Genomic DNA, 65623 nt, shown 5'->3' with positions numbered 1-65623 from the left:
AACACAGGAAACAAAGGAAAATATGGGTTCTGACATTTTAAACATCCAGTTTATGTATGCACTTCCTATTTAGTAATATAATAATAAAAAAGAAAAATCATAGGTTTTCAACTACATTTGAGGTCATGCAAAATCAGAAGGAAAACAAAAAAGCAAAGTACTTTTCTATCCTTTGTTCTCTCCCTGTTTCTAAGGTTCATTGTGCCTTTCCAGCATCCTGTAAGCACAGGCAGCCTGGCTGCTGATGCTACTGGCTAGTAAGCCAAATTCCAAATATTTGGTTAGTGATTGCAGTGTCACAATTTAAACTATGTGGCACTAAGTAAATAGTACTATCATTTTCCCTCAAATATAATATATCTCATCCTGAAATGATTGATGAGTTCAGCTTGACACTGTTCGGGTAGCAGATAGATTTGAATTTGGGTCCAGTTCAGAAAGGATTAGCCAAATGAGAAGTTCATCTCCTCTTAAGAGAGACCATTCACATTGTATAAGATGCTTCCTTCACAGAGGAGGATGCTGATGCTGTTTGCATTGATGGATATCATTGACATTACCTTGAAGGGAAAAACTTTAATCTTCCACCAACTGTTTTGTGCTTTATATGAAGTGGAAGATGTTAAAATAAGACCTTTCACAAGCCCTTTTGCAGCCTTCCCATGTCTTGACTTGCATGGTAGCTGGGATACAGAAAAGTGAACTGTTTGTTTTCATCCCCACAAGCAGGCAATGTGACAGAATCTGGAGCTGCCATGTCTTGGTGGATTTTCTGATAATTGAGCTACATGAAAAAAAGGACACTGTCAGACAGCCCAGCCTATCATATCTTTTCCTGTTTAACTATTTTTCAAAAGTCTTCCAAAATGGAAATTCATTGGTTTTGACAAGTGTGGGGTTTTATTTGGTTTGGTTTTGTTGGGGTTTTTTTGTTTGTTCGTTTGGGTTTTTTTAACCACAAAACACACCATGAAATATTAAAACACTGAGTATGAAGGTTTTTTTTTTTTCCAAGAAAACCCAAAATATATTTGCCTCTTTTTTGTTCATCTATTTTAGGTCCATTCAAACTACAACGATATCAAGTCTTGACTATCATTATGACCTACTAGAGGCTGGTCATAAGCTGCAGCAACTTTAGAGCTATTCTGCATCAATACTTCAACACAAAAGAGCTGCAGGACAAGTTTTACTGTCTTGTCCTACTATCTTTTACAGTAAGTCTGATTCTGTTCACACGAAGTGCCATTGGCACTCAAGGACAAGACACTAGCTGGAGTAAAGGTAACTGCATATGTCTTGTATCTTAAATGCAGGTCATGGAAACAATATAAATTCTCATCCAGCAATCTTGGAAATGGTTTCAAAATGCAGGGAATGAAATAAAAAATAAAGCAATTTCTTGTTGTGGATTATTTTCCATATAATTATTACAGAATTTTTCTAAATGCAGGTATTAGTCACAGTTACAAAGCTTTTTATTCATATATATAAATGGAGTGTTTCAAATATGACAGACTAATGTAGATGCACAGTACTGCATATAGAGAAAAAGGATGCTATGACTTCTGCTGTGCTAACATTTGCTTGTGGGCCGCTGCCTGAACATAGACAGAGTGCTGCAGAACTGAGGTCTTAGCGGGCATAAATCCAAATCAGAAGAAAGGAACATGTATTCAGCATGACTGAATAGTGAAATCAGGTACTTTCCACAGAATGTTTATATTTTTATGTTTGTTGATGTTCCTTCCTTGAAAAATGATGCTGTTTGATTTGCCCACTTCACTGAAGGAACGACCAAGTGCCATTATCTTTTGGAAACAAGTATGCTTTGGATAAACATTCCAAGACAGCATAAACACTGTATAAGTACAAAAGGAAAACAAAATTTTTTCTTTTCCAAGCCTTTAATGAATACAATTCCTATACGCCCTGACAAATTAGGAGTATAAAAAAGCGTAATAAAAAGTATGAAATCAGAACTGTATTTTACAGGCTGGCATGAGTCATACAGGTCACTGGTGCATTGGGAGAATGCTGAGATAATCTTTCACCACCCCTTTTCTTGTTTTGCATTTTTAAAATGTTCTTTTTGAAGCTTCTTATTGTGACATGAAACCATTTCAATACAAACCAGTATTTTACATTTATTTCACATAACAGTGACTCTTTTTTTTGTGTTTTATTACAAAGCATTTCAGGGATTATAGCTGTGCAGCATCATCAGTTGTTTTATTCCTCTGCCATGAAGGAGAGAAAACTAACACACATGAAACATGTTAGGCAATAAAGAGAAGAAAGGAAGATTGATCAAAGGTACTGAAAAATCTCTTGCATAAAATGCCAGAGAATAATTAATATAACTCATCATCTTCTAACAAAGAAAAGGACATGAAATTCTGATTTTGTTTGGAAAGAAGAGGTGAATTGATACTGCTAGGATTTGAGTTTGTGGCTTAAATGGACAAAATATTCACTTAGGCAAAAAAATTTACATCAAGCCATCCATCAAGCTAAATAAATCATCTTTTAGAAGCAAGATAATTAGAGCAATTTTTAAAAGACTGGTTGAAATGATATGGAAAGAAATCTGGACCTACAGGAAAAAGGAGAATTTGAGCCTTCAGAAATACCCAGATTATGGGCATTGTTTTGCAGATCTAAAGTGTTGCTTCACTTAGGCATTTATTGCTAACACATCATAACTTTTTTTTTGTGTAATGAGCCAAGACTGTTTTGCAACTCCATGCCACAGAAGAGAATGATGGCTACTTCCCTGCTAGAAACACAGAATATTATTTTAATGTGCACAGAATAATAAACTCAACACAGCAGTACAACTCAATTAAAGAACTATGTCAGGTAAATTCCCCAGAATCTTTTGGCTCCAACAGAAACAATAGCAAATTTTTTATTGGCTTCTAGAGTCAGAATTTTAACTTTCATGTTTGTTTGTTTGTTTGTTTGTTTTTTTTTTTTTCTGCAACAGACTTATTTACACAAAGCCACCATAGATACAAAGATAAAATTCAAGGCCCTAAAGAATGGAAAAGGTCATTCCAGTGGCACTAGAAAGTGGTTGGACTTTAGTTTGTTATGCTTCATGACTAACAACAGCAGCACTGTAAACTGAACTTCAGTCCCCTCATTAACGTACATGCCTGAGACAGTGAAATATCACTGGGAGGGCTAAGTATCAGTATCTCACTTGGGAACTGAAGTACTGCATTTCTGTAAAGTTACATGGCACACTAGTGACGGAGGTGACGGAGCTGAGATCAGACCCTCCTGGAGTGCTCCAAACAACTAAAACTCAGTCTCAGCAGACAGCCTTTTACTTGCCATGGGGCTTTGGTCCTTATTTTCAAACCACAGTATCCCTTCCCAGCAATAGCAAACAGCTCATGTTCCAACAGAGCAAAAATAAAATGGGGCTGGTGTTGTAAAAATTAATCCACTGGGGAATTACAATCTTTTGGCTACTGATACCTTGAAACTTGCCAGGTTTGCCCAGTCCTTGTTTTTGATAAAATCCGTTCTTATGTCATTTCCTGGTACTATATATCAACTTTTAAAGAATGACATATTTGTGTTGCACCCATAATTGTGAGCACATTTCATACTTTTTGAAATCAACTACACAATAAACAACCTTAGAGATGCTGAAACAAGAGCCTACTATATGTATTTCATCTCCTTAGTTAATTTCTGAAGTAATCTTTTGTTCCTCTGATTCTCTGCCTAATAGACACACCTATACAAACACACAGAAGCAAACTGCTCTTGTGGATTAGTTTGTTTACAGACATATATCTATTAAGTCTGGAAGTTGGGTGATTTTCTCTTTAGATACTAGCTTTTAGTAATAATTGATCAATAAAAACACATTTTAGGGAAAAATTTCTATGACTGTAAAGAAAACATATTTCTTAGACATGAGATAGAGAACAGAAAATAATACTTTTGCGTACTCAAAAGTATTTCACATAAAGTTTTCCATATACCCTGCAGATATTAATTACTTTATTGCTGCATAATACCTGCACTTTGTTAAATATTACTAGTCCTAGAACATCTCACAGATACAGAGATTGGAATTCAGATCTTGTGATATGGACAAAGATAAGGCAAGTGTTTGGCAAAAGTTAACTGTTAACTGAGCATTCTTAATTTCCGATTTTTCTTAATTTACTTCTTATTTTTTTCCGATTTTCTTAATTTACTTCTCAGTTGATCCTTTGCTAAATATTTAACTGGTTATCACTTGTAAAACCCTGATGTTATCCATTATATTTGTGGACATGATCTTTCTTCAGGAACTCTTATGATGGAGTTAGAAGTATTCACTTCCATGTTAGAGGATAGGTTTTGTTGTTAAATGTATTTTTTTCCTGGTTAGGTCACTTATAGTGAATATTCTTGTGGAGGAAAAAGATGTATTTTATTTTAAAATATTTATCAGTTCTTTTTTTGGAATAATTTTCAAATTTTATAGCCATTTATTTTGTCTCCAAGACAGAAACCTGACCTGAAGGCTCTGTTCCAGTGTGGGGTCATCACAAGAGCACATGGAGAGTGTCTGACGGTCGGAGAGCCTGGCTGATGTGTGTGGTGAGAAAAAAAAAATGGCTGAAACCGATATACTGGCTTTAGCATCAGGGCAAGTCTGATGCAGCAGATTGAGGTGGGTATTAGTTCTTTGGACACCTGACGAATAAGAAAAATGTCATCTCCCTAGAGGAGACTCTGGCATGGAGACAGAGGCTGGCCATTCTTCCCACTGAAAACTGGTGACAGCTCTCAGAAGTAAGTTGGTTAACACACGTTTGTCTCTAACAGCTGCAGCAGTTCTTCCTGGCATCCAGAGACACCGCAGAGGAAGGGAATGCAGGAGCACTGTTGGGAATCACCACTAATCCAAGATCTAGCCATTATTTCTTCTAGGTAGATACTAATCAAGTGTCTAGCATGTTCTTCTCCAAAACCAGGTTCAGGGGTTCTCACTGTATGTACTCAGCTCTTTTAGGAGTTTGCATCTATACTCTTGCAAGCAGAGTCTATGGGGATGTGCACTGGCCCTGCCTGTCTTCTAACACATCACAGGAACCACATCCTCCATTCTTGTCTTCAGTAATGAAATGGGGCAGAGATTGGAAAGGCTGCCTTTTAATTTTAAATGTATCTCTCACCACCCTTTACTTAACACCCTAACACCTTAGTACATAATGCTTAATACCTTGCTGCAGGTATTAAGCAGTGAATTTCATCGTCAGGATGAAAATGAACCATCTCTACGCTTCAGTACAATGCAATAATTTTCTTCTCTTTGGAATTACTGCACCAGATGTGCTGTTTTTCTAGCAGTAACTGAGAACTTGTAGAAGCAAATATCAGGTGCATATAGCAAACAGTGTAATCTAGTCATCTTTGATTCTATCCAGTTGCCAAAAAAGGATGTATTTCTTTAAATGAACCACGTGCAATTTTGTACTGGCTTACATCAAACTGCAGTATGTCACATCCGATATTTACAGTAGTTTATGTACTGAAAAAGGATGAGGTGAATTCAGGGTCAGGAGGATACTGTAAATGCTATTCCTGCTGTTCTCTGTAATCCTGCATGCATGTGTGGGAAATAGTCCAATTTCTTTTTACACTTGTGAATACTCACACTGGGCCATACCTAAATAGGTGCTGAGCACCTGCAGACATTTGCAGGTGCCAAACATCTTCCCCCAATCCATTTCTGCTCCATATAAATCACACGAGCTGAAACCTTATAACTGAACCTTTCTTCCCAGCCCCAGCTCTTACAACAGTCCAGTCTAGATTTGAACTCTGTGGCTCATCACTGATTTTGACCAGTAATATCTTTGTCACTACAGAACAGCTCATAGAGACTCAGAAGTCTGCAGATCTAAGAAGTCAGATACTTGGGGAGAGTGAACACGATATGTCATTGCACCACCTGCACAGGAAAAGCAGCCTGATGGTTATAATTGACCATTATCCTGAAGCTGACTGTGGTCTTCTGCCTTTGAGGCAATACATGCCAAAGTCTGATCTCAGTTACACAGAAAAAAAAAAATAAAAAAAAAAAATCACTGTATTCTCTCATTTAAACAAGACTAAGGTTCAGGCTTCAGTCTCTTCTTTTTCTTCTTTTTTTTTTTTTTTTTTTTTTTTTTTCCTTTCTTTTTCAAATATGATACTCCACCAAGTTTCTGATCCACAAAAATTTTGAGTCTGTGGTAGAGAGTACACAATGTAACTCTCCTCATCAAGATTTGGCAACACTTAAAGTATGTCTGCTGAAACTTAAAGCAAGCTAACATAGACATGGTCAGATAGATAGATAATAACTTAAAATAGGCGGGAGGAAAGAAGATATGAAACAGAAAGGGCTCAAAGAATGTAGTGAGAAGATAAAATCAATACATGGTAGAAGCCAAAAGGCTCACCTCCTTGTCTGCATTACTAGTATGTCTTTTTTTTCAATATACAACCAAGGTTTTTTTATAAAAAAAAAAAAGTGAGCCTTATGACACTACTCCAATGAGCCTGACTTAGATTTCCCATCTTAGGAAGAGTAACCAGTGGACTTTGTGATCCTGTGATATATTTCAAAATTTAGGAGGCTGAGAGTTGTTCATCTGACCCCTTGAGACCGCTCGCTGTGCAGTCTCCTGCGAGCGGGATCGGTGCCAGGCTGCGTCAGGATGTGGACGCCTGTAAGGGCTGTCGGGCAGACCTGCCTACAATGGGAATTGTCACTGTGCGCATCACTCGGGGCTTGGGGGAGCCGAGCGGCAGCACAGCGGCGTCAGTTCTGGGCATGGGAAGCTGCCGCTGAGCCAGCAAGCTCCTCCGTGCAGCTTGTGGGTGGTACTCAGCAGGAAGGAGTGATGTGGGAAAGCGCTGGAAGCTGCTGACAATTCCCATACTCCACCCAGCACCCCCCCCCAAATTTACTTCTTCTCCCACCCAGCTCCCACCTTCCTCTTTCCCCAGGTTGAAACACACGTTAGCCAAGCCAAGCTGCATCCTCACCCGTACAGGGCTCCTGCCTGGTAGCTGAGGGTCCACACAGCTGTGGATAGCTGGGGAAAGGGAGGTGCTCATGTCCAGCTCTTGCTGGGTGGCCTCGTCTCTGAGTTGTTTTCATCAAACCCAGATGGTGTTGGTGGGCCAGAGTCCTGGTACTTTTCTTCCACATGGGACCATGTCTGAAGGCCAAGCCCCAAGGCCAGGGAGTCACAAACCACGAGTAGCACCATGACGCAGTGCTGGCAGGAGACTTTGGCTTGTCAGGCTCTTTCCATGAGGGGCTGACAGGCAGTCTGACTTGGAAAAAAGATGGTCTTCATCTCTCTCAATGACATGGCTTCAGCTCTTGTCATAGCCAGCAGAAGCAACCTGCTTAGGCTTCTGATACTGCCTCTGGGAAGACCTCTTATCTCCAAAACTGTGAGCCCTCTCCTGACATAGCCTGGACAGAAGGTGGACAGTGATCTCCATGTGTGACTAGGACTGGGACTGGGCCTAAGACAGCATGTTTTCTCTCTCTTTTTTTTTTTTTCTCTTTTTTTTTTTCCTTTTTTGAAAAAGAAGGAGGAAAATAAGAAAGAAAGAAAACTTCCCATAATTAGATGCAAAAGAGCAAACAGTGTACTAGAAAGCTGAGTGCCAAATGTTAAGAGAATTGCTGTGCATCCTGTCACATGTAGACATTTATAGCATGCTCTGAATAGTTCTCATATAGGATACGGATAGCTCCTGGCTTCCATGGCACATGGTGGGTTGGGAAATTATTAAAGGATTCCTTCTTGAGATGTAGGGGCATCTGGGAGTCAGGGGGAATGTTTGGAGTGAACCAGTCTCTCACTCATACATGGTTTGTGGTTAAGTCATCTTTTATTCCATATGCATGACATGAGTGTAAGTAGCAGGTATTACATGAGTATAACTCATGTAATAAAGGATCTGTCATTGAGCAGGTTACTCCACACTTCTCTCAAGCAACTATACCAGTGTGAGCAGAAGCAACCTGTTCTATTCTCTAGAATTCCTAATTGGGCCCACATTTGCAAAGACCTGTTTTTATTCAACATTACAGAAAATGCTGAAGATTGGTCTATCTGCATCTGACTTATTCTAGAACCAATCTTGAAATATTAAATATGAATTTTAATTTCTAGATTGGCTCCTATAGTGCAGAAGATCAGGCTTTTGGCAAAACTCAGATTCCTAGCAAACACCTCAGTCAGGGTCCATTTCTTGGAGGTCAGGGTGAGCAGGGGAAAACAGGACTGATTTGTAACACTGCACTCTAGCAATCAGTTCCCCAACTTTAAAATGTTAATGAGCCTCACCTGGCAGAGGCTGTAAGCCTTAACTAATGGCTGGTTTTAAAGTACTTGGAGAGCTCTGAATGGAAGGTGCAATGGGAATGCAAAGTATTATGGTTATTATAGTCTGTCAGATCTCTTAGCAGTCTTTTGCAGAGTTCCCAGAGTCTCTCCAGCGCTTTTCCATTCTTAATTTCACCCTGGGGGACTCTCTAGTTACTTCAGTACCCAGAAGCCCAGAAGAAAGCTTGATGTCCACCAGCTTCAGTTTCTCGATATATTTCTCTAAGCATAGACAGATATTTAGGTCACTTTAAGAAAGTAGTTTATAACTAGAAACACCTTCTTTAAATATATCCTTTGTAACCTGCACATACCTTTTTCTATGAGCTCTTTCTTTGAGCCCGTTTAGAAGTAAAACGTTCTAATATGATCTCAAGTATTTTCACTCATCTACAAGCAGTATACGTTCATGTACAAAAGTAACTGACTGGCAAGCGGTTAGCTATCAGGAGACTTGACCTTGAAGTCATACTGAGCTTTTGAAGGAAGTTGATTAATTGTAGATAGAGCAAACCTTCTGAAACCTTAACCAGATGAGAGTATTTACTTCATGTGACTCATATGTAAAATACACTTAGAACAGCATTTCAGGAGAAATCTCTGATCAGAGCTCATTCTGTCAATTTACAGAAATAAAGAAAATATGTGAGGTGTGTTTCTAGATGTAATCTGCTCTCAGCAACTTCAGGACACTGTTCAACCTGAGATTAATGTAATAATACTTGGTAAATCCCAAAGACACAAGAAGGATCCAGAGATGGAAAGAATGCCAGACTCTCACACATGGAATTTGCATTATTTTAGTGAATAAAATCACCTTCAGTGCTGAGGCTTATTTCCCATGCAAGTTAGAGCTATAAATGACTAAATCGTAACAGTGCTATTGGACGACAAGAGTTTAATGATTTTAAATTACGAGAAGTGCTTATATTGCCACCTGCTGGGCTTTGTCGATTGACAAGAAAACAAGGCAGATCATCAAGGTCTTTCACAAATGTGTGTTGTTTTCCAGATGCCTCTTGCAGATACAGAGTGGTCAATCACTGAAAGTTGAATGAACAGAGTCACAGGAAAAGAAAACAAGCAAACAACAAAACCATCGGTGTTAATGGCTCTAACAGACTACTTCTTGCTATTTTATACTTGGGCTAATCCCCAAATATCAACTCCTCTGCACAAAACTTACTAATTTTTCAAATTGTTTCTCTGTTAAAATGTAAGTAAATCCATTTTTAAGGCGCATTTTTGGCAACTCTTACCACATGTGAAAGTATCTGTTTACAAGAAGGGACAAAATATTTGACATACTGAATGCTGAGCTGTTCTTGCTAGAGTGAAATATTTAATACAGTGAAGATAGTACTTGAATCTTTTTTCTCAACTAATTGACACCTTCTCTATGCTGAATATTTTAGTCACTTCTGTAGTTATACAGATTTTGTGGAGTGCTTGTGTGTGGTGTTGTGAGATTACATCAGTTTCAACCCGTAATCAACTCTGTCAGTGCAGTTATTGTTTAGTTTTGTTTTATGCAGTGCAGCTCATCTACAAGATGATGCAGCAAACAGTGTAGATGTAAGAGATGGCCAAAATTGGTGACAAGTTTGCAGCAAACAAAGTACTGTCCAAATACCTTTTCTCTCTTCAGACGTAAAAAAATCATGAGTGGGGACTAGTAAGGAACTACCGCATATAGGACTTTGCCATTAAAGTGCCATATGTTCTGTAACAATAATATTCCTTCTTCCACAAAAACAGCTTTTAGGAAATAAGTGAAATTAAATCTAAGGAGACAGTATATTTGGGGATTTTTTGAATCTGAAAATTCTTTGGATGAAAGAAAAAATAAGGTAGGAAAAGATATTTTTGAAACTCAAAAACAAAGCTGTAGAAATAATTTGGTCCTGTATTTCTATCCTAAACTGATTTTGCTTCCTTCACCATTATGCTATTGAACAGGGGCAAACAAATAACTTCCTAAAATTAACAAAAGATCCAACCCTAAATATATTCAGCTTTCATTTGTGTAATTGTTTTGTGTGTCCATGTGTGTCCCCTGCCCAGGTCAGAGGATTTACAAATATTTCACTGAGTTTTTCTGGGATAATATGTAATTGAAAAAAATGTTTCATATATATTCAGAATTCTTTAAAGGGTTCTAGGTTACTATTGCTCCTAGACTTAAGGTGATGCACACCGAGAAATGCAACATGAGTGGAAATACTTGAGGTATTTTTATAGGAGTTCAGGCAAACACACTTCAGAACTTGACTTAACAACAAGGACTGGCACACATGCTTCAAAATTGCCTGCAAGTGAGGTCAGATCTTGCCAAATTTAAATTATCTGGACATTTGATTGTAGTGCTGAAGACTGTAGCATAGCCATTTTGTTGGTCAGCTTTGGTTACAGCTTTTCATCTCAGAAAGTCTCAAACCTCCTCACTGGCCGAAGCAAAACTGGTCAGAAACATCTGTGGAAAAGCAGTGGGTAAGTACTGGAAACTCTGCTTTCAACAACTGTCATCCTTCTTCTGTTCCACTCTTACTCATGACAAACATCTTGCTTGCATTGGAGACTGACACTCCCAATGTCAGCTAAGCTGGGTTTTCATGATAGTTTTCACTAATGAGGGGAGAGAAGCTTTGAGATACCTTCATGCTGATTTTGTCAATAAAAAATATCTCTAAACGGTTCTTCAAGGGCTTGTTCATTTTACTGGTATAGTATTGCAGCTTTTGGATGCCAAGGAATAGCTACTTCATACCATTGCTTTAAACTAATTAGCTGTATCAGTGTGATTGTACTGTGCAGAATTTTCTATACAATTTTATTTAAATGAATGAAAACACATGATGCAAACTAAATTTGAAAAAAAAAAAACCAAAAAAAAACAAACAAAAAAAAAACCAAAACAAAACAAAAAAAAAAAAGCAACCAAACAAGAAAGTCCACCCTATAAGCACTGCCAACCAAGTCACCAGCAAAACAACCATCTGTGAAAAGAGGTGTTGCAATCAGATTTGGGGCATGAAAACAACTGCAGGACTCAAATGGTGGATGATACAGACAGATGGAGTCTATAAACTGGACTAAGGAAACTCTCAAGAAGCAGAATAAAAAGAATAAGGGCTGTGTTGTGTTAAACTTTGGCTTCAGATAACTATGAGTTGATCTTTCCCTGTACCTCAGGCTGGATTGCTGGAACTGTGTTATAAAGAAGTGCCAGCTATTAAGGATGAGAGTCCTTCTTGAGCAACCCTTAGCCTTCCCTGGAATGCACTGACAGTCAGCATGCACCCTGGACATGGAAGTTAGCACTAGTGTTCCCAGTCTGGAGTCACTGACCAGGGACCTCAGGACATATGCTACCACCTCCCCTTCTCTGAACACAGGTTTTCCTTAGAATAGCAGAGTCTACCAATATTTGAGAGGGTCACAGTCAGGAAGAAATCAAATTATAGCTCGGATAAGGCTCCAGAAACCTTAGTTCTAATAAGAAACCTCAAGACATCCATAACATACATATCCTTGCTGTGAACTCAACTGTATAGGAGATCACTTCATCCTTCACTCTTAGAAATACTCTGTTGCCTAACTCTTGCCACGTATTCATCATCAAGTCCACAGACCATCTTCAGCTCCTTCCTAACACGTGACAAATCTCTGCACAAGCTAACAGCTTGTTCCATCATTTAGACAGTTCACAGTTCCCTATTCAAACACAGCCGGATCTCCTGAGGTATGTAAGCATCTAACTCTGACCACAGACTCACATGTGAAGTAGAAAGGCCTCTTACATCCCTTGAAAAGAAACTGCCTGTACACACCACTTCATACCATAGTCACATTTTTAACAGTTGGCTGGGACTACTCTCTCTGGAGTTCAGGTCAGCTTCACAGACCATAGCGTATGGAAAACACTAGAGGACCCACAGATGCTTTCCATTGACTGTTTCAGAAGAGCTGAGTTAAGCTAGCCTGGGTGTCTTCCCTTGTCTTTTCAGAAGTGCAAGTTTTGCTAAGACAGATATTCTAGAAATTGTACTGGGTATTTTTAGTGCCACATCAGTGAGGAATTTGGTATCTAATCAGTTATGTTACCTAAATGAGGTGCGTTTGTAAAACATACACAGGATCCTGGGCATGTAAAGGTTAAATGTGAAGAACTGTAATTCTGTGATTGTAAGTGCCCATTCCTACCCTTGAACTTGGCTTGTTTTTAAAAATTCAGAGCTGAAATATGGCATGTATGACAGATCAAACAGGCTCTCTGTCTTCCATTTGATAAGATGAACAGACTGAGCCTCTTTATTCTCACAGCCACTACTATGTTTTTCAAGTTGCGTGTTCTTTTTAAATTTTATCTTCCCAGTGAAATAATGTAAATATTACATTTTAAGGCATTAAAACCTATCCATGTAGCTCTGCTATATTATTTGAGCGCACCCAGCTTACCACTTTGTAACATGGAGTGTGCAGTGTGTTTCTGACTCCTGCTTCTTCCATGCTGCACGTATTTTGCAACCTCATAGCAATAGACTGAGAAGTGTAACTTCTTCAAGAGGTATTCAGAGAAGATATCTCTGTCCAGATGCATCAAGTAAGGCTAAATGGTGGAGGAGGGGATGCAGGGAGGAAGACAGTTACGGGGAAGGCTATGGTGGCTTTATTACAGCCTTTTTTTGTACTCACCTGACTCTGGGCTCCACAGGTCCCATGGGCTTCTCTTCTATAACTAAAATTCCCATTGCCTATTGGACTGCATCACTACCAAGGTCTGACACTATTGCCTGTGCTCTGATGTTGCTCCTGAAATGTACTGTCTGCCTCCCAGGTGTAACAAACCCAGCATTTGTGCAAAGAGGGAGTAGGCTGGAGAGAGAGGTCTTGGAAATCTGCTTTTATCATAAGCTGCACTGGCAGTGCCCTTTTTTTACATCTTTCCAGCCTTTAAACCCGGCATAAACAGACAATAGTAAGTATAACTTATTTTGAATTGGATGAATTACAAAAACAAAATGTGAAAGTAACCTGACAGAGCCAGTTTCTTAACCATTTAGATTTACAAGTCCTGTGAGCTAACCTCGGTAAATCTTTCTCCCCTTAAGGCACCAGGGAAAGCAAGGAAGGCAAAGCACTTACTTGTTTTGAAATCAGTCTCCTCTTTCTGACAAGACTGACAGCTTATCTTCATTTTGAGACTGTCAGACATCTCTCTCACTGCTGCTCTTAAGACCTTCTTATCCCAATTTAACTTTACAGTCTGATTCAACTTCCAAATCCAGATATAAAGCCTACCTCAGGTCAACTGCTCTTGATTTCAGAAGCAGTTTTCTCTGTTATTTACATGTTTGATAGGGTCTGTATTCTCGGAGAGATGAAGCTACTGAAGATGCAAAGACTTTTAAATTATATGCACATTTTGGTTTCTAATTCTTAATTGCTACCTTTGAAGACTTAACTACCTAATACAGAGATACCGTTGGCTACTTTTAATGTATTTCTCAGACTTTTGCTAACTGTTTTTTGTCCTGAAAATTATACGACATTGTAATCTCGAAGAGTCTTCTAGTCCAATGTTCCACAGGCTATATTGTATCACAAGGCTGGCCTGAGTTTATTCATATTAGACCTATGCATATTTTTTTTTAAAAAAAGTTCATGATTACTTTGTAAAAATCCTGCCATAGATAATCCACTGCAAATCACAATAAACTGCTCCACCATCTGAAAGTTATGAGTTTCTTATTTCTGAGTTTGTCTAGCATCAAATTCCTGCCTTGGAGATTGTTAAATCTTTTCTTCTGGAAAGAAGGCTCTGTAATCTGGATATGTAGAGGCCATCAGTAAGGCACTTCTTAATCTTTTTTTGACAAGTTAAGTAGTCTGAGCTCCTCAAGTCTCATTTGTCAGGTAGATTTTCTGGCTCTACAATCACGTCTCTCTTTTTAACACTTTGCAGATTATAACCATTTTTCTTGAACTGCAAATGCCAGAAATTTTCTAAAAAATACAGATTTAGGATGAGTCCCTAACCCTTGTGTGTCCTAGAGTCAAAAACACTCTGTCTATGTCAGTCATGATACTGACTGAGGAGCAAGTGAGTAACAGCATTCAAGAATGTAGACAGTCCGTCAGGCAACGTCTTGGAGGGTTTTCCAGGCTTGCAGGTTTTGTTTCCTAGTGGACCTTCTGCCCCTGTTGAATCCTGCTTTTGCATGATCCTACTGTCCTGCTGAGTGTGGCAGGTCTCCAGATACAGCAAACTCATTTGAACACAGTTTGGTTGGCACAGTTGAGAAATACAGAATTCAGGAAAGCCTATCCCACTGACAGCAAATCACAACCAACCACCTGAGCAGCCAGGAGCCCTGAAGAAAGTACTGATTCAGACAAGAGCCTCCCTAGAATTCCTTCTGCATGGGCCTGCTCCCTGAACTGGGTATTAAAACCAAACTTACTTCTAAATTATGAAATGCTATTGTTAAACAAACATAGGTCACAAAAGCTTGCATGCCATCAAAAAAACCTCCAGGAACTAATTTGATTAAGATATATACATGTCAACATATCCCTTAGCTTTTCTGGCTCCACCCTGTACCCATATGCTAGTGTGAGACTTAGATTTAGTGAGTACAGAATAAAATTTTATGTTTACAAATCCTGAACTAAAGCTTAAACATACGAATCATCAGTGGTTAGGAGGCAGGGATGAACACATAATTCCTATACAGTGTTATATATTTTCCAGGTCTATGCATGCCGAAAAAATTCACAGATCTATGTAGGTTCTCACTATCTTTTAGATAGAAACTGACATTGAATTTACAAATTTTTTGTTCCTCAAGATGTGGTCTACTAAGTGCTGCTAGTCTTTAAGAAAAAGGGTGCATGAAACTGTTTTGTTAAGGCCTGCTAGGTATTTTTTGCTACTGCCATTGATGATGTAGGACCTTTTGGAGCTTGTATGGTAAATAAAGGACTAAAGTGACATTCTCAAGTTGTTAAACCATATCACTTTACATATAATATTTATCTGCAATTATGGGTTCCTTCATTAATGTCCAATTTTTGAAGTCTGCAGTTAAACTCACCTAGTTTGACTATGAACTTCAGGATTGCTTTTCTAAAATGTCTGATTTTTCAATTGTTACTGGTAGGTTCAACTGGTTGAACTAAAACGTCAGGGATTTTATTATGATCTGAAAGTGGATGCTCATTTGTCTAGTGTGATTGAACTTTGATTGTCAATCCATGTCCTGATTTTCTGTATACTTTGTCCAGGAATAGTTTGAGCGGCTACAGCACATTTGTGACAAACTAGACAGAATGTTATTGTTTCTGAAGTACAGGAAAACATTTTTCAGCTCTGTGAATGTGTTGTGCCAGTAGGAAGCATGGGATTGAGCTGGAAATCACCATGAGCCAACAGTGGACAAGATAAGGTTAAATGACGAATCACTAAAGTACGGAAACAAAGGAAGCAAAGTAGCTCAATTTCTCATTTCCTTTTCCTCTTCTCCAAAGAAGTCAGTGATAAATGCCAAGCAGTAATGAAAAGTGCTCATAAGATTTTAACTCTGTTGGGAGCAAACCATGAAGACACTCTCAGTGTTTCTCCCAGTGAACAAACCTTGCCACAGAACTCACCATCATCGTTGGCACAAACTAACAACAGGGCTCAGTGGAAAAACTTGTGACAGAGTACCCTGGAGATGTACAACTGTGATATCTTGTCAGTGTTTGAAATAGAATAATATAGACGCCCACATTTCTACATATTTTGAAAATCATTGTAGTCATGATGTTATGGAGAGAAGGGGATGTTACAGCCTCTGAGATCTTTCTGAGGGCTCCTGCTGAGTTTCTGCATGCTCTGGTCTCATCATCAGCCCTCACAAACCAATGTTGACTTGCCCCTGTGAGTGGTAAGGCTCACCATTTCATAGATCCCACGTTAAGTTCAGAGCTCAGCAGGAATCACCTATGAGGCAGCTCTTAATTTGACAAATCCTCATTTGACTCCCTCAAAGGCTGATGTGGAAACCTTACTTCAGGTTTATGGCTTCAGGAGCTCCCACACAGTGGTATTTCTGGGCAAGGTACAACAACACACTAAAAGTATGGTTAATATTGTACTTTTGTGATTGTTTATAAACAATCTGCTCAGATCATCAGGCAGATTTTATTGGTTTTGGGGATAATATTATAGAAAATAAAAAATAGGCAAGAGTAGCACTGACAATGAAACACAGAAAAACTTTTCTGGGTGAAATTTCTAACAGATCTAAAGTCATCAGGACTCCAAGTCCAACTTTCAGAGTCACACAGAGACTCTGACATCTGAATCCCACCAAAAGGCAGGGCTAGATTTTTAGTGCCAAAGACTGCAGTGACCCTGAAAATGCTGTTCAGTTTCTTTAAAATGTGTTTCTGCTCTTGAAGTGACTCTGTAATGAATCTCGATGACCCAGTGAGGCACATGTAGCCAAAAAATGCCTATTATGTCTGACAGAAGGAAGAGAGGTCCAAGAAGAAGAAGAGGGGACACAAAGGTGAGATTGCATGACATCCATAATCCTCCCATTACCAAGCCGCTTGTCATTGGGCCAGGACTTGATGTGAATTACAACAGCCTCCAGGGTCTTGCAGTGTATGTTGCCTGCCAACAACTCCCACGAGCCAGTCTAGCAATCACTAACCAGTGCCCCTGTTCTTTCCTCAGGCCACATGCCTTCTCCCAGCCAAAAGGAGGAGCAATGGCACTGGTCCAGCTCCACCAGTGACTCTCCCTATATTGGAGACACTAACACGGGCGGATCTCCAGGGTTTACACAGCTTTGCACTGTAGAACAGAAACTGAACCTTTGACTCCTGAAGATATCTATCTTCAGACAACACAATTCTCATTCTGAAGATGAAAGGGCTGCTGAGGTGCCATTGATTGTTTTGGAAATTATTTTCACCAAAGAATGCTGGTACCTCTCCCAGTCTGAATTAACAGCCTGACAGGGCTGGAGTCAGGAGTGTTCCTCTAATAACAGAACAATGATATTAATTCTTATTTCACTTATGCCACAAATCACACAGCTTCATAGCTTGGAAAGGAAAAGTTGCTGGTACCCATATTTCATTTTAGTGTGCATGAAGATATCCACTTCATCTGATTTGTAAGTACAATAGTAAGTGTGAATGCTCTGAGAAGTCGCATCGGTCACACAATACATAACAGCCAGATCTAAGCCTTAAGCCTAATGGTGAAAACACACAGAAGGTACAGTTTCTGTCATAATATCAGGAAGCTTATATTGCTGGTTAACAACTTGTATTGGATTTTGTCATAGCTTTTGAATAACCTCATTGACTACTTAATAAAGCAGAATAAGTAAAATAAAAAAAAAAGTGCTCTCTGTTGTACCTTGTTAAAGTGAGTTTTAGTTCCTTCATGTGTTTAACCTATTCCCTGATGTGTTTTAGCCCTGATTCTGCTATGTAACGCAATAACATTTTTCCAAATAGCACATTCAAACACCTTCCCCACTGCTTTCTGGTATAATACCTACCCTTCTTGCCCATACTGGCACTCTGGTATGGTGACATTTGGCACAGAGGGCAGGGTGGTATTTTATTCCATCCACCTGACACACTATGCTTGTTTTGGCTTGACATAAAACTATGTTTTCTTCTACCAAGTTCATGACAAAGATGTGCTCCTCTGACTTATAAAACTTTTGGAATTGATCAGTTTGAGCTGCAGGAAAATAACATGATCAGCATTATTCTTAAGCAAGAAATGCTCCAAGAAGAGGGCACTTTTGTTGTTTTTTTTTTTTTTTTTGTTTGTTTTTTTTTTTTCTAAAACCAGTAAACCTGTGCTTCTACCCCATGGCTGGATCCCTTTATGTGTGAATGTTTTACTTGTGGCAGTCAAGGGCTTCATGAGCTGCACTGTCCCATAAAAATGTGAACACTGGAGCGCTCCATGGATTTAAGCTCTGAGTGGGAGTCAGTGAATAGTCTTGTGCTAAAGATGGAAAAGGACACACACAAAAAATACCCTACAAAACAACCCAAACCCAACAAACTCAAAGGAGCTAGTTGGCTTCTCTGATTAGGCAAGTTCAATTGGAGGTCCTTACACTAGCTAGATGAGTCTTTGATAAGGGGGCGGGGAAGCAAAATTTTCAAAGATTACTTTTCCTGATCAACAACACTCTGGTTTTGCTTCCACTGAGATTCAATGAGCTACTCTGCATTGAAACTCACATTTCCTAAAAGTTGTCTGAAGCTTCAGGTTCTGAAACAGTAAGTGAATATATTCATTGAGCAAGGGGCATGTAGCCAAATGTCCCTGTGGACAAGGGAGCTCCAGAGATTATACCATCTCTCTCAGTCTCACAGATCTGTTGAAAGCAAGACCACAAGATGGAACCCTGTGAGATACTTTCTTGGGGATCTCTGCAGTGAAAGATCTTCAAGAGCTATGGCTCATTTGTTTCAGTCCTTCACTGAATAAAAAAAAAAAAACACAAAAAACAACAACAACAACAAAAAAAAACGACAAACCACCCATGCCATGTAAAATGGGAAATGCATGCAAGAGGCCCAACTTCTTTCAGAGGTCCAGATAGCTAAATCTGAAAGGCTGTGAAAGGAATGGGGCTGAAGAACATCCCTCCTTTGACCAACAGAGATGAAGGCAGCACAGTGATTCAGAAAGCAACCTGGAAGGATTCTTCATTTGGTTTCTCCTGCACCCAACAAAGCACAGGATCAGGAGAAGGAAGATGATAGTTAACATTACTTTCAAGAATTCTTATGCCATCCCTCTCAAACTGTGGTTTCAAGGGGGAAGTGCCTGAATGATGGAAAGAAGGAGGCATTTTTGCTACTGCTGGGCTAAAAACTCTACCGTATTTGACTTTACACTACAGTAGCAACTGTTGATTTTACTCTGGAGGCTTTTGGATCACATGATCTGATGACATGCTGAAGTTTTGATGCTCATGGCTCTCCAGCTGGATTTTATTTCTTTCATGGTTTGACTGAAAGGTATGGGTGCATGTGTGTGTATTCATGCACACATGTGCAAGCACACATGTGTGAGCATGCATGTACATGTATGCGTGTGTGTTACATCCACTTCACATTGCAGGTTTCGGTTTACAGGACTTCTGGTGGACGATCACTCTGTCTGGAAGAAACGTACGCCCACAAATATCACATGGAACTAGCTGGTTCTGGGCGCTGATCCAGGCAGCCTCATTTAAAGAATCAAGATCATAGAAACCTTTGGCTGGAAAATTAAAAAAAGAAAGTATCAGCTTTCATTCTGGAGACCCACATTCAACTCTTTATGGAAAATATTTTCAGGAAATACCTGTTGACTGAGCCTTTCAGTTTAACCAAACCATATTGCTTTTGCAAATGAAAAAGAAAGAAAAGAAAGAAGCAAAAGAGTAAAAAATATATAAAAAAGACTCTGCTTTTTGTCCCAGGGGTTGAATTAAATTAACTTCAAACTGAATCATTTTGTATTGTATGAGAGTACAGAGAAAACATCATGCTGTGTGTTATGATATGCATTCTCAGCTAATTATTAACATCTTTGCATACATACAATTATCAGCAAATTTCACTTTTTGGCTTTAATTCAAGTTCAGTTTAATGACCATGTGTTATATGACCATGGCAATGGGCAGGAGCGTATCATACTTGAGAATATGCTCTTTGTACTGCTCTGGACAAGAGCCCCAATTTTCTTCCTATTGAAATGTATGCAAGTTCTGCCAATAAGTGGACTAAAGCTTAGGTAAGTCTATAACCTTACAGACAAAACCTATAGTTCTTTTAAGCCACAGCTTCTAGAGAGATCATTGCACTGATGCATCTATCATCATCTAAACACTAATTCAGTCTTACCCTCAGTTATTTTCCACTGCAGGAGGAGTGACTGCTCTGAAAGCTTGGGAACATTCTTCAAACACTCACATCAGAGGTATTTTCAAATTTTATTTGAGTATTAAAAAACCTCTTCTTTACTTTCATCTTGAAATGGACTTTCATATAGTGTTGTTTCAAACTGATTTTCAAAAAGACCAGGTAGATTGCTTAATACCTGGATTTAGATTTTAAGAATTTTCATTTGAAGTGCATGCATTAAAAATGTACATGGTTTGATTTGAAGATGTATTTGTTTCACCCTCCTCAAATGGTATGACAATATAGAAAAAGACTAAAAAAATGTTTTTGTCTTTGAACTGTTAACAGCAGACAATTTTTAAAAGACAAGGATTTGTGCATTTAAAAATATTCCATGGTTTCTGTCATTGGCACATGATAGAGCTCTTCATTAAAGGCCCATACAGTTTTAATATGATTCATATCCAATGGTTCACATAACCACAATATGCCTTAGATCTCTTAATATGCCTGTTCCTAATGTTCTTTTTGTTAGAAGAGCAACCAAGTAGTGTTTCTTTTCTTGGCTGAGACAAATATCCCCTTTGCTTGCAGGAAATGAATGTGTATTTTCTGTACTTTGGAAAGTTTATGGAATATAAAAAAAAAAAAAAAAAAAAAAAAAGAGAGATGACTTTCTCCTTGCAGGCATGTGTTAGGCATTCCACAAACAAAACACTGTGTAATCAGGGCAGCGGTTGTCTTCCTGTGACACTTGAGTTTTCAGAAGAAGATTTATGTAAGTTATAAAAAGTTTTATGTAAGCAGTTAATATTTCTGAGCTTTTTTTGAACATTGCCTGTTCCATTCAACAACAGGGGTAATCCCTCCTCCCTAAGTTGAGAAACTGTGAGACATGCAGTACGTGTATGTGGTCTCAAGGTCAGTTATAGCATTTACCAGATGATCGAGAGCAAATCTTACGGAAAAAGAACAACACTGAGATTATTTTCTCCGGGCCAGGAGCATGAGGCAACTGCAGGGGGAACAACAGTTTTAACTCAAGCTACAGAACTGATCAGACTTGCATCAGCAGGCATTTAGGGACAGATGCTGGAAGCAGGTCAGTGTCCCCTGGGGAACTGTGGGCACACAACACCTCATAGGAGATGCACAGCGCCTGATATGACTCATTGCATAATTGAGACAATTTTCTGATTCATATCTGGGAGCCTTCTGCTAGATTGTTTTCTCAAAGAGTGGTTGTCTTTCTGCTCCACTCTTTCAAAATAAGAATAGTGTATTTCAAAATAACCTGATCTGTCCTTTTGCATCCTCATCTTTCAGGCGGAATTCTCATTTTCTCCATCTTTTTTACCACCCAACATGCAATAATTAAAAAGAGCTTAACAACAAAAGGAACAAATACAACAAAAATGCCTTTTAAACCTATCTTTTACTGCATTCAACTCTGCTCCTTGGCATCTGTTAACCAAATCCTGACTTGGTAATATTTGAGCTGCAATTACTATTATTTTGAACAGCTGATTAGTGTTCTGTGATTCTTCTCTCTTCTCTGTTTCTTCTGGGCCATATTTCTTTGTACTGATGTAAACTGATCTAGTGTATGATTCTTTCACAGTGAGTTGTAGGAGAATTTGTCTACTTTTCCAGACACTAGGGGAAACTATGGGAAATTATGGGGAATATTAAAAAACCAAACCAAACCAAACCAAACCAAACCAAAAGTGGGTGAATTAGCTGCCTGTGAGCAAGTGGTCCAAACCTGGCACAAAGTAGCTCAGAGCAGCTGGCAGGGCCAGGGAAAGCATCCAGCTGAAATGGTGAAATAACTTTATGTAGGAATGGAGAAGTCCTGGGATCGGCTTCCAGGCAAAGCACAGATAAAATTTCCTTTTGGTCCTACAGTGAGCACACACCCTTGGGACACATATGGGAGCCCAGCTCTGTTGAGTGATGGGTATTGCCAGTTTTCATTCATTTGAAGAAGTGGGATCTAGGCATCTTACAAAACAGAACCCAAAGAGCAAACACACATAGTTGGCAGAAATAAAATGTTTGGTTTATACTATATATATTTTTTTCCCACTGTGTTTATAATGTCTCACAAAGCAAGCTTCTAAAGCTTGTAAATAAAAAGGGACCAGTAACATCCACTGGATGTTCATCGTAGAAGATACTGCATTTTTTTCTATAAATATATCTTAATAAAAAACTGAAACTACAGTATATGTTATAGGTAGGCTTTAAAAATACCTCATTTTCTACTGGTCATCATGCATCTAGTATTGTATTTCTTCATTTACCACAGAACTGCTATTTTTGAGGCCACTCACTGTTTAGCACTGCTAAGTGCTAATGTTGGGGTTTTTTTTATAACTGACACTGTAAGTGTAAAATCTGGCTGAAGTATCTATCCCCATGTTTCCTGAAGAGTCTGCACATTATTCTTGGATGATTTTGTCCATTTTAAATTATGCCCGTCTACAGTGTTGAAAGTAGTCAGAAGGTAGTAATGTAGCTGTGAAGCAGGTTGCTAATCTTTTTGTGTTTTGATTCAGAACATACCGACACATAAAGAGAATTGTCCCAGGAGGTGAGTCTTGCAAGGCAATGACTTACTCTTCTCACGGATGCAGCACAAAAGAACAGGATAATTACCAGAAAGCTTAAAGCAAGCCATGATGGCTACCTTCTCTTTGGAATAAAATGGAGAAGTACTTGCAAACTGTTAAGCCACTGCGTCAAACTACTTTTTTCCTTCCTCTCACTTTCTTCCTCCTATTTCCTCATTTGGTCTGTAGCTTACCTTGTATGGGACTGACTTCAGGCTTTTTGGGTTCTGGCCTTCTCAAATGCTTGGGTAGCATGTCATTCTCCTGGTGCCATTTTTTAAGGCATTGTGGTTCATGGATACTAATAGATTTTGTTCCATACTCACGGCCACATATGTAACAAATCACTGCTGGTGGCCGTCTTACCACTTGTGCCTGCAAATAACAATTGTGAAGAATAAATAAATATTGTTTTCAACACTAATTTTGAATCACAACACCTTTGTATGAAAACAATCATGTAGATTAAGAAACTGATTCATGTCTGTGAAATCAGTGTAACTGTTTCTAACAGTTTTATTTTGTCTGGGTTAAGTCTTGAAACTTGTATTGCCTCATTAACTGGCCACCTGGAACAGGTAGGCTCCCTCTGCAGTTACTGGGCTGAAAATTCATGTGTGTCACCTAATTAATACTTAACTATGTGGGTTTTAGCTCTTTTATTTTCACACCAACACATTAATGGAAATGATCAGTCTTCATGTGCAGAAAGAAATCCTCTGCTATCAAGTTGTTGCAGTACAGTATCCATCTTAAATGTTGAAGCCCTTTTTTAATCTACTAAACAGAAGTAACATGGAAAGCAGCAACAAAAGCTTCCTCAGCTGAACTGCTGCTATCTAGTATATTAGCAGAAAGACCCAGGTTTGAGGCAGAACACGGTTAAAGCACTCTGTCCAGCTTTAGCATCTCTCTTAAGTTGGACAGTGATGGTGGCTCTCTCAAGCTTGTGACTGTGGTCTGTAACCCCGTGTTACTTCTGCCACAGATCAATTAACTGGTGGAATTCTTGTCCCTGAAGGATTAAATCTGATCCAGGATATTTCAGGATAGGGGTGCAAAATAGGAACCGGTGCTTGTTTATCCTGAATGCCTCAGTGTGAACTTTGCCAGTGACTTCAGTGAGGGCAGAACTCGACTCTAAGCAAGTACTTGTTTCTGCACTGCAGATCTGCTTTTGTTTGCAGAGAAAAATAGCTCAACAGAAGAAAAAAAATCCCTCAATCCCAAACCCCACAAATACATATTCTAAGCTTGAAAAATATATAATTAATGTGGTATTGCAGATTATGGACTCAGCTGTGTTCTTAGGCATGTCCTGGGCTAGGCGTGGTGTCAGTACAAGCCCTGCTCCAGGAGTCGTGTAAAAACATACTGCAGAGACAGCACTTTGAGACACACTGATGGGTTTCACAACTGCCAGCACTTCCTCCACTCCTGACTGCAGAATACCAGTAAGAGATGAGCTATTCCCTGCCCTCCTAAAGGTAGAGGGACAGCCATGCCAGACGAAACACGGGAAGACTTTCTCACTCAAATGTGGGAGGTGGGGATTTCATTTTTTCCTCTGCTGCTGTGTGAGACAAAGTGTAACCTGTTCCAGCACTTATGACTCCCTCTGTCAGCCCATCAGTGTATTCAAGAAATTCTGGGCAGCACTTCTTGAATTTATGCTACAGTCTGAAAATGTCATTAGTGAACAATCTGCATAAGCTTTCTTTCCTGTATCACACATGTAAACTCAATTACATGAAGAAATACTACTCTAAAAAGTGTATTTTTGCTGGGAAAAGTTGGACTTCATCTGGAAAGTTCTCACAGTGAATTGAAATATAACTTATCCAAAGACAGTCTTTCCAAGGACATTTTCGTCCTCTTACCATTTCCTTAGCCATCTTTGATAACAAGGTATTTATATACATATATATATTAAAAAAACACCCCAACGTATATATAACACCTTCTCTTCCTCAATAACAGCTGTTTTAAGAATGCCCTCTAATTTTCACTATCAATTTTTGCCTACTTCCTTACTTTAGATCTTGAGCTAAACCTTGTCTGATTTGGATATAAGACTCTGGGTCCAGATATACAGTCTTTTGAAGGTAGTGTATGTCTTTTGCAGGCTCTGGAGAACTTTAGATACGGATACTGTGCTCTAAACTCTTGATGTCAGGGGATTCATTTCAGTGTGTGTGCTTGTTATAGGTATGTTTATAGCATTTTAGAAATGGTTTGCTAAAAAAATGCTAGGTGTAAAAATATGGGGACCACATTTTCTTCTCAACTTTTCATTAGCTAGCTTCCTGACATTCAGTAAAATAGATTATTTATTGGCTGAAAACTAGGACAGAGCAATTTGATTTACATTTGGTTTGTAGGGGCTCTTTACATACTATCAGAATGGGAAAAAGGAATCCTAGTACAAATGAAAATCACACTTGATTATTCTGCACTGTTACAAACACTTCCACCAGATGGAGCAGATTAATAAAAACAAAGGTATAGCTTCAAGGGCACTTGAAGTCCTGATATGAGACAGGTCAAAAATCACTTAAAAATTTAAATATCCCACAGAAATTTAACAGACATACAGAAATATCATTGTTAAAATCAAATAGTTTTTATCTTACAAATATTTCCCTAGTGAATAGAGATAGCCTTTTATCTCTGACTGCTTCGTTCAAATCCATTACACTTGTTCTAAAGTCATTGTGATGTCTTACTATTGAACAACTGCCAGAGACAAAAGTTAGTGATCTCCATCCAATATGGATACATTTCCACAGTTCTGAGACGCTCTTTTTGGTAGTCTCACCTGAAAACCTAGAGACTGAATGAGCAGTACTGTGATCCCTCCAGATTCTGACAGACCATTTATAGCTTGTTTTTGTGTTGTGACTGAGCAAAACCAGGCCTGCAACTAAACAGAATATTCTGTTTTCAAAAGTTATCAGTTAGGATCGATTAATAACTAGATCTTAGTTGGTGAAAAAAATTCTGCTTAAGAATTCTGTTCAAGTAGAAATGTCTCCGTTTTGTAACTTCCACAGTTAAAAACTGTACAGAAACAATAGCAGAGACCAGAATTAATTAAAAGGAATCAGATCACTATAAGGATGGAATTATTTTTTCCAGAAATGTAGCGAGTTTGAACCATCACCACACATCAAATTATATACACAAATCCTTCTCTGCAAATATACGCACATTAAAAAGCTGAAAAATAAAACCTGAAGGAGAATATCCTTACAATTGGTAGGAACAGCTCTTTTGTTGCTTAACAGTGGAACCCAAGATATGATAAGCTTTATTTGGAATTTCTACAGCTGATGATGTTTATTCTTCATTTCTTTTTGTCTTCAGAGTGTGCCTATCCCAAATGTCACATCTGGAGGCCTGCAGTTTGAAACTAAACTATTTTTGGAATCACCACAATTTTCCAACCCAAACTACTCACAGGCCAGTGGCTAGGCTGTCTGCTCACTGCTTTGTTTTTCACTTTTAAAAAGGGTTGTAGGGAAGGTCTGTTCCTGAGGATATGTGTTATTATAAAAATACGTACAAATACCTAACAGTGCAGTTAGGCTTTCCTCTGGTGTCTCAGTATTTTCTTTTTTTCTCCAAGACTGCTAAGTATGTCTGCATGACCATGAATGAAGTTATTTAGCTCAGAGGGCTATGCAACTGTGTATTTTCAATAGACCTGACATTACTTGAGGTTAGCCCCAGGCTGCTGTTTTGGTGTTACATGAGGTCAAACCCTCCCATACTGCACAAAGCTTTAAATTTCTTCTTAAGTACACCCAATAAGACTGACTCCCAAACTCCCCTCTGTAAATATTTATTATCCAGGACTGCACCCTCCCCTGCCTTTCTTGTTTAATTACCCATGTATTTTAATGAGAAGACGGGAGGCCTCCTGCTCTAGGCCAGAGCTCTTGTCACAGGCTTGAATTGCCCAAGGAACAGAGGTTCAGGAAAAGATTGGTACAAACACTTAGCAACAGATTGAGCTGTATGAAAGCAGCCCTTTTCACACATTCCTCTCAGTAAAGTAAGAGGCATTTTGCATAAGAGACAGGGACAATCTGTGGTGTGGCACTCATGACCATCCAAAGGTGCATTTCACAGCCTTCTGGGGTGTTTTCAGCCACTGCCCCAACAGAACAGCAGACTAACGTTAGGATTGGTCATATGCCTATATATGGAACTTCTGCCAGGTTACACAGGTAATTAAAGGTTTTGCTCCACTGGAAGCGCTAGAATGTCCCATTTTACTCCTGATGTGCTACCTTTTAATAGAAATACATCAATATAACGAACATGGCATTTGTGTAAAAGCAGAAGGTTCAATCATTCACACTGATGTTTCATTTAAATGATCCATTCACTGTCCATTCTCATCTAACTTCCTATATTTACACATATATTTGTCAGTATTGTCCTAAGAAGATGTTCAAAACTGCTGCAACTGAGGCAAATAAAGTTTATCATTGACTTCTCGCCTTCAATAGAATTACACAGCATCTGAAGGAGTTTTCATTTTACCAAGTGACCAGATGACTTTATTCTAGAGCAAGATTCAACATGAACATTTTGTTGTTACATGAGCTTTCAAGACTTATGTTGTGTTAAAATGCATTACAGTACTGTGAGGGAAGATCACTGAAAGCTTATTTTTAGGTAGTTAACGTGATAAGAAGAAACAGCAGATGGCAGCACCAGATGCTAGTGACACATCTGATAGGATTTAAGGATCAGTGTTATCTGTTGTCAAAAAAACTGTAACACATATATTCACTATGTAGCAGACATCTTGCTTCATGAAAGAATAAAAATCACACGCTGCTCTAGTTCCAGACATCACTTCCATTGTCTGAGGTATCACAGCAGAATCCAAAACAGAACTTCTGAGCTTACGTGATCCTTGCGAGTCTCTTAAGCATAGGCTGTTGTTTGATTTACACAGCCAGACATTATTAACTCAGAAGTGTTCATGCATTCTGGGAGTGAGGACAGTTAGTGGAAGAGGTGGCATATAGAAGCTGTTGAGTCTCCAGCCCTAGAGATATTTAACACCAGACTAAGTGCTTGTCAGTAATGATACTGGTCTAGTTGTTCCTGCACTTGCTAGGGGAGAGAGCTCCAGCACGGAGGCACCAAGGCAAAAGTGCTTGTAGTTGTAAAGTTAAAATGCCTTTCGCGTGGTGTACCACCAAAACAATCAGATATTTGTTTTTAAAATGAGGAAAATCCAGCTTTTCAATTTAGGATATATTTCATTGCATACATTAATTTGACAGTAGCACTACGGTTCTTAAACACACTTATATAAGGGTTGGGGTTTTTTCAGTTATTCCTTCCCTCTGATGTTTTGCTGAATCAGGACTTTAAACAGGTACTTAAATAATTCACTGTCACAGTGAGTAGGTCTGTTAACTGAGACATGGACTGCCCCAAATGCTTTCCTGCCAGGACAAAAGCAGATTGCCATTTCACTCCACTACTGGTATTTTTTAACAGAATTAATAAGCAGCTGAATAGCTGGTGAGGTGAACAAAATTAAAACCATATGCTGGAAAAAGATGAAGACTGTAGAACAGACTCAGACCTTGTCCCATAGCGAACCTGCAGTCCTGTGAGCTTAGTGCTTTTCAACATCCTTCTATGTGTGGACCTTTCAAAACTTTCAGGTGGAGGTGGAGACCCTCACACTGAGAATTTAAATCTGCGGAAAAGATGCTTCCTTTGACCACTTCTTAGAAGCAGTATGCCAGTCCTGAACAGCACCTGGGATCACAGGATAGTTCCTTCACTCCTTCCATTCCTATCTCTACCTTTAATGTGTACCTCTGTACAAAAGGACAGCTCTAAAGATGATAAAGTACCTCAGAGAGGTAAAAATCCATCATCCCTTCCTGCAAATCATCATTAATAATAAAGTCCTTCAGAGTCCATTACAAACTGCAAGCTGTACAGCCGCCTCAGTTCTGCTGCAACTGATGAACTGTAACTGCTTAGAAGTAAATGAGGAAACCTGTTGTTCACACAGAAGGAAGAACAGATTTGAATACATTTCACTCTGGCTCTGCAGAGCTCACAGAAGTAAAAAGTGGCAATAATGTTGTTCAACAAGTCAGCAGATGTGACTGAATCCACATAGGGAGCAGATATGTTGTGCAAGAGGACAACGTTTTTATGGAGTTATTACTCTCAATGCCAAACCACACTCTAAACTTGGTTTTTTATGACATTATAATTATGGACATTCTCTCTCTCCCTCCTATTTTCTTTAAACATACAGAATTATGTGTGGACGAAACTTTCTGCTTCACACCCATGCCTTTCATTGAACCTTTAGAGCAATGCCAGTTCTTTGGTAAATGATACAATGCCGTGTAACACAAGAAGAATATCCCATTTCCTTTAGCTACAGATGCACCTGTGCATCACTTTGAGCTGAAATGATTGTGTGTTATTTGAAACTTGTTGATAGAAGACCTGAGGAGTGGACCTAATTTGCCAATATGTATCGATTAGTGGCCTCAAATACCATAACATAAAAAATGCCTCACGTTTTCTTTATTCTCATGCTTGTTATGGTAATGTTATTATCTTAATTTTATTCAGCAGCTGGAAAACTGAAATACAGCATGCTTTGACTTTTAAAATGTTTTAGAAATGCTCTGAATAGCATTGCATTCTTTTGGTGACTGAGAAAGCTAAATCCCATCTTCAAAAGTGATGTAGGCAATCAGCAGTCCAACCCCCATTGAAAAAAAAAAAAAAAATAAATGCAGCATTTTATTTTAGACACTGGGCCTAAATTTAGACATCTATCTTTTTACAAAACTCCTGGCCAAAAGACAGCTTGTGCAGAAACAAATGCAGAAAAAATATGCCATTTTCCAAAACTTTGTGTAGCTTTTGGATAATGTGAATCAGCTTCTTTATTCTTGGATCTTGTTTCAAATTCAGTGGAAAGAAATGTGCAGTCTTCTTTATTTTGCTGTTGTTATACTCTAAGTTACTGACTTCGAACATGCAGTCCTCAGTAAACTCGTGTTCCATGCCAAGGTTAAGAATAATGGTAAAAAATTAAAATCACTGTCATACTTACAGGATAATGGAACATTGTATTTCACAGTATCTAAACAAAAATACCTAATACCTGGTAAAACATATAATATTCAAAGCTTGACTAAGCTGCTCAACAGAATCTCCTAGGGAACTCTAGCACACAATGGTCCCTTTTGGGGACATAACTTTCACAGGACCACAGAGTTTGAGAAACCAACTATTCCCTTGCAACAGGAAACTCAAAAGAAACAGGAATAAGTAGTTTCCCTTATGCACAAAGTGTTACCCTTTGCTTTACCTACTATTCAGCAGAGAAACATTTGCACGGAGCCAAAAGAACCTTCTGAGGAAAGTGATTTTAAATTTGATGTGAACCCAGTCTCCACTGGAGTGCCTAGCATCAACATGCATCCACACCCTTTCATACAACACATGCTTAGCAATTTACCTTGTCTAATACACCTGGTGCAGCTCTGCTCCTTCCTTGGTGTGTCCTAGATGCACGATCACTTGATGAGCCAAACCCAGAGCTTGGGGCTTTACCAGACTTACGGGGGCTAGAGCTTGACAGCCCCACACTGCTGCTACCTCCACTGCAACTCTTTTGGTGCACAATGAGGAGGTCAGGAAGGAAGGTTCGGCCACAGTTTTCGCAGGGCAGAAGCTGGGCTTGAGCACTACGATAAGCTGCCTCATTTTCAGCTGTACGCGTACATGAACCACCAGTAAGGACCTCAGGTTTCTTCGGCTCTGCTCTTCTCAGATGCTTTGGTAGCTGATTATTTTCAATACGCCACTTCTCTAGGCACTGGGGTTCATGTATAGCAATAGACTGTGACCCAAATTCTCTGCCACAGATATAGCATACCTTGAAGCGAGGTCTTCTTGGTGGGATGACGGGCCGGTTCAGTGGTGTCTGCAACATGTTTGAAGAATCTGATTGTTTTGATATTATTGCAGTGCTTGGTCGCCTTTTCTGGAGTCCAGCTTCTAGATGTACTACTTTGGGCAAAATTCTGTGAGGATCTGACACGTTAAATGGTGAAACCTGCTCTGAAGGCAAGATGCCAGAGCCACTAGCAGGGACTTCACCAGCACTTGACAGAGCGTTACAGGTTTGGTTCACGTTCTTTTTCTTGACATTTGCTTCCATGAAGGGTACAGCATTTCAGGAAACTTCTCTCTCTCCTACATATAAAGGGCTTGAGAAAGTGTGTTATTCAGAATGATGCTCCATCTTCTTAGTTCAGTTTCATGGGCTGGAATATACTATGGACTTCAAAGCTGGAAAACTGCATCTAACGGCCATTTCAGTAGGGAAAGAGGGTTTCTGTGTACTTTTGGTTCCCCTTTTGGTTTTACATGATTCTGAAACAAATTAAATCAGTACATATTAACAAACACCATCTCTCTTGCTAAGGTTACCAACCAGTGGTTTATCACAAGGATCAGTTTACCTTACTACTCTTTTATATTTTTAAATAGCAGACAAATAATGTCAAATATATCCTACCCCTAATGATCAGCTGAACAATGTAAATCCAAAATTCTAGTTTCAGAGGATGTCATGAAGGACATGAAAGAAGATGGGTTTGCACAAGTTGAAGCAGCTGAAATACATGTAGTTTTGAGTACAATCAATATGCTTTATCTTCAGTTATTGACAAAACTGGTATTTATGACACAGTCTTTAATTTCTAGGCCATTTACATTGATAGTTAAACATAATTTCCCTGTCTCGAGAGCAATGAAAATCAATCCCTTAGTAGAGGGATGTTAATGTCCAGTCTCCAAAGGGACAGTCAGCAAGGAAAATGTTCCGAGTCTTCGTGTTGAAGGAAATGATCAGTCCCCTTTACTCAACACTTGTGAGGTAGTATCTCAAATTCTCTGAAATGTCTTGATTCTCCCAGTACAGGAGAGATATTAATAAAATAGATCAATAAGTTTATCAATAAGGGCTACTGAGATGCTTTGAAGGCTGAAGCTTATGTCATATGAGGAGAAGCTAAGGGCAATGTGGATGTTTAGTCTCCAGAAAACAGTGCTAAATACATTTCAGTTTTTCAATCTGTAGTCTATCCCTGTATATAGACAACTTTGTGTTGTATCACTTAAATGTTCATTGTTCACAGAGACAATCTTTTGTGTTGGTCCTCCAAGGATCAGAAAATAAAATTCAGTCTGTAAGTGTGTTATGGTAGACACTGTTTTTATTGAAAGAATACAAAATAACTAGCAGTCTAGCTCTAGTCATAAGCAAGCAAGAGGTTGCATAGATAGGTGACTGCCAAGGACAGCAAGGTCATTGTTGTCTACTTTATCTATAATAAAAGAAACAGCTGTTTATTGCTTATTTTGCCACCAAGGATAGGGTCAAGTCATAATGGCCACTGCTCTGGAGTTAGCAGCTCTTCCTTTGACTTAAAAGTCACCCTGCCTTTGCCGAATATTCCAAACTTTATCTCAACCCTGACACACTTTCAGGAGGTTCCTAACCCCCAAATTTATCTACCCAGAGTTCCCACTGACCCACCTCAGGTCACTTTCTCTGCTGCCACCAACCAACCTGGATCTGCTCTGAACTGCTCTTTTGTCATGTCATCACCTCTGAATCCAGGGGCTACATTTTGCTAGACCCAAGGGTGAGGACACAGTTTTATCATAAGCCTTAATATGATAAACTTAGACTTTGCCTGTGCCACTGAGAAGCACTGAGCTGTTTCTTTCATAAACATTTTAGGGGATACCTTAAGGATGTGGGCAACTGCAAAAAACAAGTTGTCACCAGGTTCATATGATTAGTCATCCTCTTGCGAGGCACAGAAAGCTGTTTAGATTGCTGCATTCACACTGCTTGCTTAACTATTCCCAAAGTTGCACATTCCAAGTACACTTGTGACACTTTCTCCTTTTACAAAATCTCCTGTGAAGCTCAGATTTGTTTGTACACAAATTGGAAGATGTGAAGACCATCAGAGACAATCTGTGATTTGTACTAGAAAAAATCTCTGCGAACAAGCATGTTGCACTTAGCAGTTAAATATAAAATTCTTTAGGGACTTTGCACTTGAGGGATTATACTTTGTACTTTATAATCTTGAAGGATTATACTTTGCACTGAAAATTAACATCTCCTCTAAAACTCTATTAGATAACTGCAGTTTGTGGAAAAATATAGTAAAGTACAAGGCTGTAGCATCCTTTAATGTCTGAAGCTATCAGATAAGCATATGATGTATGTTAAAGGATACACAAAACTGGAATTTTTGTTTCAGATATCAAAAATTCTTTTTTTGTCTGACTCCTTCACAATGTATAATTGTGAAATATCTAGTGGAAATGCATACTATAAACTAACAAAGAAACAAAGGTTACAAGCAGTTTGGAAAGTAGCAATTAATAATATTTGGGCAGCCAGCTGGCTTCAAATTGGTCTTATCTCATTTTAAGGAAATAATTTTTGCCCTCACCATCAATGTTCCCTTAATACAAAAAACTTTGCTGCATAGAAAGTATTACAGAAGCTATTTGTAGAACAAATTTCAACGTCTTTCCCTTCTTTTCCTTCTAGAAGGCCTAAATTTTCTGATCTTAACTTTACAGAAAGCTGATGATTTTGTACCACAACTTGCCACTGCAGGAGTCTGCCAGTTTTGCCTAGGTCGGGCATGTGATTCAGTTAGGTGAATGGTTCAACATCATGTGAAATTTACATTTCCAAACTAGCATTAAGGCTAGTCTACAGCAAGGCCCTTTCAAAGACTGGGACAGTTTCCAAGGAGGGTGGCCTGTTGCACTAATCCAAGTTGGGAAGTAGCCAAGCTCTTTAGGATGATGAAGGGAACGAACGGAGAGCCAGGGAAGTATTAAAGGGTCATGAAGGCAGGGGAGATAAGGGTTATTGGAGGGTCACAGGAAGGGACCATCAGAAAGTTCAGCTACATTTCAGGGAACTTCTGAACTTTGCAAGGTCCTATTTATGTCCTATTTATTGGTTTATGTCAGAACGATACTTTCTGCTACCTGAGAGGATTCTTAAAGCAACAGCGGACATTGAACTGCCTGCCACATGAAGAATGCTAGGTGACTAGATCTGTTACCATTGAGAATGAATGAGTCAATAAAAGATGTTATAAACAGCCTATTAACAATATAACCTATTGTTGCACTTCCATGCTTGCTATTGTAAATACTTCATAAGAGAATTATGCTTTCTTGTGGGGATTACACCATTTGGTCTACATTTACTCCTGCCAAGTTGACTGTTATTATTTGGAAACTTCCTATAAATTCAGTGTGAAATGAGAAGGCGTATGAGCAGTTAAAATTTTCTTTTCCCAAACTCAGTGGTAAAGATGTGGAAGTAAATCAGGATTGGAATTTAACACTTCTTTTCAAAACATAAAACTTTCTTACTCTCTTTTTTTTCTTTTAAAAATTTTACAACATGTTATTTAATAAAGTGGGAAGGTACAGCTGATCATTGCATATAGCTGTGGGAAAACATTCCTCTCGTCTGCAGTTCCACTGAGTACAATAATTAAAAAATAATCTCATGAACTGCTGTGACAGGGCACTTGCAACTAATGGATGAGTTCAATTTAACTAAAAACAAGTGAAATACTATGGGTAGTTAAGCATCAGGCCAAGAGCTTCACTTCATCCAGAACTTGCACTACCATGAGAACAGAATAACAAGAGTGCAAATAGCTCACTACGTTTCTTATCTTCTTGTCCTGAAGAGGGAACTGGAACCCTTGCACACTATTTTTAAACTTATCCTAACCAGAAATTGAAACAATAGCATTATTATCCATGCTTCAGTAATGCTGTCTTCTCTCAGCTGCCATGTGTTATTTAACCTACACAGGCAATGGAAACTTCTTCCCTGAAATGGCCTTTATGTCTTCTTTCACGTCAGTGTTGGGTCTTGGAAGCAAAGTTGACACATACGTTTCCTATTTCCTGCATGCATCTGAAGAGTGACCCTCTCTGTTTTTCATCTCTCTTGATTCTCTCATGTAAACAATTCCTCAAAACCCATTATAAGGTCATTTTATAAACCTGGATTCCTTGACTGATTTGAACAAAACATACTTGAGCTAGCTGGGGGATTAAATTGGCTGTTTCCGACAAATCCTCAACACTACTGCTTTTGACTTAGCTAGAATTCCACACGGAGACCTCCCAGCTGAAAAAAAACAGTTTACCTTGTGGAGGAACACATTGCATGAAGCCTCCCGCTGCCAGGATGCAACCACGCTTATTCAATGGACAAAGTACAGGAACAGTTGTGACAATCTGGGGAATCTGTTTATGTGCAGTTTGTGAATGCTGACTGATATCACAGCCTCTCCATGTGCAGCTGTATCAGACTGTAACTCCACTTAAACTATATGTCTGGCTTTCTGTCACAGTTCCCATCTGCCAGCACAGAAAGGGACAAGATAAGTCTTTGCAGCAGACAAACACAGAGATGAAACAAAGGTCACAGAGCTTTCAAGCTTACACATCTCAAAGAAATACCCCTTTGACATGCTTGACTCCCTCTAAAAGCAGAGACAATTTTCACATCTGGATTTTTGAGAGAGGACCATAAACAAGCAAAATAAATAGTAGGAACAAATGATTTCTTTACTATTTTTGAAACAGTGCTTGATAAAGCTATGAAAACGATTTATATGAAGTACTTGCTTGAGGTGGCAGTGGCTTACATCCAGGAGGCTCTTTGGAGATGTCATCTATATTTGGAGAGTGCTTACAAAATCAGGACTCGCATAACAGGAGTTATGAGAATGTCTGCGTGGGTTGCTCTGCCTGAGGAAGTGTATGACAGGCCACAGATACACATTAAATGAAGGGGGGAAACATATGGCTCCAAAATGGTGACATTCAAATACAACAGCTTGGTGGAAGCCCAGCTATGGATCAGGCTGCCTGTGTCCAAAATGAATAAACTAATTTTAGCTTGCAAAAAGATACTGGCTAGTCCAGTATCTCAGATTCAAAAGTTCATGGCTGTGTAAGCCCACATTTATGCAAATCCCCACTACACTCCAAGAAGTTCTCCCTCTGTTTGCCTTCAGTACTACACTCAATACTGTATACTCATTCTGCCTGTTTATCACTCAGTGCTTGAAGTCATAAGCTTCCTGTTTGTGACATCACAGTTGTTATGTGGGTCATTTAATAAAGGTGATTCATGTAAATTGGACTAAATTCACAAGTATTCTAAAAGAAAAGTTATTTCAGTTGTAATACGTAACTTTACTGTTACATAAACTTAAAATATCTCAGCTTTAAATGAGAAGCAACAAGCCACAACTTCTTGCACTACAATAGTACCCCGAGATCCTGATTTCTCAATCTGGGCCAGACAGTGTAAAAAGACAAAGAAGGACAACTCAGTCTAAGATGACAAAAGATATAGAAAGAGAGAGATGAGTGATCCACTGAGCATAACAAAGCAAGTCAGAAAGAGGAGGAAGTTAATCTAGATTTTTTAGCATCCCAATGCTAAATCAGTATGGTCACAGGATTTCCTAAGGCTGATCCTTAACTTTACAGTCAAGGTAAAGGTAAGTCTTTTTTCTCCCTTCTACTAGTTTTTCATTGTATTTACATACAAAAAAGGTGTCAGAAAGGACAAAACTTGACATCTGTGTTGAGTGCCAAAAAGCCTTGCTTCAGGTTTTTTCCAAATAAAATGTTTTCTATGAGGCTTCCCGTTATTCTTTAAAGGAAAACAACTGAAATTAAACCAACATCTTAAACTGTATTTTCTCTTGTGCTAAATGTTGTTTTGTACAGCTCAATTATAAATCATTTTAGAAATCTGTTAAGACAAAGTACTTAAACATAAGTTGGACAAAAATATTGGATAATTTGTAGTATCTTACTGTTGGATCTGTTTTTCACTGAAAGATAAAAGGAAAAACATTCTTATGTTTCCAACAACATTTTTAGCAAATTAACCACACATTAAAACCCTCACATTTTTCCAGCACAGCACTGCATTTTCTCCACAGTTCCTGGCTGGAGGAGTCTCCTTTGATTTGTCCTAGAGACTAGTCTTTTTCTTTGGTCATTTTAAAAGAATAATCTATTATTTGACTTAAACTTAAATAAAGTCCATGGAGATGTAGAAAATCATTAGTTTTAGATATCAGGTTGCTTATCTTGTCATAGCTGAGCACAACCCATGTTTTTATGTATCCTCCTACCTCAAGAAACAATTTGCAAGCTCTGAACACACAAATATTGGCATGTACCCCCACTTCTGGCAACTTCAGGACTTTGTAAGTCTGTAAAGTCTAACATCACAGCAGCCTGGCTTAAATGTCTTATGAGTAATGCACACTCAGAGACATCCAAGTGTGAAGCTTGTTCCATCAGAGGATCAGCTGCACGTATAGCAGCACTTCTCCCCCATCCTATCTGCAGCCCAGAGGCTGATGGTAATGCCTCCATTAAACATGGATGCAGATGCAATCAGCGAAAAGGACAAGGCAAGAATACTCAAACCCAAATATACCAAGGTAAAAAGCCTCTGTTTTCTGATGTGTACAAACAGTCTAGAACTGTCTGGATTTTCTAACAAGAATGTTCCCTTCCTGTTTAAAGTGTCAGATAGACAAAAATAAGACTTTCTTCAAAGGTGTACCTGTATCACTTACACAAGAGAGAAATCACTAGTGTGTGTGTGTGTGTGTGCAAAGGTCCATTAGAATGTAAGGGAAGGAAAATATATAACACTGAGGTTTCTATACTATTCTGATAAAGATCTATTTAAGGTGTTTTCTGTAATCAGACAATCAACCTAGTTAAAGGTTTTTGTAATTTTCCTCTGACCTATTAAAATGCCCATGTTTTTCTTCGGATCTGATTCTCTTCCTACCTAAAACTTTATGGGTCAGTACAAAATGCACTGATGTCAATAGCAGTCATTGTATACTTGGTATTTGAGGAGACCCTACGTATAATTATGCAGTAATTAAGTTTATTTTATTTATTTAACTTTATTTCATTTACGTTTATGATAGTGTTGCCAGAGAAAGCTGGAGAGTGGTTCTAGTGACCCAGAAGTTCTTTGCATTACTGTCCTCCTCTGCACTAACATAAGAAATAATTCCTTTGATTTGACTAAAATCATAACTTTATATGAAGGAATTATGACTGTCACTAATAAAAATATCTGGAAAAAGTTAAACATTTTTAGTTCAAAAAATCTGTCAGAATTTAAAAATTCAGAATTCTGGACCTGATCCAATAACACCATTCTCTTAGATATCTTTTCTGGTCTACAAACAAGGTTCTTGCTTTTCATATTTTACTTATTGATGCATTACAACTTAATCAGGGTGAAGATCACCTTCGTTTTACTCACACACAATTATTTATCACACTCATTTCATATTTTAAATGAATAATGTTACCCTGCTTCCACACTCTTGTGCAAAAATCAGCATAGACATATTCCCAATTTAGGTGACACTGGGGATAATATGCATCACATTCTTAATCATCATTAGTTACTGCAGTAGACCTGTGCTATTTAAGTTTATGCAAATCATAGAGGTCCTGTCAGTTATGCATCAAAAAATGAATAGACTGGGTGTGTTCACCCTGCCCCCAGCACAGGAGTATGAGAGCAAGCAGACATTGAAGCAAGTAAGTTCACACAGCTCAAAGTGAACTACATGTACTTACTAGCTCAGGTGGCTTTGTTCAACATTTCCATTTCTGGGACGGATGTGTGCAGAATCTGGCTGATTCCCAGTGATTCTGATGGTGAGTATGCAATTTGTGAAATAATTTCAAGAAAGCAGGCTGATCTTTTAGGGGGAAAAATATAGGTGGATGGATAAAGGCATAATTGGTTATGAGCCTGTTTGATTCAAAATACAGAATCCAGGCATCTCAGCTTGTACTACCTGACAAAAGTCAGTGGAAATCTGAAGACAAATGACAACGTACATGTGCTGGGAGCCTGTCACTGGAAGTATAGAGTGATTCAGTGCAGGAAAGACACTTTTCTTAATAACCTGCATTAACACAGTTACATAATGCAGGGTAAAACAATCAGAAGGGGTAAACGTTCTCATCTTTCAGAGTGTAAATCAACCTTAATCTTTCAATAGAAAGGAAGTGCTCCTGCTGACAAGTGACTTCGTAACTAATGTTTTTGACACTTTTGTTATGAACAGGATATTCAGCTAAATAATTTGATTACCATGGCAACTCCTTTTCTCAGTAAGATACACCACTATTAAAAGTAGTATGAAAAATAAATGACGAGCAGAAGGTCACGATAACAGAAAAACAATAAAGGGAATCTAGACAAGCAGATGAAATGATCTGCCGTGGAAAATGTCTAGAACAACAAAACTCTGGTCATCCCATTTCTTCTGTGAAATGTTGGTAAACCTAGCAAGAAGTTCTTAAATACTTATCATTGTATATTGCATGAACAATACAGTACATCCTAATACTTTGCAGATCATTCATGGTGTAGTGACACAAAAAGAAAATGAGCACCTACCAAATCTCGTTACAGAAATCAGTGTTCTAGGAGGACTATATCATATCCAGTGTGAGACTTAAGGACATTATAACACAAGGCTGATGATGACTACTGGTAGGGGAACACTCACTATTAAGGGTATTCTTAAAATTGTAACAAATCTTAAAAACATCATTATTTTACATTATTGTTTGTCTCCTTCAGATTAGACCAACAGTAATTTATAACTGGTGTGAGAGAACATGGCTGATAAACTTCATTAAGTTTTACCTCGTATCACTAGGCCCTGGTGATTCTCTTATTTGTTATGTTAATGGTGGTCTTTTTCTCACTTTATATTTGAAACTGATATCTATGTATCTGTCTATATTGTCCCGTTTCCTGTTTTATAATCTTTAGTTAGAGATATTATTAAATTCCATGAGCCAACAGAAATACATATGGAATAGAAGCCTGAAATATCCCCAGATAATGTGGGTTAAATGAAGACACATGTAAAAACCCATTTATGTCTAAGCTCTTGACTGTGTAAGTGTAATTTCACCTGGTTAGAAACTAGTGCATCCTATTGTAGATCAATATCCTAGGTAATTAAGTAAATAGTAAAGGAAATTTAGTTTTAAAAATAAATATATTTGTAATGAAGTCAATGGTGTCAATTTATAACCTGAGCAATCAGTTCACTGAGAGTATTTTAAGAAGAAAGTTTGTAATCGGCTTGAAGATAAACCAGTTGGAAATAGCTGCAGAGTTTTCTGTTTCTCTTGTGTTTTCCAAGCCAAAAAAATTCTGGCTTTTATAGTAAATCTTCTCATTACCGTTGAGCACCATGTATTTTCCAGGAATAGAAACTGAAAGATGTCATTTCTATTATATGGGACAATCAGTAATTATGTTCCAGGTAGTGTTATCTTCCATACAGGGTAACATTTCTAGCTTTCAATATCCAAATGGTTGCCCATGACGGTTCCAATTCTATTCTTCTGTCCCTTAAAACACACACATAAAAGAACTCAGTCCACTTCCCAAGAAAAGTGAAGTGGGACATTAGGAAATCAGAACATCTGTCCTGGTAAATATTGTTTATTCACACACTGGTTTTGCCAGGGAACAGAGAAATTCCAGAGCATAAATGCAGTAAGCACTACTACACACTCATTTATTACCAGCTAGCTGATCTGAGGGGAGAAAGTCACTCAAATCTTTGGTCATCAACCATTTTACTTATTTGTAATTGGGCCGCTGAGCTCTGCAGGAATATGGCCAGCTGGTACCTGGGTGTCAAGCACTAACCCAGCAGGAGGAGGACAGGGATGCGTTATTTAGCCCTTGGCTTACTGAGGTTCAGGCCAGGTGTGTTATCAGTACTGTCCCCTTAGTTTCACAAGGTAATTAGGTGAGAAACTGGGGTCCGAGCTCAGAGGATCCCAACTGCCCGTTTTCCCTGGCTGGGCAGAAGAGGTGCTTGGATGTCAGGGCGGAAGGAAAACCACAGAGCCACCTCACCCAACCGCCCTCCTGCCCTAACAAAGTCCACAGCCCTTTCCAGATCCAGTGCTCGAGAGACCGTGCAAGGCATGGCATCACTAACGCCTTCAACATTACCTTTGCTCCAAAGAGTGGCTGGAAAATTCCTAATTTTCACAAGATCTGGGCTTCTCTGATGTTGCCGTTTGTTTCCGTTTGCCCTCTACGGAAGAAAGCAGTTGAACAGCAAAGTTAGCCCAACACACCTAGATCGCATTTCCCCCCCACACCCCGTATTTGTGTCGCCCCCCCGTCCTTGCTTTACTTCGGGGGCCGGAGCCCCGGCGGCGGGGCCTGGCTGCGTCGGCTCCCGCGTCCCGCCGTTACCACGGCAACGCGTCAGCCCATGCAAAGGTCGTGGCGGCTGCAGGGGCGCCGATTGGCCGCCGGCGTCTGTCGGTCAGAGACCGGAGGGAGGAGCCCGTGCTCGGCCCGAGGGGGCGGCCCCGGGGCGGCGCGGGGGCCTCCTCCCGGCTGGTCCGGAAGGGCGTGGGGAGCTCAGGCCCACCGACCAGCTTTTGGGGCAAAATACCACGGGTTCGAACTTTCCCATGGCAAGCTGGCAGCCCCAAGCGCAGGGCCCAGGCGCGAGCTCCAAGCGTAGTGCTTCTTCCATCCTACTCCTTTCTGCAGAACAAACTTAAGTTCTCTTGTTACTGAGAAGCTCAAAAGGCGCAACGGGCACTATTTGCCTAGAGCCTTGTCAAGCGCAAATGTCTTCTGCTAATCAACAGAGATCTACTACAACCAAATTCTAGTGTCCATTTCACACTGAAATTTTTGGTGTGGCAAGTATGCTGGTGCGGCAGACGCGAAGCAAACCTGTCGAATGGGTTTTTACAACGTCACATTCTCTGATCATCTCCACTAGCAGTTTTACCAAGCTCCCTAATTCACGTTAATTTACAAGTCTAAGATATAAAAAGGGAAATGACAAAAGGCTTTCAGAGAAGCAAAATCGGGTTGTCTGGTCTGAATGAGTTGCACTGCAAAACAGCAGTGCATAAAGGAGAAAAGTGGTAGTAGGGTAGGCCTGACACAGCAGTACCAATGTGCCAAACAATTCGACTTTCTGCTATATATGGCAAATGGTGTTTATCAAATAAATATCACTTGGATTACAAGCAAATAGCGTTTAACCTTCACCTAGTTTTAGGAGTTAAACACACTTTATATCGCACAAAATTTGTCAGCATGACTCAGAGTTCCCACCTTTTAGCTCAATTTAGATGCAGACTGGCTTTTTACCAGTATTTGCAGGATGCTTTCATGCCAGGAAAAATATGTGAAAAAATTATTTCACCTTCAGCACTGATTCTGTTATCCAAGACCGTTAGCTTCAAGTTATTTGAGGTATATGAAACTGTGATGACTACATGTGACAGACAGATAAATAAATACTAAGGAATAATACTGCAGTTACATTGTCTTAATTCAGGAAGCACTAAGATTAAAGTTACCCTTTACTTCATAGATCTAACAGAAAATTTATAGAAAGAAATAAAGTATGCTTGCAGTTTGTAAACATATTCACAGACTTTTCTTCGGAAGATACAAAAATACGTTTCGCCATCATAAGATTTGAGGTGGAACCCATGTTAATGGTAGACAGATAAGACTCTTGTTTCCAAATGAGCTGTCCCAGATATCAGTGCAAATGTCTGGAAATGGCAAGGGAAGTATTCACAGTACAAGATTATCAGGGGAAAAAAAAGAACCCTTACCATTATTTTCCTTTGAAAAAGCAAAAGTACCTTCAGATCATTAGAAAAGAGGAACAAACTAAACAATAATTCAACTCCAATCTAAAAGCCCCTCCCCCACCTTAAAAAAGTTCTCATCAAGGTGATGGAATATATTTTATGTTACAAAAACAATAAAATAGAACAATCTTTAAATAAGTTGCTATGTATATAAAACTTGGTAGATTTTTACAAAAGTTAATTCATACCAACAATACATTAAAATTTTGTGACAATGTTCCAGCTAAATTCCTGGTTGGCACTTTATGTATGCTTGTATGTGTGTAGATGTTTAGATATTTGAAAAACATAAACAGACAACCCTGAAAAATGTTTGCTATATTACATATGCCATAAATGTGGTTTACTGCAGCTGAGTGGTACAGATCTCTGTGCTACTTTAAATTGCATGGTACCAAATTCCCTTTAATCTTTTAGTCTGTATCTTTCAGTACTCCATCATCAGCCCGTGCTGACTAGATAAAATACAAAACACGCAGGAATTACTATTGCCAGAGGAAGAACAACAGCAGAAGTGAATTGCTTTCCATTGTGTATCTTCATCTTTTTTAAGCTAGACTAAATCACATAATGGACATGATACTCCCTAGAACAGGCTTTATTATATGAAGTAACTTACATTTCATGTACATATGCAATTAGGGAGAATTTATATGGAGAATAATACAGTCTACTCTTTTTTATTTGTATTTTTTAAATTTTTTCCTTATTACTGTATCAATAATAATGAGGATGGCCTTAAAATTTTCCAAACAAGGCCTCCTGGAACAATAGGAAGGGTCAGAGAGAAGCCATGAGAAAATATAAGAAATAATACAGAAATTTATCATAGGATATCTGTGTGTCTGAAAATTTTCCAAAGGGTCTGAGACAAACATTGATAAAAATATTTGTATCTGAGCAAGACAGGAACAGCCCTGATTAAATCACTTTGCACGTATTTTTGTAACCGTCATTCCAGCTAATAACTCTTCTGCTTCTGTTGTCCTATTTTGCTTCCTGCATAACTCTGGTTGGGATCCTATCTGGAGGTCAACTTGGAAGCAGCAGAGGAAAAATAAACCAGGAGTATGAAAAATGCCTGGATGGGGTGAAGGTGAGAGGTCGTCAATTGCTAGGACTTCTTTATTTTTACTGTTTAATTGCTAGGACTTCTTTATTTTTACTGTTTAATATAGCTCATTTGATCACAGAAAATAAATGAAGAACGTCAATTTCATTATACATAATTTTTACTTTCTGGCTTGCTTTTCTGAAAGTTCAGAAATCTTTGTTATATTGCTTTCCCATTACCAGTGTTTCTTTTCTCCTGTGTGTTAAGCAGTAACGTTAGGTTTACTGAAGGCTTTCTTATGACAACATGTTTTGGTAACTGAAGATTTAAGAACTTGACTGTTCAGCTCACGAATTCAACCTATGTTTAGTATGATTCAGTTGTGAATGCATTAGTTAGGAGACTAATGTATTTATTTTTTGACATTGCCTTGGTACGTGCCGTCCTTTTGCTTTACTCTGCAGATTAGCATGCAGACACTCCAACAAAGCATACCTTCAAAGCACCTGAAAGGGTGTCAGTAACTGAATTACCCTCTGGGGTGAGGAACTTCTCTTTCCTGAGAAAAAGAAAGGTTACACTGAAGCTGAAAGGACCGTGTGCCATGTTTTCATTACCATTTCTAATGGACAGCCAGAAGACAGAAAAGATTATTTTGCAGCTAAAAACACAGTTCAGACATGTACAACCAGATTTCCCTTTGAAGCTGGAAGTCTTCCCAGGGAGATGGATATGCTGCAGCTGAAGCAACAATAGTTTTTCACACAATGAAATACTGCCACAAATTCCAAGGCTGGACTACTCCAAGCAAATTACACAGTATTAATAACATTTCACCATGTGACCACCTGAAAATACCTAGTGCTTCTTCCTCTAAAACTCTGTTATCTCACAATTATGCTTCTACAATACCCGTGATAATACTCCTCAGTAACAGAGATTGGTAGGAGAGATATCAAACCCTCTGAATTAGTACCATTAACAGGAGAAAGAAAAATCCTGAGACAGAATTTTCAAAACTCTTAGATGCAGTAAGGGACTGGAAAGGATCCCCATGTTTGTACAGAAGAACAAACCCAGTATTTAGGAGAAGCAACAGAAGGATAAATTGCAGCTTGAAGATCGTGAGACGATGGACTTACTGGAAAAAATCTTGCATGAAGAAGAATTTTAATTAACGCATTGAATTTTTCTCTCTTGGCAAGAAGGGGCAAAATCATTAGCTATGTGAGACACCTATACATAAAATTTTCCTGTGAATGGTTGTGCAGTACTTTAGCCTATAGGAATGCACTGCTCACTTCATCACAAACGAAGCAATTTCTATTGCCCTGGATACTACTATTAGTTTACACTCCCTCTTCAGGACTGTTGTTGCAATACATGGTAACCACGTCTATTGGCCTGCCTTCACATAAGGCAGACTGAGAGTCATCACTCCTCACGCACCAGAGCTCTCTGCTGCGAGTTTCCTGCCTTGGCTGCCAAGAACATCAGATGAATTGGATTTGCAGAAATCTGAACTCCTTGCCTCCAGCTCAGGGCAGCCCAATGCTCCTCTATACAGACTATACATTTCTTCCAGTCCCCTTGGAGTGGCTGACTCATTGCAGCCTCACGCAGCCTGCCATTTCACTCTCTCTCGCGTCTCGTTACATCCCACATAGGCAGCCACCATTGCCAAAAGCTGTCCCAAGAGCTGGGATCACTTTGTCTCCAGGGCAGCCTGCTCTACCCTTCTATCGTACTGCAGAGCTGTTGGTACACTGCCGCTAGCCTGCTAGCATCAATGCCTGGATGCAAACTGGAACAGCAACACATCAGCTGCAGGGGAGCCCAGCTACACGTAGTATACTTCAGAATAAGGCGATTTTCTTGAGAACAGATATTCAGCCTTCCAGTCACTGCTATTACTGCAGTCTGGACAGAGGATGTCCTTTCTTTCACACATCTTTTTTATGTAGCATACATCCTTCACTTCATAAGCGCCTTTCACATCAAGAAAATAATAGGTAATGAAGGCCTCCAGTAAAGCAGAAAAAGCTTAACAAAACAACAACAACAAGAAAGAGGCTGAAGCTGCATAAAGTGGAGTTAAATATAAACCCAACAGATTTAAAACAACAAGGAACAAACTACCAGAGGACAAACTCTTAACTGATGCACTGAGTTCTTCATCCCCTCAAATCTCCAAATCACCTGACTTTAGGAAAGACAAGATTTAGGCCAGCTGCAAAATTAGCTGGATAAAATACTCTGGCTCATGTTAAACAGTAGGTCAAACTAACAATCTGTTGATCCCTTCTGGCTATAAAATCTATGAGTCAAGTAATTCTTCCTAAGTGGTCTCCACAGGGATTTGGGCTTTAGTGACTTAAATTTTTAAGTAATTTCTATTCACAGTTACATGATAAAAGATTTTTATTTTTTTTTACCTACCAGCCTCTCACTTCCATTTTCTTCAGAGTTTCCCCCCAAAATGGGTCTCCAAGTAGAACAGTTACAAGTGATTCCCTATCCTTTGCCTTTTTCCATCCATTAACTTCATTGGAAATTAAATAAGCCAGGAATAATGCCAGCAGAAAGGACTGATTTCCAGTTCTTCCTTAAAAATCCCTCTTAAGCAAGATCCAGAATTTAATTACAGCCAGAAAAATAGAAGAACTGCACTTAGACCAGTTTTTATCCTGTACTTCCAAGCCAAGATGTCACTAAAGCAACAGCTGCATACTATAAATGTGACATGGGATCTAAAATCTCCCTGCACTCAACCAAGCATTGAAGAAAGTCAGAGATTCTCCAGTCTTCAGATGGGTCTGAGAACACTTGAAGGCCTCCAGTGTGCAGTCCGTCAAGGCATTGGAGTAAACATACATCAAGCATGTAAAAGATCTGCTGAGGCCTTTCCTGAGACCATAGATTTATGTTCTGAAGGAGACTAAGCAAGGTCTTGGTCTGAGAAGCAGAAAGTGGGCACTTTGCAAGATCAGCAGTCCCTTTGTTTTAATAATAAGTGTAAGCATCTGTCACTGTCACATTGGTCACTATCTCCCTTTCTTCTGCCTCCTCTTTCCTTTTCCATTTTGTAATCTTCCCTTGTCTCTTACTTTTTTTGTGTATCGCTTTCCATTTATATCCTCCTAACACTTTACTTTTCTAATGCTGTTTTCTTCCCTTGTGACAAACCTGCCAGTGCCAACTACCTTCTCATCTTCTCTCCCTCTTATTTCACTCTTCAGCATGGTCTCCCTTTTGTCTTCATTGCCCAGCTGCACTGTTTGAGCATTTTCTCTCTCCTTTTTCAGCCACTCATCTGTTTCAGTAATATGTTCATGACCCCAAACTTCTACACTTACCATCCATCTTTGTCAGGGATACTCTCCTCAATGCCTGTTTTCTTCAGGCACACAGCCATTTATTGTTCAATATATGTGAGTAACCTGTAACTGGAAGCACCATGCTAAACTACTAATTCATGCATGCAAAAAACACTTCCAGTTGTCCTTCAGTATTTCTTCTATTTCCTCTCAGTCATCATCTAGATTTCTCTCAGCCTCTCTAGATACCACTACAGCCCACAAGCTCTATAGGATTTTCCATCTTTCTCATAACTTTGTATTCACTTTTTGCTGTTGGAGGGAAGCAGAGGAGTTGAAGGCAGATGGGAGCCATTTCCAGTTGGTATCACCTGTTTAAGTCATCCTGCCTGCCTGCTGAGAAGCAGGAGCAGCAGCTGCACCCCTCTCTTTCTTACAGCCTGATCGGGAGAAGTGGGGAATATGGCAGATCTTGATGAACATAAGGAGGGGAGCTGCAAAGACATGAGGTGAGAGCTGTGCAGTGAGGTTTCCGAGAAGGTAGGGGCCAAGATACTACATGAGGAACCAGATGGTCTGCAGGGGAATAAAAGTGACCACAAAAGGCTTCTGAAAATCAGAGCTGGATGAAATGAAGGGGCAAATCCTTTTCTCATAGGAGGGGAAGCCTCATGGTACAAAAAGCCCCATTAATCTTCTTGCTATAAATGGATTTAAAGCTGTAATAATGGAAGAAGACAAAGTTAATCTTTTACCCACTTTCTCCTCTGAAGTTGATCCCCACATATTGACCCCTCTCAGTACCTACATGAGTATTTTCCTTTCTTGTATCCTACTCAGCCCTCTGTCTGTATATTAAACTAAGCAGCTCACTTCACATTCCCTAAGCTCAGAGGATTTCCTCGGCCCTTCCAAGTCCTGTATGATGCAAGCATGCCAGACAAACATTTAGCCCTTGAATGTACTTATGTGGCCTCTTGTTTTCCCCTTGTGTGGCTCTGAAGGGTTATGAAAATAAGAGGCCAAACAAATTCATGCCAGCAGTAATTCCAGCCCCACCCTGCAGAATGGGCAGACACCACATGGCCCAAGGAACAGCCAAATTTCATGATTACATTTAAATAAATGTTGATGGTTCAAAAGACTGCTCTGTTTCCCCCAGTTTTTCTCTCTCTTCATGTTCCTTCACTGCAGGGGGCTATCAGCACCTTGGCTAACTTGGCTGCAACATGACACGAGGAGACTTCACTCTGCAGGAACAAAAAGTTCCTTTAAAAACTTGAAAATACCCACGTAACAAAGCAGCATTAGTAAACAGGATTTCAGTGAGCACCACAATATTTAACGATTTTGGGGGTTAAGAAAAGGCATGGATGAGGTGGGAAGAACCAACTGTTTTTCCAAATATTTTAAGTTCAGTGTTTGCCAAGAGCTGCAGGAGGGAGACACAAACAGTAATATTAATAACAAAAAATAAAGGATTTAGAACAGTATTTCACTTCATTTTGCAGGCAGTTTGGGTATTTTGTTTGTTTGCTCTGCTTTTTTTCTGGATTTGGCTGCAGGTACCTGTAGTATTATCTGGACAGTCCAAGCAGGAAGTTATAGTTGCCTTTTTTGAAGCTGTGTGGACACTGTGTTTCTGTGTCTCTTTATCTCCTGGTATTTTTTCTCATCCATAATTCTACAGTGGACTTCTACACACTGCTTCTGACTGTATATAAACGGTACTTTTGGGTATTACCAGAATTAAACAGAAACTTCCATGAGCCATTAGAAGAGTGGAATTTTTCTTACCTGCTTCAGAAAGGAAAAGGGAGATACTACCTATAAAAGAAACCTATTTTTAAAATTACAAGCATTCAGAAAAAATGCAAGATGATGCTCAATCCTAATGTTTTCTGAGAACTGAGACTATGGGTTGTTTGCCCAGCCATTTTATTTTAGGTTCACTGTGCACTGTGATTTGAATGCTGTCAATACAGACTAAACAGGACATGTGAGGTTATTTTTAAAGAACATTGCATGGTCAAATAATTTCGAAAAGTTTACACTACATTGTTGGGAAATCCAGCTGAAAATTTTGTAAGCCATATTTCCATGATTTTTTAAATATTTTTTTTTAATGGCAAATACTTCATTTGGGGTATTTTTTTCAATTGTGTTACTAAAGAATCTCGTAGTGTAGCTCAGACCTCATTGTAACTCATTACTGTTACTTCATCTTGAGGTTGCTTGTATTACAAAGAACAAAAACATTAACAATCACCTTGTAATAGGTAGCTGCCAACTGTAAAAAGACTATGACTCATTTGCATTTTCAATTTCAGTATTTTTTTAGAGGTGAGAATGGGGCTTGTGTTCTTATTGGCTTGGCATCAGTTATACTATAAGTACAATAAAATAATGAAAAGTTTTGAGTCTGTTAATAAAACATGGAAGTTCTCTGACTGCTAAAGACAGGGTATACAATTGGCACTTCTGGATAGACACTCAAGCTAGATTACTTTTATCTTACTTTCACATCTGTTTTTTCCTTCTCACCTCCCATCATTCTCTCTGCTCTTTGAGCACGGATTGCCAGTGGCAGGCTCTTGCAGGTTTGCCTTCAAGATGCTTGAGGATGTTGTAAAAGGTAAAAAGAGAGCAATAGCATTGTATCAAGGTTTCATGGACAACCCAGTGCTGTTTGACTCCCATATCATCCTTGCAGGTGGCAAGACAGCAAGCCATCAAGAAATCAAGTGGTGTGAGCACAACGCATTTCTCCATATATTCCTCACTTGACTGTTTGTGAGTAGTGGATCTGTACTGCTAATTAGCTGTGCCACAGAAGACAAAACAGTGCAGCTGGCTCTGTAAGAACCTATCCAGGGTCCTTGAGTTATAATCTTGGAGCAGAATGCAGGAGTGGTGTAGCAGTTTTTATAGGTAATACAGAGTAGGCTTGGTCTGGGATTATCTCAGTGGAGAGACAGCCAGACCTGTTGTCTCCGCACCATGAATACCAAACCAATACTGTGGAGCCCTCTGGAGGTGCACCCCAGGGGTTCCTCTTGGCCAGCACAAGGCCAGCAGATTTTATGCATTTGTGTTCATGACATATCAAGCATGATGTGGTTCCTACGATGCTGCAGAGCACTCTGGATTCCTAGAAAGTTTGTTAGCTCTGTTGCAATGTGGTGCACTCAGAGTCAGTTCAGGTTGGGCGCTGTGTCTGAATGAATAAGTCCTCCTCCAGTTTGGAGTGTCACGGGGGTGCAGTGCAGAGATACTCCTAGGTCTGGCCAGTCTCATGAGAACTGGTTCCATGACTGCTCCCAGTACTTGCATCATCCATGTTTTCCTACTATTGGAAAAATGCTTGTTGCTTTCCATCAGATAGTAGAGAATTCACTGTAATTATTTTTGGCTGGTCTACTGCTGCTAAGAGCTATTTCAAAGTGGTGCAATACAGAATAGGTTCAAGCCAGCCTATGGTTCCTTTGTTCTGGAGAAAATGGTGTTACTGAAGGTAGATGAAGAGATCAGAAACCCCAGTAACAATCCTTTCAACCTGATGCAGAGCAAAGGCTTGAACCAACGTTATCTACTTGTCACATCAGTGTCCCACCACTGGGACAGGCAAATCTGAGGGAAGCACCTCTGTCTATTCACACTTAACCTACTCTGCTTGAAATGCACCCACAGCTACTGGGACAGAACTTTCCAACGTGGCAGTGAACATGATCAGCTTCTGTAACAAAGCAGCATCAGGCCAATGGGTTGAGAGCAGATCCAGTGCAATACTTCTTAGCCCACTGAGCAGGGAGCTCTTTGCTACAGAGTGTTCAAACCACAGCTCCTTTGACCTCAGGGAGGCATCAGATCTGAATCCTCCATATCACTGACTGCTCTGCACACTTCACTAATGATTAAAAGCATTGCCATCAGCATTCACTGCCTCAAAAGCATGTAAAATGCCTGTATGATTTCTTTCCTGGAGACAAGTTTATATGCCTGTGGAAAGAAAGATGGAAGGAAACAAACTGAAAGTCACTAAATGCAGTTTGATCTGAACAATGCATACATTTTTACTTCTTTTGTTCAACAGAAGGTAAAAACATCTATTGTTCACAATACAGTCGATATTTAAATGGCATTGTAGCTGTCATCTTTTTTCTCACATGAATATCCCTACCAGTGTATTCTTAAGCCTACAAATAATAACTTGTACAGTCATTGCTTACAGGCTTCTCTTTATGTTATATGCCACAATGAATAGAATTTACTTTCATCCATTTTGTGAACAAAGGCAAAACCCCATCCTTTCAGCGTCAAGCCACTGGATTCTAGCAAGGTGCTCTGGAACAGTTCTGTTTCGAAAGAATGTTACAAAAATGTGAAACCTGCTACACTGGCATAACATGAGAAAACTCTACAGAAATTGAAATGCCAGACTAGCTAACTGGAATTTGCCTGTGTTACTGACTGGGAAGGAAGGGGGAAGAACAGCACACATTCCTACTCCAGAAGGAAAAACCTGGTTGTGACTCAGACAGGGGAGAATTTTTTCCAAGAACAGTTCATCCCAGTGAAACTAAGATGCTCAGGTCACGTTTCCAAGGTCATTGACATTTTTGTTTATCTGTTCCTTAAAGGGAAATTACCAAGTTAAAAGTTGTGGGCAAACTGCTGCAGCTCCACTGTAGCCACTGGAGGCACTTCACAGCACCATGGGTTTCACGCTGTTCCTAGGGAGTTTTTTTTCTCATGTGAGTTTCAGTTCTGAATTACATCCAGTTTTCATAATCTTTCCAAGGTTGATTTCTGCAAGTCAAGCTGTTTCAGAGTCTGGCTTTCCTGTATGTAATCCTGTAGCTGCATGGTTGCAAACTGAGTAGAGAAACAAACACAAGAAAACTTGCTTGAAGTGAAAACCAATGTAATGAACGTGTTGTATTAGTATCTAAAGCAACACTGGGCCATAACTTCCTTCCACTTGCTACCTCCTACTTCCTCCTATTCCCAGTCAGCTCTTGTTAAATCACAGCCTTTCTCCTCCTTTCATGTACCCCCTGAGGTACAGCAACTGTCTAAAGCCTAAAGATAAAACATCACATTTGTTAAATGTTGAGTCCATGTAAGATGTAACCTCCCTACAGAACCAGCTGCACAAAAACGTCTTCACTGTTTTTACAAAGGGCGACTCCTTGCTGGAGACAAGCATTTGCAAAGAACTTCTTACTTTACTTAGTGCCATTTTTATTACCTCAATGTGATGCCTTTGTAGTTTAAAAATCATGGGATTTAACTCTAGCAAAGTATCAGAGTTGAGCTCTCCTTATTTACCTTCTGAGTGGAAAAGCAGCCCTTGCTGGCCAGTAAAGGGAGGTACAAGTGTAGTCCCAGATTCACTGTGTATATATTCAACCAAATGGCCATAGTTTCGTACTCCCTATTGCTTCAGCATTTGGCAGGCCTACAATGAGCCATCAGGCCAGATTCAGCAGAATGCTAGGATCAGAAGTTATTTCACTTTTCAATAAAGACATAGATCCTCACACACTTGGATAGCTGGGGTTTTAGAACACTATCTCTGATGAGAGCCCTTCACTTGTACCTTTTGTCTCTAATCACACACCTGAACTGCAGGCTTGACAGAGCAAGTTTTCTCTGCTATGACCAGGACATACAGGGAGCTATTCCTTAATTGAAACTTGCTGATGGTAGTCATATGCTGCCATCAGTAAAACATTAAGTGGCTGTCAATAAGGAGCAACCTTCTGTGCCTGACTTTTTAGTCTTCCTGACTAAACCCATGAAATCTGGAGTCACTTTGGTTCGTCACAGGTCCTCTGGAAGCATAATCCTCCCATGCACCATGGGTAAACCTGATATATACAGTGTAACTATGGAGAGTTTTATTTACAAACATATTCCATATTATTAACAGATCAAAATCCACAGTGTGAGATTGATTATACTCAGTATCTTTAAGCCATTTATCTTACAGAGTGCAGCATGATAGCTCCCAGCAATACTCCACAGGAAAACTTTTGTGTAGGTTATCACTTCCACATCTTCTTCTCATCAAGAATAGGTCCAGTTTCCCTCAACCACATAAAGCCAGACCATCAGAAGCCACTGTCATTTTATGCCTGACCTCACTATTGCTTAATAAAACATTTTCCTGTTTTGGAAAACACTTGGCTATTCAAAGTACAAGCAGAGACCCTAGTAGCCCCTTCAAGTAGTCTCACTGTGAAATACAGCTGAGGGGAAAAGTATACTGAAGGTTTAATAACAAACATATTTTAAAAACAGTAACTAATCACATGGGAAACCACATATTTCAGCACATTGCTCTATGCAAGATTTTTTGTTACAGAGCAATTACTAAATCAAAGTGTTGATTATTAAGAGAGAGACTTCTTTTATGACTAAATGTTTTCCTTAATAAAATTACACATAAGACCTACACAAAATACAAACTTTATCAGACATCTCTATCTACAGACAGCCTCTGAATATCCCTAAAAAATCCAATAAATTCTTCTCCAAATTTATTAGAAGGCCATGTCCATTAAGCAGTCAATTTTTGTTGTTCCCCTGAGAGACTGCTTACGGCAAATTTTACTGTATTTCCTTCCCTCCTGGTATTGACTTATAATAAAAGAAAAACATTTTCCCCTGTTTAATGCATTTTCCAAAATTACATCAGTATCCATCCACTTCAAACAGTTTCTAACAAAGACCTTGCCCAGCTGGGTAAACAAAAAGATTTTACATATATTTCATTGAGCATTTTTTACGTTTTTATTGTGAAGTATTAAGGCAACACTTCTTGCAAAAACCCATCACTGCTCAGATGAAAAATTATTTACATGTTTAAACTGAGGTATAGGTGTTCTTACTGTCACAGCAGAAGTTAACATCCTGGTGTAATGAACTTGCAAGCTCACATGAAAATAGGGCATTACTATGTAACATAGTTTAGTGGACTTATAAGGCAACATGTCTGAAACAATACTGATTGAACAAAAAAAATAAACTGCTCATACTGATACACCTCCTTCTCATAAAGAGAAAGATGAGCAGTATAACATATCCTAGTTTGTTCTCTTTTTCAGCAGATTAAACACAAATCATTACCACGGTTGATGAACAGATTTCTTGAGTGCACAACTCTTTCTAAACAAGCAGCAACAGAGGCAGCCAACCCAGTGCCCCCTAAGAGAAAACTGTTTTTATCCCCAGCTGTTGAGGGCATGCACTTTGAATACGCTTAGAATGAAACTTTAAGCATAGACTTTGGGGTTTTGTTTTTTTAATTAAAAACATAAAATCCAAGAAAACAAACCCAATATGAGCCATTCTTCTTTCTTTGGTGCTTTAAGTAGATTTTGTTTAAAGCTACACTGGACTCCATGTGATGTTAAGGAAAATAAACCCTGTTCCTGAGGACAAGGTGAGTGGCAGGGTGGACATGGGAAGAGTGCTGCAATTTATGGGTTGGTCTCAGCAGCTGAGGTTCGCCCTCCCCCCCCCCCTTTTTTTTTTTTAAGGACATAAAGACAGCTGAAAATAAGTTGACAATACAGAGGAAAGACCTCATTTGACTTGTTGCATAGCGCTGAAATCCTCTTCAAATGAAATTCAGCTTTCACTCACATTGTCATGATCTCAGTGGAGTAAAATTTTCTTGTGATGTGCTGCTATTCACTAGAGAAAATTGAAGAGAAAGGAGCTCTTCCTGCACTGATTTTTAAACACACTGTTGAGTGCTCATTGCTGCCAGAGTTATCCTGACTGCGGCGTTTCACCACGGAAACTCCATGGAGTCCAGTACTTGTTACATGAGGTATCAATTAAACTTGTGTGTTTCTTTATGTCAAGGTTTCACTTTTCCCCAATGACATGTGTTAGATCATTAGAAAGACTGGTAACTGGCTGATTCACAAGCATGTGGCACAGGAGTTCTGTGTCTTGCTCCTGGGTGGTCTTCCTGTATAATCTTTACAGTTAAGGGTCATTCCTCACCTACGTGACAACTGAGACTTCTGCATGCCACCATAGCACAGTAATATGTTGTGGTGGGTTAGCCTTGGTTAACAGCCAAACTCTCACCCAGCTGCTCACCAGCCCGCCTCCAGCAGGACTGGGAGAGAAAATATATTAAGAAAGTTCATGGGTTGAGATAAAGGCAGGGGGATCGCTTACCAATTGCTGCCATGGGCAAAACAGACTTGACCTGGGAAAAAGTAATTTATTTTGTTGCTAATTAAAATATATGCAGATAGTGAGAAACACAGACAATCAATAAAACCACTTTTCCACCCTCCTTTCCCAGGCCCACACTCACTCCTTCACTCCTGACTCCTCTCTCCCACCCTTAGTGGTGCAGGGGCTGTTGCAGTCAGTACACAGCTCTTGTCTCTCTACGGCTCCTTCCTCCTCACACTGTTCCCCTGCACCAGTGTGGGTTCTCTGCAGGGGCTCCAGTACTCCAAGGTAAACCTTCTCCAGCCTGTGTTCTCCATGGGCTGCAGGGAATGCTTACTCTGTGTCATGGAGCATCTCCTCTGTGTTGCCTGACCTTGCTGTTTCTCTGTGCTGTTTCTCACTCTTCTTTTTTTTTTTTTTTTTTTTTTTTTTTTTTTTTTTTTTCCCCTCTCTTTCACTCTCTCTGGCATTTTCTGCACTTTCTTAAGTATGTGTTCCCAGAGGCACCACCAGCATGGCTGAGGGGCTCCGCTGTGTCCTGTGGTGGGTCCATTGGAGCCGCCGGGAATGGATGTGGCCAGCATGGAGCAGCCCCCAGTCTTTTCTCACAGAGGCTACCCCTGCTGCCCCACCCTTGCAAAAACCTTGCCATGGACACCCAGTACAAATGTACACTATAATATTTCCTAGATTTACAGAGAGGTGCTTGCTGTAATGCCTGCTTTGCTATTTTACTGTGTGCTGTAACTGTATGTAATGCAAAGTGACAACAATTTGTGATCGGAATGTGGTATAAAACCTACAGTTTACTAGTGTTAAAAATTTGTAAAGATACTCTTCGTGTTATTTTTTCCAGCAAATTTATCCACATCCCTCTCTCACCTTCCAGAAAACATTACGCAAACTCATAGATTGAACCAGGTGTGAAGATTAAACTGAAAGGAAATATAAATAAAACAAATACTATAGCTACAGAAATTTAATCATCTAAACAAAGATGACAGCCAGATATGTATGGATATGCATGCGTGTGTGCTTGTGTATATGACAATGCAAACAGCCACAGCTGCAGTTATTTATGGTAAAAGAAAATACACACATTGGTGCAGACTGACCTAGGTTCACACAGTGGTTACCTGCCTGTAACTTAACCAGACAATCTACACCATACAAGACCCCTCCATTTCTCTGCTGGAGTGCCAAAACTGGAAGGAACATTGAGGTAAAATAAAAAGGATTAAGGGAGTTGTACTGTATTTCAGGCACGAAAGACAATTTATGGTGTCAGATCCTGGCTGAAAAAAGCAATCTGTTGTGGACAGTGGTGGTTAAAGCATATCGGATTCAATCTGTTACAACACATCACAGAAAAATCAGCATCTGTTTGAGATTACACCTATACAAGTATTTTAAAGAAAGGAATTCTGAAGGCAGCTACGGAAACTACAGGCTTTAAAACAAGTTCTGAACTCTTGGGACTAGTAATCCTTCCTGTAACAGCCCCTTAATACTTAATGACCTGAGCTTTACACAAACTGAGCAATAAAATGCAGTGTATTATGTGGGCAAGAAAGCAGAAAAATCTGCTATTAGGAAAATTCTGAAAGTTAAAAATTATATATGCAATGCAAACAGATTGTGTCTGCACTGGAACCTGAAGTATGGTGAGGTAAACAGGGAAATGCTTTCACATTTAATTGCTTTTTGAAGCACATTAATGTTTTCATAAGAAGCGGCTTCCAGCCCTCATCTATTAGATTCTAGGAGATATTTATTTTTCCTAGTCTCTTTTTTTCTTGCCATTTCAGAACTTCATTATTTCTCAAAACAGTACTAGAGTAAAAATTACTGATAGGAGGAAATGAGAAAAAGATATTTTGAAAGAGAGAAAGAGGATATTTTTAGCTGATATATTTCAAGAGTGGTGCTGCCCTAGAGAAACTTGTCTGACAGTTTCCTACTGACCCATGATTTGTACTGGGTCACTCAATGTATACATGAAATAAAACCTCCCCTGTTTTTAGTACTTATTGGCACACAAAGAGATGCAATAGATCAAGTACAAACTATTTTAATTCAGTTTTAGAGAGTGCCTGCAGGACACGACAGAGGTGAATTGCCTAAGCATTGAGAGGATGCCACTATGAATTCTTCTTCTGGAGGAAAAGACAATTTATATGGCTGTCAACCTTTTACATTTCATAGCAGTACAGTTGCTATTTGTCTGTTTTGCCAGAATGTTTACAATCAAAATAATTACTTTATTAAAATACAGTGATGATTCCTTTCAGTCAGGGATTTTTGTGCCTTCAACTCTTACTGTAACTAAAACAGAGACACTTTATAAATACATATGAATAATTAAATTTCTAAGTATTACTTTTACTTAGCAAATGAATTACTGTCTATTGTATAGAATGATCACAGAATCATAGAATGACAGGCTGGGAAGGACCTCAAGGGTGATCTGGTCCAATCTTCCTTGGCAAAAGCATGGTCTAGACATGATAGTCCAGCACCCTGTCCAGCCAAATCTTAAGAGTTTCCAAGGTATTGGGGAACCCACCACTTCCCTGGGGATATTATTCCTATGGCTGATTGTTCTCATTGTGACAGATTTTCCTCTTGTGTCCAATTGGAATATCCCCAAGAGTAACTTATACCCATTACCCCTCATCTTTACCATGCAACTCCTTGTAGCCACCCTTTAAATACTAGAACATGGTGATGAGGTCTCCCCTAAACCTTCTCTTCTCAAGGCTGAACAAACCCAATTCTCTCAGCCTTTCCACACCTGGCAGGTTTCCCAGTCCTTTGGGCATCTTTGTGGCCCTCCTCTGGACCCTCTCCAGCCTGTCCACACCTTTTTTGTATAGCGGGGACCAAAACTGAGCACAGCATTCCAGGTGTGGCCTGGCATGTGCTGAGTAGAGTGGGATAATGACTCCTTTATCTCTGGTGGTGATGCCCTTCTTGATGCAAGCCAGCACTGCTCTTGGCGTTCTTTGCTGCTGCAGCACACTGTTCACTCATATTGAGCCTGTTGTCCACCAGACCCCCCAGGCCTCTTTCCCCAGAGCTACTCCCATGCTGGGCAGATCCCCGTCTGTGCTGCACTCCTGGATTATGTTTTCCCAGGTGCAAGACCTTACATTTGTCCTTGTTGAACTTCATAAGGTTCTTGTTAATCCACTCTTCCAGCCTACCCAGGTCTTCCTCTAGGGTGGCACTCCCTTCTAAAGTGCCCACTTCCCCACCCAGTTTGGTATCATCAGCAAACTTCATCAGGGTATACTCGATCCCACCATCCAGATCACTTATGAAGATATTAAGCAGCACTGGGCCCAATATCAACCCCTGGGGGGCCCCACTAGTGACAGGGTGCCGGTTTGAAAAGGAGCTATTTCCCACCACCCTCTTGGTGAGGTCTGCCAGGCAGTCCCCCACCCACCGCACAGACCCCTCGTCTAGGCCACAACGCACCAGTTTCTCTAGGAGGAGGCTGTGAGGAAACTATTGGCTGTGGGAAACCGTATGATTTATTCATTTGCCTTGGACATTATGTGGCACCTACTGTTAATAGAAACTGACTATTTCGGCTTTCTCAGTTTTCTTATCTCCATACGTCTTTTGCCCGTAGGCAAGGGAAAAGCAAAACTTACCCATACGTATATGGCATCATGTCCTGTCCTGGAATGAGTCTAACACGTGACAGCCATGCTAGTATAAGACCACGTGCTCCAACATTTCTTGCTTCATGTTGCTTATTGGAGAGTTTCCCCATCTCATTGTTGTAGATCTAATGAAGAGGTGTGTTTTGCTTCACAAATAATATCTCATCTTTACTTTGACTATAAACTGCAATAGTATCTGGTAATAGTGTTCTTGTCCTGTAAAATTTGGCAGCCAACTAAAGTAACCACTGCTTTAGTTTGTATGTTGGAAATGGTTCATACTGTCTAAAACTCTGGAATGGCAGGGCCACCAGCTGCAGCACCCTTCATCATCAAATTGTGGGAAGGGAATCGTCAGCAGGGTAGTACAAAACAATGGAAGAATCATGTCCATTTAGTTTGGACAATATGGGTTTGATAGGATGGCTTAACACCAATGCACACTTGAAGTGAGTTATTCAGAAGAGCAGCCATAGGAAAAAGAACTGAAGGGAAAAAGTAGAATATGTAATACCTTATGCCCCCAAAGAGATGAACAGCTCAGAGAAGATTTCTGTTTGGGATAACCACAATCGAGACAGGAGCATAGGATCATCCTGATGAGAAAACACAGACCAGCAAATTGCCAGGAGCTCAAAAAAAATCTAAGTACCATTTACAGGTATAATTAAAGTTTTATGTAGAGTTTTGTCTGGTTTTGACTATATAAAAATTCTTGAGTTTCATCTGAGCTGGGGACATTTCAGGATATAATTGTTTGACAATTAAAAACACTATTCTGCTAAGTTATTAATTTCAATTTATTTATATAGGTGAAGAATATGTTAATTATAAATACTACTGGCATATCAGCCTTACAAAATTCTGTTTGTTCACTTGTACATGATAAATTTGTTGTTTTGACAAGAAAATAAATTATGAGTAGTTTTTGCATCAATCAATATGATGCAAGTATAAAGGGGAATTTACATGTATGTGTTTGTTACTCATTCATATTATCATTTGGCTTTTATGTCAAGGCTAACATCCTTTCTTTCATGAACACATCTAGATGTATAATCACTGCAAGTTATTTAAACCCTAATTCTTCCCTTGTCTCATATAACATACTGTACACTGAGCAACACAGCACTTTGTGCTGGACAACAGGATTAGTTAGCAGTGACTCAAGAGAAAGCTGTCACCGATGGAATTATTACTACCATACAGTGCAGTATTTTATAGCAGTATACTTTTAAAGAGTCAGAGAGAGATGACCATATATGGTCTAACTTCTTCTGGACTACATTTAAGATACTGCTTCTCATCTATTCTCTTGTATTGCTTTAGTTAACCTCTGGCTCTCCATTTAAAATTGCTGTATATTTATGGTTTTCTAAACACAGGAAAAATCTTTTTAAAGGAGAAGTATTTGCCACTTTTCCATCTGCAATGGGTTTTCTAATCTTAGTTAAATAAATCATATAATTTAGAAATGAGCTTGGAGCACAAAGTGCCATGAAAAATATAATGTTTTAAAACTATAATTAAAAATCTCTGTCTGGATATTAATTTGGTGATACAATTTGAAAAATCAAAGTAGTTGATCTTACATCACCACCAGCCCGAGTCTAAGAGGAGATAAGCAAGTGACTACCTTATCAAAGAACAAATGGCAAGATGATGATTATAAAAGCCAATTTATCTTATAAACTTTATACACAGTAGAAATAAAGGGGGGAAATAGATGTGAAACCACACAAAGTCTTCAGGTGATGAATTTGAGTTGGTTTCACCAGAGAATATTGTTGTCTTGATAGAAATTACAACTATACCCTGATGATGATGCTTACCCTTCTAACAGTTTACATGCATTATCTCGCCTTAAAAGCCATTAAATTTTTCTTGGATTTGGACTTGTTCTGAACGAAGTGTGTAGATATATAAAGAATATTCTAAGCGCATCCACTTCTGGAAAATCTCTTTATTTTCAATTTAAACTGCAGGGCCCTCTCACCTTCAACGTAAAAACACCGATGTGCCTTAGATATTTATTCCTGCTACCTGATACGTGAGGTAACCTTTTATACTCTGGTTGCAGATCTACCTAGTACAACTTAGCATATGATGCCTAGTGACTAGTGTATATTACCTAGTATACTAACAGTCACTTTGGTTTTTTAGCTGTAAAGACAACCAAAAATTCTAACTCCTTTTAGCGTTAGCATGTTATATAAAAGCCAGATTCCAGGATGTGGACATTTCCACTAAAACCTACCAGAATGTCTGCTAAATCTGGCAGACAGATTATTTTGGGAGCACTATGAAGTAATTTTAGACAAATTCTTTAGTCTAAACATTCAGTTTAAGTCTCATCCCATCACAAGTTAAAGACTTCTCTTACGCCTGGGAGGTCTCAGAACCACCAACATTCCTCCTGGACAATTTAGGATCTGAATGGAATTATCTTCAATGAGAAGATTAATAAATAACATAGCTAAAGGAAAAGAGAAGTCTCAAGAATGTCCCAGTATTCTGGCTTTCAGGACAACACTCTATCTGCACGTTTGTCCGAGTCTACAAATTTGTGAGATCCAAAATTTTGCTTAAATAATTGTAGATCTTCATGTAATTGTTCTAACAGATTGAGTAGCTCGGAATTGGGTAAATTTAAAATGCCACATATGAGGAATTAGATTTTGCATTATAAAACACAGGGCCTTGCATTCCAAGCAGGAAAATCTGGGATGATTCAGTACTATGTCTCATTTGGACCCCCAGGCCTACTGCTGATGTGACCCTTATGAAGGTGTCCTTGCAAGACACTTGGCTATTTGGCTGTCCCTCCCACTTCCTTGGCTGAGAGAGTCTTTCCCCAGGTGTGGGCCTTTAAAGTCTCTTTTACTACAGCATTCTCATTTCACAGAAACAGAGGACACTAGGTCAGAGAATAAATTTCTAAATGAAATTTAGTAATTCTGTTTACATTTCATACATACATAGACATGTGCATGTATGAATAATACACACACACACAACATATGTGTGACACACTATATCTATGTGTGTGTGTATATATATATATATGAAATATCCACATGATAGTATCTGTTTGCAGTGCAGATGAAAACAAACACCTGATACATACAACAGGATATACATACCAGTTAGAAGCTTCAGTCTATATGGGGATTCAAAATTATTTTCTTCAAATTTATGAACCTCGGAAGTCAGATCCCATGCTCCCACATAAGACTGTTTGTGTAGAGTCTGACTCAGCGTTACTTCTCTTTTCAATGTCTCTTCCATCTCATGCCATTAAAGCTACACTTAAAATTTCTCATTTTTCTGGACCATAAATGCAGGCCACAGAATGCCTCATTCAAAATCCTGTACTATGTATGCCACCTGTATAACGTAGGCTGCCCCTGCTAGTACTCAGCAGAGGATGGCCAGGGGAGCATATACCAACAGGCTGTGTCTGGGGTGGTGCACCTTAGGAACACATTCCTAACCTGGAGAAGTCAGCAGGCTGCAGCCCTCCTGAGCACAGCTGCTTTCAGACCACTGGGTTTAATAGGTGCTTATGAATTGTCTTCCCTTATTTTCTCAATTAGGTTCACAACTCCTGTGTGTGCCCTCTACTATCCAGCTGTAGTAAGTCCACAAGGTAATTATATCCTGGTGAAAAAAAGATTTTCCCTTTCATTTTTTTTTTGTTTTAATGTAGACTTGGCAATAGTCATATTTTTGAGTATTAAAAAAAATTTCTCCCAATTCTGCACCAGTCATGATTTTTAACCTCTGTTGTTCCTCTGCCTTCATCAGTTCCCTCCTTTATGAAATGAGAAGTCCTATTCTAAGGAACAAGCTCATCAAATTGGAACATGGGAAACCCTGACTTCATATTAAGAAAATAATTTACCGTGAGGGTGGTGAAACACTTGAATGGACCCAGAAAGCATGTGGGATCTTCATCCCTGGAGATACTCAGCACTTGTCTGTGCATTGCCCTGAACAGGCTTCTCAAACTGGGCCTCATATGTTTCATGAAGAAATATACACTTCTGTCCTATGTGAGACCCCTACCTGTAATGATCTATTATCTCACAACATCTTCCTTTTTTTAAAAGTATTTAAGGCAGGATGTTATCAAAAGCATTTTATTTAAATTGAAGCGTTGCCTGGGTTGCTCTAAGTACGTGTTGCAAATACCACAAAAGCACAAGGAGCAGAGTTCACCAGGTCTGACTCAAGTGCTGCCTCTTAGCCTGTTTCCAGTACACTGATGAGAGAAGTTGTTTGTACTACCTGAAAGAACATGTTCACAAGTGATATATTGGACTGAAAAAGGGAAAAAATCTTTTGGAGGAATGCATAATGTTCTCAGGAGACCCATTTTGGGTTTTTAAGCCTGAAAAATTACCAGATGAAACCAGGAGAGGGCAACGAGCACACAGAATATTATTCATAGCTAGAAAGGCCCAAGTTCCTGAATGGTATGGTATTTTGCTCTTTATAATCAATGGGTAAATATGTTTTTGCCCCATCACTGGCTTTGAAGAAGCTGCATTTCTGAGGTTAAATGTCATCACATTGCACATGATAGGTCTAAGGGTCTCTCAAAATAAGACAAAGGTTTCCACATGAATCTTGCTAAAATAAAAAACAATTCAGAATTGCTGCCGAGAGTTTCCTCTTGGGCTAAATGGAAGAATGTGTTTAACTGGACAAATTCCCAGAATTAATGCCACAGAAATTTGCATTAAAACCCCAACAATCAGCATTTAGAAGTGGAAAAACCATTGCAAAGATCTCTTCTAAGAAACTGCTTTCACAACAGTCTTCACATGAATGCTCTGAGTTGCTTCTTTCCTGATGAATACTATTTTTAAGAAGCCTATTTACTGCTTTTGGTCTCTTTCAGAATGTTTAACTTTTGGTGACCTCTGAGAAATCCATCTGTTCATTAACAAAATGAGGACAGCTTTTGTTTGGTTTTCCCAGAAAGAAATCTTGCTCCTATATGTGTTGCTGTTAGGTCCACTGCAGACATAAACAACAATAAATTGTCCTTCTGGATTGAGGCATATAATTTGCTTAGTTTTCTTTAACAGGAAACTCCCTTTAAAAAGACAGGGTAACTTCTAACTTCAAAGATGCTGTAATACAAAAAAAAAAAAAAAAAAAAAAAATGTAAAAATGTTGCTTTGGCTGACACAAAAATAACCTTTTCTAAAAGCAGATGAATAAGGTACATCATTATTCTCAGGTGTAAACAAGTGCAGGAGTTTAAACTGGAGTTTTTTTATAGCTGAAGTGGAAATATGTTCCATCAAAAAAAAATTCTTCAGAAGCTTTGGTCCTGATTTTTTATTTTTCAACCTCAGTAATTTAGGTGGCATGTGTTAGAGTCTGTTTTTGTCCTAAAGTTATTGATTTAACATTTTATAACATAATATTTAAAGTCATGAGGAATTCAGAATACTTTCAGTATCCACAGGAACAAACAAACACATATTGCCTGCATGCCTAATAGTCTAGTGGTTTACCCTAGTGAGAAACTGCCCACCACATTTTATGGTTTAACCTCAGTGCTTAGTTTTTTATGGATTCAAATGAGTTGAGTTTGTGTTTCTCAAGGATATCACTATCTCACACTTAGCATACATGATTTGTTCACTGCCTGGAACATCTTTCTGAAATAATGTATTTTACATGTCTGTACAGTTTATGAAAACATGATTTCCTGTCACAGAAAATTACTGAATTAAATCTTATACTGTTAAACAGAAAAGACTTTATTATTTATGAGAGTGTTACTTTTATAATCAGGGTGCAGCCACAGTAAGCAAAATAAAAATGAAGGCAAATTTATCTTGATGGTATTTTAAAACCTGAAGAGATAGGAGATGCTGTCTAGATGTTACATAGCCACCAGCAATTCAAAAGAACAGGAATGAAAGTTCCAGTAGTCACATTTTGTTTGCAGGCTTCTTGGGAGAAGTACATGTCGTTAAGGGTTTGATCACGTAGAGCATGGAGGTGCTCCAGCCTGGAGTGCACAGGACTCGCTGGGACTGCACAGGTGAGACAGGACTGACTGGGTCACACTAACCAGAGTGGAAATCAGTCCTTTGTTTCTGGCCTCTGTTTGATATCTTTTAACTTCAAGGAAAGGAACCTGGCCAGTTTCTTCAGGTATGGCATATAATTTACCTGATATATTTTATGCCTGGGCAAAAGCTTCAAATCATGATGTAGAATTGACTATGTGGAGCTCTGTGATCCCCTGGCACCAGGCATTTTTTGAGCAGTCCCTCCACCCACTATGCTTTTTCACTAGAATGTGGATCTTAAATGTAGTTTTATAAACTACAGCTATGATCATTTGTTCTGAACATAAATTTTAAGTGGTGAAGAAAATGGAGTATTTCAAGTGATGCAGTATTAATTCTGATCCCAGTGTTTAGAAAGTCAAAACCATGTAGCAAAAGAGAAGATTTTTGTTATTTATGTGTTTAATTAATGTGTTTAATGACTC

The 65623-nt window shown here is 39.1% G+C and overlaps 1 protein-coding gene across 2 annotated transcripts; it reads right to left on the bottom strand.

The window, feature by feature from the left end:
• Nucleotides 1-19526: 19526 nt before the first annotated feature.
• On the bottom strand, nucleotides 19527-41409 carry LOC104366934 (zinc finger protein 474). 2 transcript variants are annotated; one of them, XM_032984076.2, is made up of 5 exons: nucleotides 41353-41409; nucleotides 41166-41250; nucleotides 30483-31402; nucleotides 23146-23326; nucleotides 19527-19710 (listed from the first exon to the last, which is right to left on the bottom strand). In XM_032984076.2, exons 3-5 carry the CDS (start codon nucleotides 31185-31187, stop codon nucleotides 19559-19561), a joined length of 1038 nt encoding a protein of 345 aa, XP_032839967.2. In that variant the 5' UTR covers nucleotides 31188-31402; nucleotides 41166-41250; nucleotides 41353-41409; the 3' UTR covers nucleotides 19527-19558. The 2 variants fall into 2 exon arrangements, with proteins under 2 accessions (XP_032839967.2, XP_032839968.2); XM_032984077.2 differs by lacking the exons at nucleotides 41166-41250; nucleotides 41353-41409 and adding an exon at nucleotides 35248-35303.
• Nucleotides 41410-65623: the final 24214 nt, after the last annotated feature.

This window comes from Tyto alba, unplaced genomic scaffold (assembly GCF_018691265.1).
Source record: "Tyto alba isolate M040663 unplaced genomic scaffold, T.alba_DEE_v4.0 Super-Scaffold_13, whole genome shotgun sequence".
NCBI lineage: Eukaryota > Metazoa > Chordata > Aves > Strigiformes > Tytonidae > Tyto > Tyto alba.
This window is presented reverse-complemented; position numbering and strand designations above follow the sequence as displayed.

What these genes read in the sequence shown, in the direction of transcription:
- LOC104366934 (XM_032984076.2), bottom strand. Translation starts at nt 31,187, where the DNA reads ATGGAAGCAAATGTCAAGAAAAAGAACGTGAACCAAACCTGTAACGCT. An exon ending in CACCAGGTGTATTAGACAAG is followed by an intron (nt 23,327 to 30,482) that starts GTAAATTGCTAA and finishes TGTTATTTGCAG; the next exon opens with GCACAAGTGGTAAGACGGCC. An exon ending in TGAAGTCAGTCCCATACAAG is followed by an intron (nt 19,711 to 23,145) that starts GTAAGCTACAGA and finishes TTAATTTTCCAG; the next exon opens with CCAAAGGTTTCTATGATCTT.